We start from the raw sequence: 58,237 nt of genomic DNA, 5'->3' as shown, positions 1-58,237 counted from the left end.
CCCCTTCTCCTGCCTGCCAGTGGCTGCGGAACGGCGGGCGAAGGAGCAGGCTGTGCTTGCAGGGCCGCTCTACACCTCCGCTCCCATGGCGGCCTGGGCACTGCGCTCAGGCCCTGCCGCAAGGCGCATGCGCGGCGGGCCCGCTCCGCCCGGCGGGAGCCGCTTACCGGGGAGGGAACGGAGGGGTCCTGCCCCTCGGCAACGCCGCTGCGCCTCCGCCTCAAGCCGGCAAGAAAGACCGCAGGGGCTGCTCCCGCACCCCCGGGCCGGCCTGGGCTCGGCGGTGTCGGCGAGAGGAAAGCGACCCGGGCCCAAGAGGAACGTAGGCCGAACGCCGGTGCGGCGCTTTACCGCCATGTGGCGGGTGCCGCCAACACCGCCCGGCCGGCTCCGGCCCCGGGAGCCAGCTGCAGCTGGCCGCAATGCAAACGAGCCTCTGTCACAAGAGCCTATTGTCCCTCAGAGCAGAAAAACTGCTCCCAAAGGAGCCATTATGTATGGGGTCAGCCTTCACAAAGCCTTCTGCACCGAGACAGCTAACAAGGGCGAGGGGGCAAGAGGAGGCATCAGCTCCTCCCATCTTCACCAGTTCCCCCATTTTTTGACTGTGGTCACACTGCACTGAGAGGTGGCTTTGCTGTCCTGCCTCTGGTCCACAACTGTAACTCGCTTTGCCCAAACTGGAGATACTTTCCCAGTTTGTTGGAAAGCTTGAACACCAGTTCACAGAAGCACAGGCTGGTAGAGGTTGCAAAGGACCTCCAGAGATCGTTGCATTCCTCCAAGCCTTAATTTCCTTTTCTTCAAACACATTAGCTTCACGCCTACCTTTTGTAGCTCTTGATTTTGGCATAGAACTTAACAGAAAGGATCCTCCTTCCCATTCACATGACAAAAAAAAAGCAGACTTGCTATACTTTGGGCCATAGCTTCTACACCACCATAAATGAATGGCTTCAGTGGGCTCACAGAATGACAGAGTGGCAGCAGTTGGAAGGAGCCTGCAGAAATCATCCAGTACAACCCTTCTGCTAAAGCAGTCACCCAGAGCAGGCTGCCCAGGATCACAATGTCCAGGTGGGTTTTGAAACTCTCCACAGAAGGAGAATCCACAGCTTCTCTGGGCAGCCTGGGCCAGTGCTCCATCACCCTCAAAGGAAAGAAGTTTCTCCTGAAGTTCAAGTGAAACCTCCTCTTGGTGCCTGTTGCCCTTGTCCTATCACTGGGCACCACTGAAAAGAGCCCAGCCCCATTCTCACGACCTCTACCCTTTAGATATTGATTAGCATTGAGAAGATCCCCTCTCAGTCTGCTCTACTCCAGGCTAAACAGCCTCTCCTCATCAGATGGATGTTCCAGTCCCTTCAGCATCTCTGTGGCTCTCCACTGGACTCCCCTCCAGTAGCTGTGTCTCTTGAACTGGGGAGCTCAGAATTGGACACAGTATCCCAGATGAGGCCTCACCAGGGCAGAGTAGGGGGGAAGAGAACCTCCCTCAACCTGCTGGCCACACTCTTCTTAACGCACACCAGGATGAGCTTCCTTGCCCTGGGTGTGCAGAGGGCCAAGACCTGTCTGCCTGCCCTGAGTGCAGGGGCAGTGTGCTCAGACCAGTGCTCTACTGGACAGAAGAGGGGAGGGTGGGCTGTAAGCTGGCTGTTGGTCCTCCCTGCCCCATGGCAGCTGCTGGAAACCACAGGCAAAGCACAGATACGTGGCATGTGCACCTAGAGCAGCAGTGGGGAGCCTCCACAAAGCCATGAGGGGACAGCCTGTGTCACCATCCTTGGGGAATGCTGGTTGCCTTCAACTACTGCCGACTCCTCTGGATTAAAAGGAAGAGAGTGGACTGACTTGTTCCAGCTTGAAACCAGGGCCACGCTTCCTTAATGGTGTTTCTGTTGACTGTTGCATCTTGCCAGCTCTGTGTGGGAGCCAGGCTAAACCCATGCCAGAGGACTGAAAATAGCAGGTTGCAAGATGTGGTTGAGAAATTGAACTCCTGGGGTACAGCAGGAGCCATGTCCTTGGATTTCAGAGTCTGACAGAAGAAAATGACCTGGCAGCATGTTTTAGGTGGTGGAGTGCATAGTGAACTTGGCAATCCTTCCTGCTACAGCAGGCCTCAGATCTGCTTGGTGTCCAGAAAGGAGACCTCTCACTGGAGATCCATGCTTATGTGTGTGCAGAAGATTCTTCAAATGGGCCCCATTCTATCTACTAAGTGCATTTTTCAGAGGCTGAAAATAGTGTCCACAACATGGAAGCTGTGCAGGATGGTGAGGTGCAGACAGATCCTATGCGCAGAGCAGGGGCTAAGCAGTGACAAAGCAGTTGGGCTAAGCAGGGAGACTGTTCATAGGTGAGCTGCTGAAGCACTGTCCTGTCACCAGCTCAGAGCTGATCTGTGAGCACAGAAGTTCATACAGAGCCTCTGATAACCTCAGCCTTTCTGTGGCTTCTTTTGCAACCTTTAATCCTTGAAAGACCTCCAGTCTGGAAAGGCCTTCCTGTTTGGGGTGTTTTCATTCTGCACTGAGGCTCTTCCGGTGTTTGATTGGAGTCTGTGGAGTTGACCTCGAGTGGCAGGATTCAAAGGCAGGTAAAGAGCTTCTTGGGCAAGAACATCAGCATCTCTCGATGTGGTTTGTGTTGGTTTTGCTTTTTTTCTCTTTTTATCCCCAGATTTAGAATGAAATTACTTGCTGTCCCCCAGATAACAGTGATCCTTCAGCTCCTGGAATATGCTGGTGATGGTGGGATTCCCTCAGTGTTTTCTAAATGCTAAGTCAGGCATTGCTGCCTTTCAAACACAGAGCTAGAGGAGGACTAGAACAGTGTTTGGAACAACTGCTGCTTTGCAGATCCTTTTTCTGTCCTCAGTGCTGCTTCTCTGCAAGTGGCCTGCCACCCAAAAAGTGGAATTTAAGAGACTAGGGGCTGAGGCTGTGACTCTTATACTGGATATTTCTGTAGCCTTTACAGGCAGCCATGTCACCCCAGACTACACTACCAGTGGTATTACCAGCTCAGCAAATCTGAGGGGACTCTACCTTCCAAAGAATTGTGTTGGTGGCAAATGCTGGGTGAAAACCCTGGAAGAGGGAGTTAGAAATGCAACCTTTTACTGGGACATGGACAGGTCCACAGTTCTGAGGAGCACAGAAGCTGTGTTACTGCACTGTTTGGAGGTTTCTGTACAGAACTCACCACGTCTAATGTGCAGCAAGGAGGTGGCAATTTGCTAGGTTAGAGAAACAAAGCATGTGGAAATGTGAATGAAAAGCAAGAGTCCCATCTTGTTCCTGTCACATTCTCTAGGCTGCTTCTGTTCTCACAGTGAGTAAAAGCCATTGACTAAGTCTCTCCATTTCCTTTCTTTCTTTTTTTAAGCTGCCCAGGTTGTGCTGGAGTGGGGAGGGAAGGAAGGAGCTCAGCAGGCAGCCAGGAGATGAGGGAAGGGCAAAATGGAAGCAGGAAAAATGGCTCCGCTGTCCTCAACTCCACTTTCCCCCACCTACTGCTGGCTGCTGCCAGGCAGCCTACCCCAAGCATCCCCAATGCCCTTAGAGGTGTAGGCAGCCAAAGGGGCAGCCAGAGCAGAAGCATTCGAAAAGCAAACTGAGCACTATGGGGTGAAGGCAAATGGTATGCTGAAAACAATGACACCTTGCTAGCTGCTGCTTCCAGGGATGCTGAAGGTTTCATCTGAGTGGAGGGGAAGCCTTGCTGACAGGGAGTGACTGTGCAGGGACAGGATGCTGATGTTCTGGCTATGCACAGTGGGGGGAGTGTTTTGCTACCTTGAAGGGGAAGCAGGCCAGCCTGGGTCTGGCCAGCCTCAGATACCATAAAGGAGGAAAACAAGTTGTGAAATCCCAGCAAACTGTGTAAACTCAGTACTGAGCTTCAACTGAAGAACATGATGTAAGACCCCAGGAAATTATAGGAATATAGAATCACAGAATGGTTTAGGTTGGAAGGGACCTCCAAAGGTCATCTAGTCCAGCACCCCTGCAGTCAGACTGGACATCCTCCCCTAGAGCAGCTTGCTCAGAGCCTTGTTCAGCCTGACCTTGAATATCTCCAGGGATGGGGCCTCAACTACCTCCCTGGGCAACCTGTTGCAGTGTTCCAGCACCCTCCTGGTGCAGAACTTGTTCCTAACATCCAATCTAAATCTCCTCTAATTTCTTCTAATTCATAATGAGGATTGTTCTGAGCCAGGTGCAGGACCCTGCACTTGGTCTTGTTGAGGTTCACCTGGGCCCATCTCTCCAGCTTGTCGAGGTTCTTCTGGATGACATCCCAACCCTCTGGCATATGGACAGCACCATTCAGCTTGGTGCCATCTGCAGACTTGCTGATGGTGCACTCAATCCCATGCATGACTAATCCAGGAAATCTGCATGTGTTTAGGAATTAAAAAGCTGAAACATTGTCCTGTTGGCGTGCAAGACCTGAGCCATGAGTTTCTTTGCACCCAAAATTGCATAACTTGGTAATAAGAAAATGCCTGTCTTCTAAAACTTAAACTGGAGTCTTAGAGGGTTTCCTTATACAGCCAAAAGTTATGGCATCACCAGGAACCAATTGTTTTGGCCAGAAGACAGAAACAGCTTCTGAGCGCGTCCAAATGTTCCAGGGCCCCTATGGGTGCCTGCAAAGACAAAGAAATCATCCCCAACAGAAGTCAGAGCTACCCACAACTATTGTCCACATTTCTTCCCTTCATCTGTGCCCCTTATGTAACCACCACCCACCAATTAACTCTGCTCACCCTGAGTGAAGGCCAGCTCTGCTGTGATCCTCAGACGTGGCGATGCACATTTGGGATGCAGGAGTGGGCTCATGGTGGCTGCAGCTTGCACTGCACAGCAGCCATCACTTGAGAATCTTTTGCTGCTGCCAGCAATGTCTGCCACACTCTGAGTGGGAACCATGACCTCCAGCTGTGCCATGTGAGCAAAGAGAGGCTCACAGAAACAAAGACTGAAATCATGCCTCCTCTCTCCAGTTTTCCGACAGGCTGTGTTACCCCTCATCACTCCCTTTACTCTTCTTGCTTCCTCTCATGGTGTTCCCTACCCTGTTTCCCAGCCCTCCATGTGCTTATTTAAAACTGTTGCCTCAGGAAGCCATCTCCCACTGCAAAGCTGACTGTGGTTCGATTCGTAGATTCATAGAATGGTTTGGGTTGGAAGGGACATTGAAGGATCATCTAGTTCAAACTCCCTCCCATGGGTAGGGCCTCCTTCCACTAGACCACATTGCTCAAGGCCTCATCCAGCCTGGCCTTGAACACCTGAACCATCTGATCATCTTTGTGGCCTCCTCTGGACCCACTCCAGCAGCTCCATGTCCCTCTTATGCTGGGGGCACCAGAACTGGAGGCAGTGCTGCAGGTGGGGTCTCAGCAGAGCTGAGGGGCAGAATCCCCTCCCTGTGCTGCTGCTCTCCCTGCTTTGGATGCAGCCCAGCACACAGCTCACACAAATGGATTGGAGAGTGATGGAAAGTTTAAATGGAAAAGCAATTGGTGAAACTACAAAACACTACAAAGCATAGTGGCAAAGAATATCCCAACACATACAGAGCACCTTACATAATGGAGTATTATGTCCAGTTCTGGGTTCCCCAGTTTAAGAGAGATAAGGATCTGCTGAGGGAGTCCAGTGGAGGGCCACAGAGATGCTGAGGGGAGTGGAGCATCTACCTTGTGAGGGGAGACTGAGAGACCTGGGGCTGTTTAGCCTGGAGAAGAGCAGTCTAAGGGAGGATCTTCTCAAGGCTTATCAATATCTAAAGGGCAAGTGTCAGGAGAAGGGAGCCAGACTCTTCTTTGTCACTGTCCCCAGTGACAGGACAGGGGGAAATGGACATGAACTGGAACACAGGAGGTTCCATGTAAACACAAGGAAAAGTAAATCCCTTTGAGGGTGGCAGAGCACTGGCTTCTCAGAGAGGTTGTGGACCCTCTATCTCTGGAGGCATTCAGACATTTCCTGTAAGGTTTCCTCTAGATGATCCTGCTTTAGCAGGGGGGTTGGACTAGGTGGTTGCTCTTCAGAGATCCCTTCCAGCCCCCACCATTCTGTGATTCTGTGAAATGCATTGGAGCAGGCACCCCTGAGGCACAGGGATGCAGGTCACTTCCCCTACTCTTTCCATGCTGTTTTCTACCCAGGTGCTGACCAGAGTTCAATTCTGCATGGGAAGTTGCTCAGCTTCTCTACATGCAGAGCAGGTTCTGAATGTCCTTCTTTTCTCATGGGAGGAAGAAGTCACTCCAGACTTCTGTCCCCCTGCAGTGCCTGGAAGCAGCTTTGCTCTCCTCCCAGAGCCATGGTACAGCACTCTGTTGGAAGAGGGACACAGTTCTCTCAGGCTATGTCCTGGGTTGAGTTGAACCTGCTGCTGGTAGTCTGGGCTGCCAGTGACCATTGCTGGCTCATGGGGAGTTTGTCACCAACGGTCACCTCTGTGCCTTTCTCCTCCAGATTGCATGGGCATTACTTCCTCTTGACCTCAGCATACAGCATCATGAAAGAACAATAAAACTGATTATCTGCCAGGATTTTTAATTGCCACAGGACAGAAAGATGAGCATCATCAATAAAATACTTAAAGGAACTCAAGACACCTCCTTTCTGTGCTCTGAGATTTGGCTAGCTTCACTGTAAGGACAGATATTCTTCTTGTCTGTATGTACTGGTTTGAGGCCAGACAGATCCTCTCTTGCCCCGAGAGGGACAAAAGAATGACACTCACACAAATGGATTGGAGAGTGATGGAAAGTTTAAATGGAAAAGCAATTGGTGAAACTACAAAACACTACAAAGCATAGTGGCAAAGAATATCCCAACACATACAGAGCACCTTACATAATTCCCAAAGCTTCCCAATTCTTCCCTTCTCCCACCTGAGGGTATACCCAAACCCCCCAGGGCTCTTTCTTCCCCCTCCCACTGCTAGGCAAGTCTCAGGCTGGCCAGGTCTGAGACTGCCTCCCCCCTCCATTCTCCTCCTGGCATTAGGCCTAGACAGGCCTAAGAGGCCTTGAGGATACTCCCCCGGCATTACCCGATAAGAGAGGACATCTCCCACGGGGGCAGAGAGGGAAGAAAGAGGAAGAGAATGACTCTGCAGATGGCTTTATAGGGCGCAGGATTTATGGGTAGAAATACGCCGTTTCCTGTGTCCACCCCTCTGGGTGGGCACCCAGGACACCAGAGGTGTAACTTATGTGGCAGTAGCAGGGGGCACCCAGCCTAAACTGCCACACTGTATTTATGGAAATCTAAGAAAAGTCAATACAAATACACAGCATTCTGCCTTCCTGTTGTTGAGCAAACAGTTTGGAAGAGTTTTGGAACCACTTACAGAATCATAGAATAGAATGGTTGGAAAAGCCCTTTAAGGTCATTGAGTCCAACCATTCTCTAACTCTACCAAGGCTGGTGTTAAGCCATCTCCCTCAGCACCACATCTCTGCCTCTTTAAACACCTCCAGGGATGGGGATTCAACAGGCCCCCTGGGGAGCCTGTTCCAGTTCCAGTTCCATCTGAGAACCCTTCCAGTCACAGTTTCTTCTAATAGCCAACTTAGACTTCGCCTGGTGCAATTTGAGGCTGTTTCCTCTCCTCCTATCACTTATTACTAGGGAGGAATCCAATACCCACCTCCCTAAAACCTCCTTTCAAGGGAGTTGTAGAGAGGAAGAAGTCTCCTCTCAGCCTCCTTTTCTGCAGGCTAAACAACCTCACGCTTCTCACCAGACCCGTTTTCCAGACCCTTCAGCAGCTTTGCTGCCCTTCTCTGGACACAGCTCCAGCACCCCAAAATCTTTCTTGTAGATAGTTAGGAGTCGTTTCACAATTATTTTTTAAAAGCACACAGTCTTGTTATATTTCTTTTGCTCAGAAAATGGCTCCGTCTGTTCACCTTTCCAAAGAAACAGAAGCCTCAGACCCCCTCATGCTGCAGATGAGTGTTTTAGATGACTTAGGGAATTTGTAGAAGTGTGATGTAGAGTTGAATGACAAGGTCCACTATTGCTGACTGCATGGAGGAATGAGACAAGAGAAACACCAAGTTAGAATTGATTTGGAATGATTTGCATGGAGATGGGAGTTGTGGAAAGGTAAAGGAGACCCTCCCATTAAGTCATGAGGTTCAGAATGGACTCCCCTTGCTTTCTGAACTCCTTATGAGAGAGGAATCCAGGTAATGGCTGGATCCACTCCTAGACCCAGGTGTGCTTGTGTCTAGAAGACTGCATGTTTAGGGCTAAGGGGTATGTTTATGGCTAAAGGTCCACATGCTTTCATCCTTTAGCTCACCAAGATTTCACAGTTTCATCATTTTTATTTCTAATTCGTTCACCCTCTGACCAGGTGTCCAGGGGTAGTGAGCTCCTCAGTTCCAGTCCTGGGTTTCCCAAAGCAGACTCCCAGCCAGAGTGCCACAGCAGCAGGGTTACCTCACACAGGGTTCCCAGAACAAAGAAATCCCTGGGCAACGCTACCCTGGCCATTCACCTGCCCCTCACATGACACCTGGGTTCAATAATAGTATGTGAAACTGAGGCCTTCTTGTTCCTCATTGGGTCCAGAAAATTAGTTTGATTTGACATCTTCTGACTCCCTGTTGAACTACTTCACTGTCTTTGGCCAGGGCGCTGTCTGGTTGCACCTGCTATTGATGTTGGAGCCTTGAAGGCTCCTTCCTTTCTGCTTTAGGCAGCAGGGTCTGAAGACCCTGTTTTGCCTAAGGCAGGTTCATGTGCAGTAAATCCAAGTGGAAGTTCACAGCTTGAGGCCTTAGGCTGCAGCAAGTCCAGCTACCCATGCCAAGTACAGCTAAGCAAACAGTATTCTACAGCACTCCACATTACACCTCTAAGTGATTCATTCTAGTTAAAATTTCACTTATTTAAGCTAAATGCCTAACATCTGTGAACACTGAGCAGCCTCCCTGCTCCAGGGGGGAGCTGCTTGGTGTGCAGCCCAGCTGCTCTTCAGGGAGAACTCAAACGGGGCTCATCCAGTGATCTGCCATTGCTTAAAGATATTGCTACTGGAGATCACAACAGAGCAGCCACGCTGCCTGGCAGGGAGAGCTCAAAGGCTTGGGCTTGGGCTGTCACATTGGATTGATGACAGAAAGTGGCTGATTCACAATACATGCAATGGGAGATGTGCATGAGGCTCCTTGTACCTTTGTTTCCCCTGCTCCTTTGTTTCTTCTTCTCCAGAGACATTCCAAACCTGCCTGGATACATTCCTGTGTGACTACTCGAGGTGATCCTGCTCCGGCAGGGCAGTTGGGCTGGATGATTTCTGGAGGTCCCTTCCAAATCCCAACATTCTGTGATTCTGTGAGTTCTTGGCTCAGGCTTTTACCTCCTTTGGAGTCTGCACCTAAGTGCTTCTGGTTTGGTTAAGGGGAGTTGAGTGCATGGGTCACTCCTCCCTCCCCCAGCAGAGGCAAGGTATGAAAACAAAATGCCTAAGTGTTTGCTTCTAGGGGCATGCTATATATGCTGGAGGCAGAGAAACATGCATCATAGAATCATGGAATTGTCAAGGTTGGAAGGGACCTCAAAGATTATCTGCAAGGTAGAGATTGATCTCTTCTCTCTAGTAACAAGTGACAGATGAGAGGAAATGGCCTCAAATTGCACCAGGAGAGGTTTAGGTTGGATATTAGAAGAAATGTCTTGACCAAAAGGGTTCTCAAACACTGGAATAGGCTGCCCAAGGAGGTGGTTGAATCCCCCCATCCCTGGAGGGTTTAAAAGAGGCAGAGATGTGGTGCTGAGGAACATGCTTTAGCACCAGGCATGGTAGAGTTAGAGAATGGTTGGATTCAGTGATCTTAAAGGTCTTTTCCAAAGAATTCTGATTCTGCACATCCCTCGTTTTGCGCAAGGACATAAGAGTCTGAAATGACAGAACATATTCTGCTGACTTGGCAAAGCAACTCGAGGCAAAGATTGCTGAAGATACTGAAAAGGGACTCACATCTGCAGACCAGTGACTATACTAACATTTGTCACAAAGGGAAAAACACAGACGGTAGAGGGGAGCAAAGAAAACGTGCAAATCGATCCAGCAGATGAAATGTGGAGTGGCACAAATCAGATGGAAGAGCAGAAGACACAAGGAAGAGTTAAGTGAGAATGCCCTCAGGTCTTGATCAAAGCAGCTGCACACTAGAAACTAAGAGAATCTCACTTGCAGGATCTGGACAGCAAGAAGAGTTGGGATGCAGAGTTTCACACTGGATTTCACAGGAAAATCATAGACAGAGACAAGCAGGGCAAAATGGGGCATGTGGAAGAGAGGGGATGTACATGGGATAAAGAATGTCACATGGAGAGGCCAGGGTGAAAGCCATGGAAAGAATGCTTCCAAGAATATAGGCAGGAAGCAAAAGTTGAGAAGCAACAGATGAGGTAAAAACTGCAAAGTGGACATGGTAGGGAACACGTAAAGGAAGATTTGAGGCTGCATACTAGAAGCACTGGAAGGGAGAGATGACAGACAACAGAGCAGTTTGTAGAAGTGCCCAAACAGCCCCATCCTGCTGGCTGCCAGACACATGCTCCCCATGCTCAGCCAGGTGCTTGTCTGTGTGCGTCTGCGGGTGTGCCACCTGTGTCAGCAAGGCACAGCAACATCGCAGAGTATCAGCCCTGCTTTCTCCCCTCTAGGCAGTGGTGCCAAGGCCTCTGCCATGGGATGCACATTAGTGTAATTTTGCATTCTCAGTAGCCCAGCATGTGAAGGAAAGGATAAAAACCTGGACTGGTAGAAAGAACAGAAGAGCTACGAGCCACGCTGTCTCCTGATAAGCAGAAGCAACGAGGCACAGAATCTGGCCACTTTATAGTTTTGGTTCCTGTTTTGGGGGATAGTTCCAGAAATTCAATTTCAGGCAGCGTGCACTTGCATGTAGCTGAGAATGTAGATCAGTCAAATCATGAGAGAAGCAACTGTAGCTGCAGAAGAGACAAAATGACAAAGTGGGGACCTCTTACCTCCCTGTCATACAGAGTGAAGTTTCCCCAATCTGCTCCATGCTTTCCTTTACGAGATACTTACTGCCCTCCCTTTGCCACAATGCCCATTGCTTTTTCTGTTAAACGCTCAAACTGAAACACACTGCATTCAGCTCAGAGCACCACTTCTACATCCTGGCTTTGCACAGAGCCTGAGTTTGTATCAGGACAAGAATGGGTTGCGTGCCTGAAGACATTTCCCAAGCAGATGTTAAAAAACCTTGCCTTGTCCCTGAGAATGGCTGTGTAAATCCCTCCCTACTTCCCTGCATGCTCAGGTTTGTAAGTAGGCTTGCAAGTGCTCACAGATTTTGCGTGTGTGCCTGTGACTAAGAATGGGACAATAGAAAACCTCCTCACCTCCATCTCTGGAGGCATTCCAACCCCCCATTGATGTGTTCCTGTGTGATTTACTGTAGGCAATCTTGCCCTAGCACAGGGTTTGGACTAGTTGATAGAGGTGCCTTCCAACCCCCAGCACTCTTGTGACTGTGAAAATGGAATTTAGTCCTCCCAGTCTGCTCAAGCTGATAAGCAACGATCTGAAGCACGGCTGTAGGAACATGTGTTTAGTTAGCAACAAATCCCTGCAGCTGCAAGACACAGCCTGTAGAAAGGGCTTCTGCTGAGAAGCAAGCTCCAAACCGCATGGAGAGTCCTTTGACCGAACTCTGTCCAGAGGTACCACAAAGGTACCTGTGGTCAGCGGGGACCCAGGGAGAGCTCCCTTTCCGCGGCAGGCAGGCCCGGGCACTGCGATAGGCAACAGGGGTCAGTGTTGCACACCATATGGTGCCCGGCCGAGCCGCAGCTCCTCCAGCCCCACCTCATTTTAGGAACCTGGGCTGGCAAATGGGCGGCTGCGGCGAAACACCACCGGCGATTAGGAGCCGGAGACGGGAAGAAAGCTCCCTAACACCTACCATGGAGTAAGGCTACAGCTGAGGCGCGGCCCCGCTCACTACACCGCGGCCTCCTTCGCTTTAAGCGGCGGATACATACAACACCCCCTGCTTCCAAACAGGCCCCGGCCGCCAGCCAGGACCCACACACCCCCCAGGGAGCCCCCGCAGAAGTGGAGGCCGGTCGCGCCCCACACCGAGCCGCAGGCACAAGCCAAGTGCCGATCATCGCCACCACCTAAGAGCCTCCATCCCTCGCACGCCTTCCCCGCCGCCCCACGTGTCAGCAGCAGCGCCTCCTCTGATTCTTCTCCCCCACCCCCCAGCAACTCCACCCCCCGGACAGCCAATGGAAAACCTGTTGCCAGGCAGACAGCTCATTTGAATAACCCAATCAGGCGCCCACTCATTAGTCCCTCCTAATATGGGGAACTGGGACGCGCGCTCCAGCTGGGCTGTCCCTTTCCCTCCCCCCACCGCGAGCAGAGCGCGGGAAAAAAATAGCCTGCTGTCCTGCTGTCGCCCCGCCCGGCGGTTCCCGCGCAGGGCGCTCGTCGCCGAGGGGCGGGAACAGACCCAGCGTCGGTCGCGCTTCCAGCGCGAGTGGAAAATTCCAGGCGGGAAGGTCGCGTGATCCCGGCCAAACTAGTGTCTTGTCCTTACAACACGCCTCCCCCGCGGTTGCAGGGACAGTGGGCAGAGGCTTTTGGGTTCCCCGCGGCCCGCCGCAAAGAGCGGAGTGGACCTTTCGTGCTTCGCGCCCCCGGCTGGCCTCGACGGAGGAGGCGGGGGCTGCGGTGAAACCCCGCTGCCGGAGTCTCTTGCCGAGCGCACATTGTTCTAGCCGCCGCGCTCCTAGCGGCGCAGCCCTCTCCCCTCCTTCTCCCCTCCCTCCCCAGGTCCCTCCTTCCCTCGTCACCGGGCAGTGTATAAATCCCCTTCTCCCGGCATCTCCCCCCACCCACCGCGGGAGACCCTGGTACTTTAGCCCCCTGGTACTTTAGCGGGAACCCATCGCCTCTGGATTGTTGGGACTTTGCGCTTCCTCGCTGATCGCTTCTCCGTTTACACACAGATCGCCGCCCTCCGGCCTTTCTCGCCGTCTCCCTCTCGCACGCTTCCCACCGGCCTCTTCGCTAGTAGCGCCAGGATGTCGGAAAAATGCGCCGAGGCGCCGGCAGAGCTGAGCGCTAAGGTGAGACCCCCCCCACACACACCCCTCCCCGTCAAAACCTCGGCAGCTGGTCCGCTCCCGATAAGGCTTGGTGCAGAGTGGAGGGCAGGGGCCCCGCTCGCTTCACGGCGGCGGGTGAGGTTAGCCGTTGGCCGGGGCGCGCTGGGGCCGGCCGGGTTCGTTTGGGTTCCGCTCGAATCGAGCGGGGTTGGGGATCGGTTCAGCCGCGTTAGGACGGAAGGCGGCAGAGACGTTATGAGAACAGTGCTTCAGCGCGGCGGGGCCCCCGGGAGGGCGGAGAGTTCTGTGGGCACTTAAGCGACGGTCCGGCGGGGGGAGGGGGGAGCCGGAAACGCCTCGACCCTGTCGACAAGGTTCTCGCTTTAATAGCGTTAAACTCTGCCGTACTTTTGGTTTCCACGTGCGTGCGGTGTAAAAGTAACCCGGGCGCGTTTTCGTTGCTTTTTCTTTGTCAGGGCAGGCAGCTTTAATGCTTGACGTGTTTTCTCCCTGCTATTCTGCGTCTCCGCTAAACCCTCTTTGTTTAAGCATCAGAGTCTTGTCTTGCCGCTCCTCGCTGGGATGTTTTGTTACGGTTTTATGTTTGTTTGTTTTTCTGATCATGCATACAGGAAGTGAAAGAAAAGAAGGCAAAACCTGAGGATAAAACGGTCCTCAAAGAAAAGAAGAAGGAGATAGTGGAGGTGAGGCGCTTCTGAGGGACATTCAGAGGTGGTGGGGAGGGAGATTTGGTTAGCCTGGCTCTGTGTGGAAAAGGATTGTGAAAGGAGAACAGGAGGTTAACAGGAAAACAGGAGGTTAAGAGGCAGGCCAAGAGAAAGGCACAAATGAGGAACGATCTATAGAATAACTGTGAAGAATGAGCCCTGAAAGACTTGGCATAGTCAGTATGGCCCAATGAGAGGGGAAAAAAAAGAGGGTCAACAAAGGGAATGGAGTCAAGGGCAGGTAGGAGTTAAGAGGAAGGTGGCACAGGAGATGTGGTCCTTACACCCACTGAAGTATCTTGAGGTGCTGGACCCAGTCCAGAGAAGAGCAGTGGTGAAGGGTTTGGAGAACAGGTCTGGTGAGGATTAGTGAAGTGGGGTTATTTAGTCTGCAGAAAAGGAGGCTGAGGGGAGATCTTCTGGCTCTTTACAACTCCCTGAAAGGAGGCTGGAGGGAAGTGGGGGTTGGCTTCTTCTCCCTAATAGCAAGTAATAGGATAAAACGAAATTGGCTCAAGTTGCACCAGGGGACGTTTAGGTTGGATATTAGAAGAAACTAATTGACTGAAAGGATTCTCAGAGACTGGAACAGGCTCCTCAAACAGGTGGTTGAATCCCCATGCCTGGAGGTGTTTAAAAGATGCAGAGATGTGCTGCTGAGGGACATGGTTTAACACCCAGGTTCAGCAGAGTTAATAAAGGTTGGACCTGGTCTTTTCCAACCAAAACAATTCTATGATTCTATAAGGAAAATAAAATGGAGAAGGTAGGGAAGGAAAATGCATAAGAGCCTGATGAAGGTCAGGAGGGATTGGGAAGCAGATGTGTTATGAGCATAGGCTGTCATCAGCCTGTAACCAGAGAGATGCTCTGATGGATGGCAGTAGCTTTTGGGATGTCAGCTTGTGGAAATTAGGGAGGTTAATAGTGGTGGGGAGGGACTGGAAGGGTTGGATTAGTAAAGAAGGGTTGTTGGGAGGAGGGTTTCAGATAGGGTGGTGGGAATTACAGTGCCTGAGTAACAGTGCAGAGGTCACAATGCACATCTGAGACTGGGTCTTGAAGTGGCTGGAGCTGTGGAGTTAGTTTTTGTACTTGCACATGGAAATGACATCCTGATGCCAATTTCTCCTCTGACCAATTTGTTTCATTCAGGATGATGAAAATGGAGCTGAAGAGGTTGAGGAAGACAGTCCTGATGATGTGGATGATGAAGGTGGTGATGAAGAAGGTAGGAATAGTATAGTGAGAATGGGAGGAATCAGGCTGATCATGGAGGGGAATTCTTTCTTCAAGTCTTCTGTGAGGTAACCTTCTCTTAAATGCTGCTTCAACTAACCTGTGACTTCCTCTCATCCTTGTGCTTAGAAGGAGATGAGAATGGGCAAGAGCAGGATGGTCATGCAGAAAAACGATCTGCAGAGAAGGAAGAGGTGAGTTGGAGTGAGAATAATGACAGGGAGAGGGATCGAGGTTACTTGCCATGTGTTGATCAAATCCATGTGGATGCTGCTGCTGGAGGATCTCAGATTGGCCTCAGGTCCCATTGCTTCGGCAGCAGCTGGGTAAACAGATATAATGTGGCAAGGAGATAATACAGCCCTTGTGGGGTCCAGGTCCTTCCACTTGATGATCACAGTGCTGAGTGTTTGAGAGCCAGGGTGTTTGGGGTTGTGCTGGGCCATGACCCCTGAAACCCTTACTAAAGCTTCTGGGCTTTAGGCCAGAATGTGACTTGAAAGGGTGGCTGTCAGACTGTGTCTGAAATGATGTGAACCTGGGCTTCTCCTCCTGAAAGGGACAGTGTGGGGATCCCTGCAGGTGAGACTATCCCCATCTGAACAGTGACTGCAGACAGATTGGTTGGTCAGGTTTCATGGTGGGCCAAACATTTCCATGTGGAGGAAAGCACAGCAGTAGGCATCTTGTGGAGCAGTTCTGTACCTTGATGGCTGTTTGATGGTAACTCCTTTTTCCTGCCTGTGCCCTACGTAGGATGAAGTGGATCCAAAGAGACAGAAGACAGAGAATGGATCTTCAGCTTGAGTGCCCCCCTACCATTTCTTCTGTTCCGTCCATCTCTCCTTCTCCATTCCAGCCTCTGCTTGCACTGTCCCTTAGTCTCTGGCTTCACACAGTCTCAGATGAGAGAAGATTAGAACTGCTCTCCAACAGGGAAGACTGCATTTGCTTCTCACCTGAAGACTGAGCCCATCTGTGACAATCCCCAGCTGAAATTATTCCAGTCCCCCATATCCCTTCAGCCGTGCCCCACTCTTCCCTCAAAAATCTCCTAATTTCCTGGGGCCCAGGCCTCTCGTGTGGCCAGCACCTCTCTTTCCCTTTTTGCTCATCTGCTTTTTGTTGTTGTTGTTTCTTCCATTTTTATCACCAATATAACAGATTCTTGATAGCTTCTGCTCCCCAGATCTGTTGTCAGATACCCTCCTGGAGCCCAGGGGGTCACAGGCACAGATTTCCTGCTGCGTTTTCTAGCCCTGGGCCACCTCTCAGCTGCTTTTCCACTCAACCCTGAGAGGCAAAGAATCTTCCAAGCAAATGCTGGTTCTGTTCCACATGGAGACAGAATTTATTTTCAGCTCTGTGGGGTTTTTCACATTTCTATGACAGCAAGCTGGCCCTCGTGCATTTTCCAGAAGATAATGGTGTTTATATGTAAGAATTTCATCTGAACTGCATAGTTCTTGGTTGGTTGGAGGGTTTTTTCTTTTAATTTGGAAGCTTTTTAAAAACAAATCAAGAGGAAACAATTGGGGACCAAACTTTGATTTCCATTCTTTTTTCCCCTTCAGATTTTTCTTGTGACCATTTTTTATAAATGAAAGGCAGTCTAGCCACAGCATTTTCTATGGCACAGCCACCACAAGGACCATGGATATAAATATATATATTGTTTGCAACTGGCACTGTAAATAAAAGTGTTTAAAAAGAGTTCAAACAGCTTGGTGTGCACTCTTATGCCTGTATACAGAATGGTTTGGGTTGGAAGGGATCTCTAAAGCTCATCCAGTCCAACCCCCCTGCAGTCAGCAGGGACATCCTCCACTAGATCAGCTTGCTCAGAGCCTTGTCCAGCCTCACCTTGAATATCTCCAGGGATGGGGCCTCAACTACCTCCCTGGGCAACCTGTTGCAGTGTTCCAGCACCCTCATGGTACAGAACTTGTTCCTCACATTCAATCTAAATCTGCTCTCATTTCAAACCATTGTCCCTTGTCCTATCCCTGCAGGCCTTTGCAAACAGTCTCTCTGCAGCCCTCTTGTAGCCCAGCTGAAGGGGAAGGCTGCTCTTAGGTCTGCCTGAAGCCTTCTCTTCTGCAGGCTGAACAACTTCATCTCCCTCATCCTGTCCTCACAGCAGAGGTGCTCCAGCTCCCTAATCATTTTTTTGGCCTCCTCTGGACCTCTCTATCAGGTCCATGTATCTCCTGTATTGAGGGCTCCAGAGCTGGACACTGCACTGCAGGTGAGGTCTCTCCAGAGCAGAGAGGCAGAATCACCTCTCTCCATCTCTGGCCATGCTGCTTTTGATGCAGCCCAGGCTGCCATTGGCCTTCTGGGCTGCAAGTGCCCATTGCTGGCTCATGTCCAGCTCCTCATCCACCAGCACCCCAAAGTCCTTTTCTGCAGGGCTGCTCTCAATCTCATCATTTCCCCAGCCTGGGTTGATGTCTAGGATTATGCTGACCTAGGTGCAGAACCTTGTGTTACTGAACCTCATGAGTTTCTCCTCAGCTCACCTCTACAGCCTGTCCAGGTCCCTCTGCCTGGCACCTATCCCTCCCTTCAGTCTTCTCAACCACACCACTCAGCTTGGCATCATCTGCCAACCTGCTGAGGATGCTTTAATCCCTCTGTCTATATAATTGATGAAGATCATGAACAGCACTGGTCCCAATACACACTCCTGAAGGACATCAGCTGTCACCAGTGTCCATGTGGACATCAAGCCATAGATTTATAGAAAGATGAGGTGGTGTGACCAGCAGGAGGTAGAGAAGATTCCCCTAAGCTAGTCAGAAAAACTCTGTTAGCTGGGATTGTCCCCTATGCCCTGGAGATCAGCATGCTTGGGTCGTGCTCCTTCCTTCTGCTAGGTACTTACAGCACAGCAGAAACATGATAGAGCTCCAGGGCTCTGGTGAAGCTCCCAAAACCACCATCAGACCTTGGCAGCAGGCAGCAGAAGTCTTACAGACTCCCTGCCCTGGCTGCTGCAGACATGATCTGTGCAGTAGCAGTTGCAGCATCAGGGAAGTGTTTCAAGAGGCAAGAGCCTTGGGTCTTTGTCCCACCAGCCACCTGGGAGAGACCTGTCAAGCAGTGGCATTTTTATCTTTACAGCCCTTTAGCTGCTGTTACCGTTTCCTGCTATTTTAAGTCACACTTTGGCAATCACTCAATGAGGCACCAAGACTGGGAGCTGCAAATGATGCCAGCTTTTGTCTGAGCAGCAGTGGCTTTGTGCTTGGCCAACTGCAGCAAGTGATCAGGTACCAGAGTGCAAAGAGTTGCTTGTCTCTGGAGGGACAAAACACAAGCTGACATCTTCACAGAATCATAGAACCAGTGCAGTTGGAAAAGACCTTTATGATCATCCAGTCCAACCATTCTGTAAGTCTGGTGCTGGACCGTGTTCCACAGAACCACATCTCTGGGTCTTCTAAATGCCTCCAGGCTCAACCACCTCCCTGGGCGGCCTGTTCCAGTCTTTGAGAACCCTTTCACTCAAGAAGTTTCTTCTAATATCAAACATGAACCTCCCCTGGTGCAACTTGAGGCTGTTTCTTCCCGTCCTTTCTCCTGAAGGTCTGGCCCCAGGGTGCAGAGGGACACAAGGGGTAGTGCAAAGGGCACAGCTGCTGCCAAGCCCCTTTCCACCTCCCAACATCTCCAGGGGCATGTGCCCACCCAGGGCGATCTCACTGCCCTGCATGGTGTGGGTGCCACACTCCACCCAGCACCCATCACATCCTGGCCTGGATCAGCAATGGTGTGGCCAGCAGGACCAGGGCAGTGATTGCCACCCTGTATTCAGCACTGGGGAGGCCACACCTGGAGGGCTGAGTTCAGTCTTGGGCCCTTCACTCCAAGAACGACATTGAGGGGATGGAGCATGTCCAGAGAAGGGCAATGAAGCTGTTGAAGGGTCTGGAGAACAGGGCTGGTGAGGAGCAGCTTGGTGAGGAACTGGGCTTGTTTAGCCTGGAGAACAGGAAACTGAAAGGAGACCTCAATTCTCTCTGCAACTGCCTGGAAGCAGGGTGGAGTGAGGTGGGGGGTGGCCTCTTCTCCCTGTAACAAGTGATAGGAGGAGAGAAAACGGCCTCAAGTTGCCCCAGGGGACATTTAGGTTGGACATAAGGAGAAACTTCTTGACTGAAAGGCTTCTCAAAGACTGGCACAGGCTGCCCAGGGAGGTGGCTGAACCTCCATGCCTGGAGGTGTTTAAAAGAGGCAGAAACATGCTGCTGAGGGAGATGGTTTAGCAGCAGCCTTGGCAGAGTTAGAGAATGGTTGGACTCAATGATCTTAAAGGGCATTTCCAACCGAAACAATTCCATGATTCTAAGCTACAGCCACAGATCCAGAAATAGTTACAAGAAATCTCCTGCTTTATTTTATAACCTCAGTGACCTGCAGGATCCCATTAAGGACTCAAGGTGAGGGCTGCAGACAATCCAATGGGAAATTGCAGAGTGTCTTCTCTTCCCCTGGTTCTGCAAAGGTCCCTGTTGTACCTGGTGGTGTTTTAGCTGACAAGGTGACCGCAAGAAGAAGCTGCATGGATTTCTAGAACAAGCTGAGAAGGCAGCAATCTGCACTGCAGTTCAACCCAGGTCTGTCTGTGTGCTTCACCTGCATCCCTACCTGAAGATGCTCTTTATAACTCAGTCTAGTTCCACTTCCAGAGGGAGATCTGTGGTGTGCTGAAGGCAAGAAGAAGGTCCACCTTCAGCAGTGACTCCTCAGAGGCAATGGTACAGCTCAGGGGCCTTGTGCACTGTTCTGGGCTCTGTGCTGATTCTCTACTCTACTCATTTAATTTCATTCCTGTGATCACCTTATCAGCTCAGGGACAGAGCTCCCTCAGCTGTCTCCTTGTTTCCTGTGGAACCTCTTCCAGCTTTCCAGCAGCTCTGGTTCTGCCACCTGAGTGGCACTGGAGATTTCCTTCTTTCTTCTTCTCCTCTGGGGCTGCTTGATTTTAGAGAGCTGTGGAGGTGGCACATTCATGCTCTCGAAGGCTCTGCTAGACCTCTCTCTAGACTGACAATTTCTGCTTCTGAAGGCCCTTTTGTGTGGTTTAGAAAGGCAAACACATCTGCCAGTGCAAAGAATGGAGAGAGCCACCCACCAGGACTTGGCTGGGTTCCTGTCCTAGGTTCAGTGAGTGAGGGACCCCTCACACCCCAGCAGGGATCACTGGACAGCTAGGACTTGGACCAGGGTGGCAAGCTCACCTCCTGAAGGCTGTGGCTGTGGTGGAGGGTGGTAAGCCTGCCAGGACAGCAAGGGTGGGACACAAGCTGCTCCTGGTTGGGTGACTGTGCAGGTGCAGCCTCCTGAAGAGGACAGCTCTGGCTGCAGTGATGAGCTGCAGATGGCAAGTGTGAGAGGAGGCAGCTGAATTCCATGTCCATTGAATGAAACCAGTTAATGCTTCCAGCTAAGCAGAGCAACTTCACCTAGCTTTGGAGTCAGCTTTGCCGCAGCCAAGGCTGTTGGGTTAGAGATCTTCAGAGCTCCCTCCCCATCTCCTCCTCTCTGTGATGCACCAAGAAATAGAGGCCATGGAAAGTTTGAGCTGAGTCTGAAGTCATTGTGAAGTGCTGAACACAGACACAAATGTTCTTCGCATCTTAAAGCTGTCACCTCCTCATTTCCCCCTTAGGCAAATGATCCTCTTTGCTCAGCCTCTTTGGTCTTTCACAACAGTTTTAGGCCAAAAACTGAAACAAGCCCAACACAATGAACGCCACGGTGGGGCACAACTGTGACACCTCCTTCAGAGCTGGAAAAAGTGAGACCTCCAGCCACTGCTGCTCTGGGAGGAAAACCCTTCTTGCTTCAGGAAAGTCTGTAATCACCCTGCCCCATCGGCTTTCAAAAACCAGTGAAGCTGAATTAGTGAAGCAGTCTGCAGGAGAAAGACTTGGGGGTGTCAGCTGGTGACAAACTCCCCATGAGCCAGCAATGGTCACTGGCAGCCCAGACTACCAGCAGCAGGTTCAACTCAACCCAGGACATAGCCTGAGAGAACTGTGTCCCTCTTCCAACAGAGTGCTGTACCATGGCTCTGGGAGGAGAGCAAAGCTGCTTCCAGGCACTGCAGGGGGACAGAAGTCTGGAGTGACTTCTTCCTCCCATGAGAAAAGAAGGACATTCAGAACCTGCTCTGCATGTAGAGAAGCTGAGCAACTTCCCATGCAGAATTGAGCTCAGGTCAGCACCTGGGTAGAAAACAGCATGGAAAGAGTAGGGGAAGTGACCTGCATCCCTGTGCCTCAGGGGTGCCTGCTCCAATGCATTTCACAGAATCACAGAATGGTGGGGGCTGGAAGGGATCTCTGAAGAGCAACCACCTAGTCCAACCCCCCTGCTAAAGCAGGATCATCTAGAGGAAACCTTACAGGAAATGTCTGAATGCCTCCAGAGATAGAGGGTCCACAACCTCTCTGAGAAGCCAGTGCTCTGCCACCCTCAAAGGGATTTACTTTTCCTTGTGTTTACATGGAACCTCCTGTGTTCCAGTTCATGTCCATTTCCCCCTGTCCTGTCACTGGGGACAGTGACAAAGAAGAGTCTGGCTCCCTTCTCCTGACACTTGCCCTTTAGATATTGATAAGCCTTGAGAAGATCCTCCCTTAGACTGCTCTTCTCCAGGCTAAACAGCCCCAGGTCTCTCAGTCTCCCCTCACAAGGTAGATGCTCCACTCCCCTCAGCATCTCTGTGGCCCTCCACTGGACTCCCTCAGCAGATCCCTGTCTCTCTTAAACTGGGGAGCCCAGAATTGGACATAATACTCCACATGAGGCCTCATCAGGACAGAATAGAGGGGGAGGAGAACCCCCCTTGACCTGCTGGCCACACTCTTCTTAATACACCCCACAATACTGTTGTCCTTCTTGGCCATGAGGGCACATTGCTGACTTATGGTGAATTTGTAGTCCACCAGCACTCCCAGGTCCTCCTCCACAAAGCTGCTTCCCAGCAAGTCAACTCCTAAACTGTCCTGGTCCATGGGGTTGTTCCTCCCCAGGTCCAGGTGCAGGACCCTGCACTTGCCCTTGTTGAACTTCATGAGGTTCCCCTCTGCCCAGCTCCCATCCTGTCCAGGTCTCCCTGAATGCCAGCACAGCTTCCCAGTCAGTGGTCCTACAGTGAATCCCAGTCTGACCTCTGGAAACGCTGCTGCTTGTCCAGGTGCCCATCAGGTGCCAACCTGCCTGGCAGCTTTTGCTCCCTCTGCACTCCCTGCCAGACCTCCCCTGCTGTCTGCCCAGGTGTGGCCACTTTCTGCTGGCAGCCCTGTGGCACAAAGTTCTTCCTTATCTCTTCCTGGTGAGTAACTTCTTGTTGCTTGCTGTGTTTGCTTTAGCTCTGGGCACACAGCAGTCAGGATGTTTGACACGAGGCCCTTTTCCATCTCAGAAGCACCCAGACCAGCTGATCTCAAGTTGCACTGATGAGAGCACAGTCCTCAAATCACAATTTGGTTTCTTAGGTCAGTTAAAGCCTACAAATAAACTACAGAGCACCTCAAAAATCCAGCCTAAAGCAGAAGACTGTGCATAGCTTCAGACTTGAAGGACCAAAACATGTAAGTGGAGTCACTCAGACAAAAACATCACATCACAGGGGTTTGGAACTGCAGTGGAAAATTCCTTCAGCAGAACTCACTCCATGATACTGCAGAAGAGGGTTTTCTATTCCTGTTTTCCTTGGTAAGGGTTGTTTGCACCTATAAGACACACCAAGAGAGACACAAAAGGCACTGGCTTACAGCTGTGTGCATGGTGACTGCTGTGGGGAAGTCTGGAGCCTGCCTGAGCCACCTAATGCCTAACATGGACAAAAGAGCACTCAGAGAGCTGGGTTCCTGTATCTCCATCCTGGAACACTCCTGTCGTAACCAGCTCCTCATTCCTCACAGCTCTTCTGGAGTCTGAGATGTTCCTGTTGGCCCCTCTTGCCCAGGGCACCCATACAGATGGCCCTGAGGAGACCCTTCCATAACCTCTGCGGTGGGTCCTCTTCTGGGAGATGACGAAAATGTCCCTCAGGGGAGTCAGCATTTAAAATGGGTCAGCAGAATGGAACGTCACAGGTGTCTGGTGCTGAGTAAAACAGTGCCTCCAAACCCTTCATTTCTCAACATGCTCACTCAGCGTGATAACTCCTCAGCCCCGAGCACCCCTTGGCATTTTCCTGGGCTCCCCATCAGCTCCTTGTGCTCACCCCCCAGGAAGCAGCAGCAGGATGGGGATGCAGCTCTCTCCATTGCTGGATCTTAGAAGGAAGAAGCATTTCCTAGAGCATGTTTGGGGTGGTTTTGGGGGCTAGAGAGGATCAGAGAGGTCAGGGTGGAGGGGGAGAGGATCAAGCTTGATGTATGCCCTGGGCAAAGACAGGGGAGGGTGAGCAGACGATGCCAGGTGGCAGAGCTGTACGTGTCTCCCAACCACAGTTCCATCTCTCATCTCGTCTTCACCCACACACTCACACCATTCCCACAGTGCTGACTCAGGGGAAAGAGAACTTGATGCTTTCTGCTTGGACTGGGCACCACAAACTATTTTTCTTGAACAGGAGGGAAAAAACATCTCCTGCCAACCATCACAATTTCTCCCCCATCTCCTCTCCTCTCTTCCCATCTTGTATGATCCTGAGTAACAGAGAGGGCTGAAGAACCACTACAAAGCAGTCCCCTGGGAACATCGAGGCTGCATCAGGTTCCTGTACACCTATCCCACTTCTCAGGAGGCTGAAAAGCCAGGTCTGATAAAAGAGACAGGAGCTGCCACCACAACAGGGAGCTGTTGAAGCAAGGCACACCACTTGCTCCCTTTTATCCTTCAAGCTGAGGAAGACTAGAGAGTGAGCAAGGATCTTTCTCCCATGAGGAAGCAGTCTGCCTCCCCTCACCCACCAGGAAAAGCCCCATCTCAGTCCTCAGGGGATGAGCTGCTGAGGGGCTTGGCTGTCTGACACCTGTCATGAAGGGCTGATTAAATCCAAAAGAGTCAGAGCCAGTGGGTTGCTGGAAAGTGTGAGCCACAACAGTGGGGGTTCCCAGAGACAAGAGGGCCCCAGTGCGAGGCACAGGGATGGAAATGTCTTGCCCTGTGCAAAGCTGGGCAGCTGACACAGAAGCTAGGACAAGACCCCTCAGCACACAAGCTCGGATAAGTTTTCCCCAGCACAGCTGGAGGAGGAGGGAAGCCTTCCTCGCACCCCTCACAGTGCCACAGCATGCAGACCCTCTCCTCAGTGCTAGTTGCTTTTCCTGTCTGCTCCTCTCTGTCCCCTCAGAACACCTCCAATTTGTCTCATATTGCCCCTGGACTGTGGATTATTGGGTCAGATGTGCTCTGGTTGGAGCTCACCACAGACCCTTTCCTCATGCTGACTGTGAACTGATTGAAGAGGTTTGAGAGCAGCCTGGAGGAGGAAGGGGCTACAAGAAAGCTGGGGAGGGACTTTTTACATGGGCTTGTAGTGGCAGGACAAAAGGGAATGGCTTTGAGATGCAAGAGGGGAGATTCAGACTGGAAATTAGGAAGAAATTCCTTCCAGTGAGGGTGGTGAGACACTGGAACAGGTTGCCCAGGGAGGTCATGGATGCCCCCTCCCTGGAGGTATTCAAGGCCAGAATGGATGAGGCCTTGAGCAACCTGGGCTAGTGGGAGGTGCCCTGCCCATGGCATGGGGTTAGAACTGGATGATCTTCAATGTCCCTTCCAACCTAAACCATTCTGATTCTTTGACTCTAAATGACTCTAATTACAGCAGTAATTCCAGTTGTCTTTTCTCAAAGCTGCAGTGTGGTTGCTGCAGCTCAGTCCCCACTACCAGCAATGGTCAAGGTTCTGTAGAGCAGTTCCAAGCCTGTGACTGGTGAATCTGACTGCTGGAGTGCAACCAGACCTGCAGCAGAACGGGGCTGCTCATGCAGCTGGTGTCAGACCTATAAGCATGGAAAAGTTGTGTTGTTATTTGTTCATCCAACTGCTCCCTTTTGAAGAGAACCAAGTGCATGGCTGCACCAAGGGCAAGTCCTACCTGACTAACCAGCTGGCTTTCTACGAAGGTGTCACTACATCAGTGGACAAGGGAGGACCAACAGATGTCATCCAGCTGGACTTCTGTAAAGCCTTTAACAGTCTCACACAGTCTCCCTCTCTCTAAGCTGGAGAGATTTGGATTGCATGGGTGGATTGTGCAGTGGATAAGGAAATGGTTGGATGATGGCATCTGGAGGGTAGTGGTCAACAGCTTGATGTCCAAATGGAGACAGGTGACAAGTGGAGTCCCTAAAGGGTCTGTACTGGGACCAGTGCTGTTCAAGATCTTCATCAATGATACAGACAGAGGGATTGAGTCACCCTCAGCAGGTTAACAGATGATACCAAACTGAATGGTGTGGTTGATAAGACTGAAGGATGGGATGGGTGCCATGCAGAGGGACCTGGACAGGCTGTAGAGCTGGGCCGAGGAGAATATCATGAGGTTCAGTAAGGCAAAGTGCAAGGTCCTGCACCTAGGTCGGGGCAGGAAATGTCCCTTGCTGAGTGCAGGGGGTTGGCCTTTGAGGGTCCCTTCCAACCCAATGCAATCTGTGAATCCATGAACTGGAGCTACAGCAAATCTGGGATGTTTGTGTGTCTTGTGTCAGACCTTTAACAACTCACCCAAACTGGCATCCCTGTTACAAGATAAATCCAGCTGCCCGCAGCCCCTCTCATCTCTGAGGACTCAGCTCTGCAGATGCAGGGGATTCATCTCTGACTAAATTTACCCTCACTTCACACAAGAGTTCTCAAAAGCCCTAAAACAATTAGAAAGAAGTCACGAGAGGTGGAAAGATCAAACCAAACACGGTAAGAAATACTGTGATACTGCGAAGAGATGAAAGACAAAGCTGGAGGCAGGGTGCTTTCTGGGAAGTGGCTTCTACACTTTTTCCACCGTCTCTGTAGAAGCGAAACTTGTCAGAAAAACAACAGCAACCCAAAGAATTTCCACTGGAGATGCTCAGAGCAGTGCCTCTGCTCTGTCCCTCCTCTCTTTCGCTGTCTGCAGCCTGGCCTTCACGTGCCTCACAGAGTGGTTTCTTGGTTCTGACGCGAGGAGGAAATCAGCTGCCCACCTGCAATATAAGGGTGTCTAGGGAAAGACTTTGATCAGAGAGGAGAGGCAGCATGAGAGCAAGCACGGCCAGCTGACCCTCCTTGGTTCACCCAAGCACTCTTAACACCTTCTTTGTCCATGCCTCATTTTTGCTGATCTCTAAAAGCTTTGGACCTGGCCGAGCACAGACCTGAGTGGGAAGACACAGCTGTCGCCTCTCCTGGATGCCACTATGAGACTGAGCTCTCTGGTGCTGTTCCTCACCACTACTCTGCTGGCTTTCAATGGTAAGAGGGACTGGAGGTATCAGGGGAGCAGAGTAGCTCAAGAAGCTGAGTCTGGGCTTTGCTCGGTTTGGTAGGGAGAATTTGTGCCATTCTAACCACATTAAAGATGGGCATGCTCCATGAGTCACACCTTTTGCTGAACCTTCCATCTCCTTACAGCTGACCACATCCTGCCAGGAGTAGCAGAGGTGGAAAGCAGGGAGCAGAAAGTGTGGGCCAGAGCAGGGGATTCAGTCGTGCTGCCTTGCTACCTGAGCCCTGGGAAGAGGTGGAATTTGCTGTCTGATAAGACATCCATGCTGTGGCTCCGGCATGGGGGCAGGTATGCCAGGGCCAAACCAGACCCGTGTCCTTGTGGAGGAACCGGAGAGGGTGGGAGATGCTCTGAGCCTCCTTTTTCCTTCCCCACATTCCGTCCTCCCTGTCCCAACCCCTTGACCTCGTCTTTGCCTTCGGCATGAGCCGCTCGCTCGTCCCGTTGGCAGCGACCAGCAGGAGCCCCAGGTGGTGCTGGAGGTGGGGCCGTCGGGGCTGCGGAAGATGGCGCTGCCCATGCGGCCGCGGGTGACCGTCCAGGACTCAGCCTTACGCAGTGGCAACTTCTCGCTGCGGATCAGCCCGGTGCGGAGTGGCGATGCTGGGCTGTACGAGGCACGGGTGGCACACAACGCGGAGCTGCTGAGCTGCCGGCTGCAGCTGGGCGTAGTTACAGGTGGGTGAAGACAGAAACCCTGAAGACGATGGATTTTGGCTCCGGGGAGGTTGTAAGGGTGGCGTGGGGTGGGGATGTTGTGTTTTGCCAGGGCGGGTTAGAGGCAGCAGCCTCCTGAAAGCACGTGCCCTGAAAGGTTGGGCTAGATGGTCCTTGAGGTTCCTTCCAAGCTGGTATTTGATGAATCCATTAATCTTCCTGCTGTCTGCTCTCAGCTCTGGAGAGGGGGCCGCCTGAAGGACAAGGCTAGGACAGGTGGGGCACAAAGGGATGGTTTGGTAGCTTCCTGTGATCTCAGCCTCACACACACACACTTTCTGTGTCTGCAGTAACCCCCAGCCAGCCCAGCCCTGTGGTAGAAAATGAGCCACTTCTGCTGAGCTGCAACTCCAGCCACCGGGCCAGCCTCGTGGAGACCTGCTGGTTCCACAAGAGGCGTCTGCTCCCCGCCTCCAGAACCTTCTGCTTGCGTGGGGCACACTTCATGCTCCGGCCAGCCATGAGTGACGCTGGCTACTGGCACTGCCAGCTAAGATACTCCGACAACGAGATCGTTTCTGCCACCTACAACCTGCAAATCCTAGGCAAGTTCAGCCCCTGCCTTGCTACTCTGGCACCCCCCAGGTTGCTCCCTTTGATGTGACTGACCAACCACAGTGGCTCCAGCTTCCCAGATCCCACCCTGTCCTCACTTCCCAGGCCAGCCACTTCCCTGTGGAGCCCTTTCCATCCACCACCCCACAGTGTCCTCCTTCTCTCTGGCACAGGTTTTAGTGGCCCAAGCAACCCCATAGTCTATGCTGCAGCTGGCTCTGCAGCTGACCTACCATGTACCCTGAGCTACCCTCCCAGTGCCTTTGGGAGCAACACGGTGGCAGCCCACTGGAGCCACCTTGCACGAGGACGCTTGCAAGAATGGAGCATCTCCCAGAACTGGAGCAGCAGAAGCTTCCCCCTTCATCTCCCTGCAGTGGGGCCTGGCGACGCAGGGCAGTACCGCTGTGCTGTCAGTGTGGGCATGAGGACAATCAGCAGGGACGTGACCTTGGCAGTAGTTACAGGTGAGAGCAGAAACAAAGATGTGCATCATTGCTCTGGCGTTCCCCACTGCTTGCAGATAAACCTCCCCGCACATCAGTACAGTGAGCATGGGTTGCTCCTGCTTAAGGAAGTCTCTTCTGAGGGCACTGGACAGCACTGGATTCTGCTGAAAGCAGAGGGGTTCCTGGGTTACTTGATTGTTCTTCTTAGGGTTGAGGAAGACAAAATAGATGAGAGGAAGTAATGAAGGAGGGGTGTAATCGAAGAAGGAAAGATGAGGAAGAGATGTGGGCCTGCCTGTAGTCTTTTCCTGAGGGTATGTTTGCTTTGCTTTGCTGCAGTCACTGCGAACATCCAAGGACCAGTTTCTGAGGGGTCTCGACTGATGCTGCTCTGCAGTCTCACACACCCCCGGGGACATGAACGTTTCCAGTGGGAGCACCTGGAAACAGCCCCCACTGACAGGCTGCTGACTCTGGCCAGCTCCAGTAACCAGGAAGGCCACAGACTCCAGAAGGGTCCTACCTTGGAAATACCTCAGGTGTCACAAAAGGATGTGGGCACATGGAAGTGCAGTGTGTATGGGCCAGAAGGCAGGCTGGGAGCAGTGGAGTATGGGCTGCAGATCACAGGTACTGTCCCCCACAGATGTCTAAGTGACCCCTTCTCACCCTATTCAATTCCTTGGTGCCCTTTCCTCTCTCAGCCTCACCCTATCTTTTTCCCCTTAGACCACTTGGATCTCATCTTGTTGCCATCCTGTCTTAGGTCTCACCAGTTCCTCCTGTTGCTCTTTCCAGTTTTCTGCATTTTTCCCCAGTTTGTCTGCCTTTATGCAGTCCCAGCCTTGCCTCAGTGCAAAATCAGTCTTCCCTCGTTCCTAACTGTGGTTCCTCCTCACAGGTGCCCAGGTCTCCAGTCCTCCCACCATCTTCAGTGGGCAGGTTACTTTTGGGCTCACACTCACCCTCTTCTTCCTGCTTATGGTCTGTGTTCTGGCTCTGGCCCTACAAAAAAGGGTAAGTGTCCATCATGCCATTTCTGTTATCTTCCCTGCACATCAGCCCTTTTTGGCCTTCCCCTGGGTACCCTGGAGACAGTAGTGAAATGCCTTAGGGACACAGCAGCCATAGGGAAAAATGGGGCTCAGACAGACTGCTGAGGATGTCATGGACATTTTGTGAAGCTGGATCCTGGGCACTGGCAGGTCTGACTAAATGTGGCATTCATTTTGGGGCAGGTCAGACACTTCAGAGGAGGAGTAAAACCTCCCAGAAGACAACCACAGCCCAACCTTGTAAAGCTTCTTTATTCCCCCTGAGATCAAGCCACACTGTAACAGAGGAGGGTTCATTTCCAGGATTTTGTAGACATCCTCTCATTCCTTATCTGGATGATTTTGTGTAACAGAATCTCCTGTTCCACACAAACACCCAGTGCTGATTTTAATGCAACCTATTGTTGCTGACTCAGCCCTTACACATTGACTGTCTGCTGGAAGCAACTTAATGCCCTTCATTTGGTCAGCTTGTTCCAGTATCTCATCTTCTGAAAACTCTGCTTTGCCTTTATGATCCCAAACACCAGTCTCTGACTTAAGCCCTCCCCAGCAGGCAACTTGAAAACATAACCACGATTGACCTCCACACCTTTGTCGTGGCATCATTCAGTGGTTTATAGATCTTTGTCACATCCATCTTCATCCATCTCTTTTGCAGACTGCAGAGAACACTTAGTCACAGAATCACACAATGGTTTGGGTTGGCAGGGACCCCAAAGGTCATGTAGTCCAACCCCCCTGCAGTCAACAGAGACATCCTCCATTAGATCAGGTTGCTCAGAGCCTTGTCCAACCCAACCTTGAAGATCTCCAGGGATGGGGCCTCAACCACCTCCCTGGGCAACCTGTTGCAGTGTTCCAGCACCCTCACGGTGCACAACTTGTTCCTAACATCCAATCTAAATCTGCTCTTCTCTCATTTCAAACCATTGCCCCTTGTCCTACCACTGCAGGCCTTTGCAAACAGTCCCTCTGCAGCCTTCCATGGCAGGCAGAAGCCCAGACTTATGCCATTTGTTCTTCCTCTTATTCCTGATGTTGTCTGTTTATTCCCTTTCAGGCACAGTCTCCTGCCTTCCCAGCACTGGAAGGGATGATTGCAGTCACTGTGCCAAGGAAGAAGGAGATGGAGGAAAAGCAGGAAGAGAAGATCCAGCAAACTGAATGCTGATGGGAGCAGGGACACTAAGCCCAGTCTGCATGGGAGGATTGAAACTCTGTGTGCCATGCTGCAGAGAGGGGGTCCTTGCAGACTCTTCAGGAGGATCTGGGGCTGGCATGAACATACCAGGAGGCTGTGGGAGCTCTGTAGCTGCAGACGAGCTGGAAGATGCAGACTAAGGCAAGAAAAGACTCACCAGTGCAGTAAGGTGACAGGCTGCACAGATGCTTTGGAGCTACTGGGAGTATTTGAGCCAGTAGCTATTATCTGCTTCACTGCCACTTCCTTCTTTTGCCTTTCACTAGTGGTACACTGGGATGTGGTAGATGGCTGGAACGCAGTTCCCCTGCAGCCCCATGGTGATTCCTCCCTACCGCCTGCTCTCTTCTCCCTTTCCTCACACTGCCCTGCTCCTGCACTGATTTCAGTGGCAGAGGGGACTTCACAGAGGACTGCACACGTTGCACATTTAGACCATTTGAATTTATTAGAACCTAAAATAAACCTGTCTGACAAAAAAACACCAAACATTGGCCCCTGCCCATGCTTGTGGAGGATTGAGACTGCTGATGGTGCTGGGTATACCTCTGCATGTGTGAGGCAGCTTCTAATGCTTAAATGCCACTAGAAATGAAACAATCATAGGTTCAGCCTCTTTTTGCTGTGCTTCAGAAGTTTTTTGCTTTGTTTTTTTCTCCTGTGAGGCTGTTTCTGTTCATTAATTTATTTATTCCTCACGTTATCCTGACAGATCTTTAACTTGATGTTAGGGCTCTCTGTCACTTGGTAATGCAAACCTGGACCCAGAAGGTCCCATCTCTTTCTCAAGATCCTGTATGTGTTTAGGTTTCATGCAGTCACAGAATGCTCTCCCAAGAGCCATGGAGGACTGCAATATTGCTCTTGAGCAGCCATTGCATGCCACCCCAAAAGGAAGCCTCACTGGTAAAAAGAGTCACACATGTCATTGCACCCACATGGGTCCCCAGGCTGGGGCTGCTCAAGGAGGCAATGGTACAAAAATGAAGTTTTTCTTGTGTTTGGGAAAGAAGACTCTCTTGGCTTGAGACAGAGAATCAGGAAGATTCTCTTGGCTGAGAGAGAGTCACTACCAGGCCAGAACTGCATTATTTCAGCAGACACATGAAGAGGCCCTCTTGCTATGGACTCTCACCTTCCCCTGCCAAGAGGTTCAGCTCCACAAGTCATGAATGTACTCTGGAATCCTCAGACTGCCGGTAATGGAGCAGCACAGAAGTCCCAACTAGCCTGCTCTGGAGAGCCTAGAGAAATGCAGCAGAGGTGCAAGGTAGACTTCTCTGCTTCAACTGTCCCACAAAATTTCAGGGAGATGCTGAAATGGACCAAACATAAGGCAGGGCAATCCAGACCGGTACTAGGCATCTTCCAAGGCAAATGGTAAAGCTGCAGGCTTTTTCATGTTGGTGTCACCTGTATAGCTATGTCTCCTCTCTCTGCCAGATGATTTGGAGATAGAAAAAATGTGGGTTAGCCCCAATGGGGCTAAGGGACAATCCAGTGTTCAGCAGGACCACATCATATGCACCTAGGTCAGGCCAATCCTCATTATCAGACTAGGGTGAGGGAGGATGAGATTGAGAGCAGCCCTGCAGAAAAGCACTTGGGGGTGCTGGTGGAGGAGGTGCTGGACATGAGCCAGCAATGAGCACCTACAGCCCAGAAGGCCAATGGCAGCCTGGGCTGCATCAAAAGCAGTGGGGCCGGCAGAAATGGAGAGAGGTGATTCTGCCTCTGCTCTGCTCTACTATGAAGACAGGCTGGGGGAGCTTGGGTTGTTCAACCTGGAGAAGAGAAGGCTCCAGGAAGGCCTTACAGAGGCATTTCAAGACCTGTGTATGCACTAAGCACCTCCATGATCATTCTAACACCTGTACCAGGTCCTGAAAATGTTTTTCTTTGTACCAGAGAAGTTAACAGTGGCTGAGGTGTATAATCTGTGTAGGTTAGAGTGACACAATCTACAAAGGCCTCAGACAAGGTTGTGTATAAATAGAAACACCAACACAAATACGAATACCTCTATGAATACAAATTGACAAACACAAATTCCAGCACCTCTGAAGTCCTCAAACTGCAATCTGAAGCTTCATGGGTGTTGCAGTCTTGCCTTTGTAACAAGCAGAGCCATTCACCCAGATGCCCATCAGTGACAAAATGCAGGCACTGAAAAAAGTGTCAACTATGGCCATTGAGTGGCTTTGTTTGACCCATCTCAAGGGAAAATGTTCCAAAGGCAGCCACCACCAATGCATAAAGAGCTGCCTATGGGAGCCTCTGCCTCCCCAATGCTTCAATCAATGCTGGGATGCAGCACTGAATAAACCTAAAATATCTGGGGTCTCAGTTTGAGGTTTTGAGCTTGCCCCAAACCAAGCTCCTGAAGAGAATGCTGCTGCCTTTTGTGCTACCTGCTGAGATCTTTGCCTTTGGGACAGTTGCTGTGTAGCTTTTTGTCTCCATCATAGTCAAGAGCTTCCACCTTGCTGGCCTGCCAGGTCAATGCGACTCGCTCCTCCAGCTGTCAGAAATGGATGTCACTCCTGCTGAAGCACTCCAGGATTGCATGATTCAATGAAACAGCTAAAGGTTGGGGGTCAAGAGGATGGGGCTGTTATTTCAGAGGTGGACAAGGGGTGATGGACACAAACCAGGATACCAGAGGTTTAACTTGAACACAAGACGCCAGTGCACTGACCCAGGCTGCCCAGAGAGGCTGCGAAGTCTCCTCTGGAAACTTTCACACCCGCCTGGACGTCGCGATCCTGGGCAATCTGCTTCGGGTCACCCTGCTTTAGCAGGGGGTTGGACTGGATGACCTCCAGAGGTCGCTTCCAAGCTCCATGGGTCTGTGATTCTGCCAACCGAAGGGGCCCCGCGGGGCCTCGCCGCGCCCAGGCGCTGGCTGCGGGCTGGGCGCCACTGCTGCCGGGCGGGCGAAGGCGGCGGGCGCCGGGACCCGGGTTCATGTCGCCATCTAGTGTCCGCCCGCCCACCGGGGAACCACCGGCGGCGCTCCGGTGTCCCGAGCGTCGCTCCCGATCCTTCTCTCCCTTGGCTTCCAGCTACGGAAGTGAACGCAAAACAATCTTATACTTGCTGCTCAGGAGCAAAACCTGACGCTGTGTGCTGTGTGCTGTTTGCTCAGTTGCATCGCATCTTAACGCTTCAAGCTGCTTCCAGGGAGAGATTCTCTGTGCTGGTGAAACTCCTCCAAGTCATGCATCATAACAGATATTGTCACCAACTTCACCTCTTCCGTTTTGCCAAGGTCATAAATAGTAAGACAGTAAGCAATGTCCATCCCATACAGGTCCCTAACAACTCCAGCCAGGTCTCTCATGCCCGTTGCATTTATGTCAGGTTTTAAACACCAGCTTGGCTTTGGGTAGGTTCACTTTAGCCCCTGTAACATTTGGTGACACACTTTTGCAGTCATTCTTGGATTATCCCTCTCTCCAGTGCCCTCACCAGTCTCTCACATTCCAGCACAGCTGCCTGCTATTTCTCCATAAGACTTTGCAACTCCTGCAAAAATATGGGGGACCCCTTGCTCATGAAGAACATCTCTGGAGATTCCCTGATCTTCTACTCTGATCAGCAAATTGACTTTCATGATATTTGCTTAGAGTCCTCTCTTCACAACGTAAGCTTCTGCAGAGAGACTGCAAGTGCCGTTGGAGAGATATCATTCCCCAGCACAACCTCAACCTCCACCCAGCATAGCCTGGGAGCTTCCTCTCTACACGGAGGTCTAAAAGAATCTGTTACTCACCAAGCCCAGTTTTCAAAACTCTTGCTGGTGATGGGATTAGAGCAAAGACAGACAGAGCAGGGTGTGTGGGGAGTGACTCTGCAGGAAAGAAAATAGGGAAAGATGACAGCCACAAAATTGGCTGAGGGTCTCTTCTCATTCTGCCACAAGGTCATTGTGTGATGCTGGATCAGCTCCCCTTTTGCCAGAACCACACAGCATCACAGGATGTCAGGGGCTGGAAGGGACCTCCAAACATCATCCAGTCCAACCCCCTGCCAGAGCAGCATCACCTAGGGCAGGTCACACAGGAACACATCCAGGTGGGCCTGCAATGTCTCCAGAGAAGGAGACTCCACAGTCTCTCTGGGCAGCCTGCTCCAGGGCTCTGGCACCCTCGCAGGGAAAAACTTTCTCCTTCTGTTCCCATGGAACCTCCTCTGCTCCAGCTTGCATCCATTGCCCCTTGTCCTGTCATTAGACATCCCTGGACATCCCTGGCTTCATCTTCCCCACACTGCCCTTCACATCTTGATCAACATGACTGAGGTCAGCCCTCAGGCTCCTCTGCTCCAAGCTAAAGAGCCCCAGCTCCCTCAGCCTTTCCTCAGCAGGGAGATCTTCCACTGCCTTCAGCATCTTTGTGGCTCTGTGCTGGACTCTCTCAAGCACTTCCCTGAGATCCTTCGTGAACTGAGGGGCCCCGAACTGGACAAAGTATTCCAGATGTTGCCTCACCAGGGCAGAGTAAAGGGGGAAGAAGAACGTCCCTGGACCTACACACCACAGCGCTTCTAATGCACCCCAGGATGCCCTTGGCCTTCTTGGCCACAAGGTGACATTGCTGGCTCATGGGCATCCTTCTGTCCACCAGGACCCCCAAGTCCCTTTCCCTCTACAGCCGGTTAGTCCCCAACATACACTGGTCTATGGGGTTGTTCTTTCCCAGATGCCAGACTATACACTTGGCCTTTTGGATGCCATATGGCCACTGTCCCAGCCAGGTGAGAGCCAGACTCACATGGAATTATAAAACCAGTTTAATATTTATGAGAAATATTCCACTCAAAGGAGAGACTGGCTGGCTAATATTATTCATCCCTCCTGGATTTTGATGTTTAATTAATGCTTGCAATGTGCTTTGAGGTGCTTGGATGGAAGTGATAGGAATGCATCACTGCATGCTGTGACTCTCAGTCCCAGAGGTACCTGGTCACCATGAAGCTGTAGCAGCTCTGAGAGACCAAGATACCTCCTGAATCCCTTCCCCTGAGTGAGAATGGGTCAATGTGGGGGCCAAGCCTGCAGCTTTGTCACCTCAGACACATAGCTCTGCTTCTACTTGCAAGTCTGCTGCCTCTCTGGCAGCTAGGGATCAGAAGGGACATTTCTATTTGCAGGCACATGAGAACATTTTGAACATGCTGCCGTGATGTGTCAGGCTCTTGTAGGAAAGCCAAGTCTCAGCACAGGGCTTTCACAGGCTCTGAACGCTTACATCCCATCCTGTCCCATCCCATATCCTGGATCCAACACTGGGAAGTTCCTGTCTCACAGAGGTGGCTCTTGCCCTGTGATGGGAGAGTTTCATCTTTCTACAAAGATAGAACCAGCAGACCAACTGTTGCACTTGAGGCCTGACCACTGCTCTTCCTTTCACATCTGGTAGCAGGTTTCGGTTGAATATTAGAAGAAACTTCTTGACCAAAAGGGTTCTCAAACACTGGAACAGCCTGCCCAGGGAGGTGGTTGAATCCTCATCTCTGGAGGGGTTTTAAAGAGGTAGAGATGTGGTGCTGAAGGACATGGCTTAGCACCAGGTTTGGTAGAGTTAGAGAATGGTTGGACTTGATGATCTTAAGGGTCTTTTCCAACTGAAATGATTCTGTGAATCTATAATTCTATGATGAACCTCAGTGCTGTGTCTGTCCCTACTACTCCAAAGCCTGGTTCATCTTGCACCTCCATCCTGCACAGAAAGGGGCAAGTCACTGCCAAGAGGAGAAGAGTGGGTGGCACAGAGATGAAATCTCAGCCATGTCTGGGGCTCAGTGGGTTTCCGCTGTCTTGACTGAGGCTGGGATTCAGAGAGAGAGACCAAATGTGGGTGCAAAACCACAAGACCCCCTCCTCCACCCTTCAGAGAAGGGAAACAGCTGAGGTTCAGCAGTGGTGCAGTTTACCTGAGAGTAACCTTGCCCTGGGTTTGCATGGCAAGGCTTTGGTAGCAGAAGGGCTACATGGATGACTTCTGTGATCAATGAGCAGGAGCTGGCACCACATCATTCAGAGCCATGTCTAGTCCCAAACCAGACCCACCACAGGCCAGAGCTGAGCCAGTCAGTGATGCTGGAGGTGCTTCTGTGATAACTGGATTAAGAGAGGGTGAAATGCACTGCACAGCAGCTGTCAGAGAAAACCCTGCAGACAGCAAGACCAAGTGAAGAAGGAGAAGAGGAGGTGCTCCATCCAAGCGCTGGAACAGAGGTTCTCCTGTACCCCTGCAGGACCATGGTGATGCAGGCTGTGCTCCTGCAGTCCATTCCTGAAGGACAGTACCTTGTGCAGAGGCCCTGTACTGGAGCAGTTTGAATCATCAAATAACAGAACAGCCCAGGTTGAACAAGGCCTCATGACTCATCTGGTCCAGGCTCTCCTGGGAAAGGGGCTCTAAATGAGTTTATTCATCACCCTGTCCAATGAATCACTCCACTGATGAGGACTCCACCATGTTCCTGGGGAGGCTGTTCCAGTGACTGATCTCCTCACTGTAAAAGATGGCTTGTGTGGAGGTGAACACAAAGAACTGCAGCCCATGGGAAGGGCTCTCACTGGGGCACTTGGTGAGGGATCCCATGGCGAAGCAGAAGAACAGCATGAGCAGGAAGAAGCAGCACAGCTGAAGTGCTATGAACTGACCACAATCCCCAGTCCCTGTCCCCCTGCAGTGCTTTGGGGAAGGAAGGACAGACAGAAGAGTCAGGTGTGAAGTTTGGTCTGGGAAGAAAAGGGGTCTGGGGGAAGTTGGTTTTAGCTTTGTTTTAATTTCTCACTATCCTACTCTGGTTTTAATTTGCTATAAAATAAATCAAACTTTCCCCAAGCTGAGTTTGTTTTGCCCATGAAGATAACTGGTAAGCAATCTCCCTGTTCTTATCTTGATCTATGAGTTCTTTCTATCTCATCTTCTCCCTCTGCCTTGCTGAGGAGGGGGAGTGAGAGTGGCTGGGTGGGCAGCTGATGGCCATCCAAGATCACCCTAACACTGCTAGAAAGAAAATATTCTCTCATCTCACCCCAAACCTCAGCCATGCTCCACAGGTGGCCCTCACATACCATCAGGGATCCTGCTCTGGTAGGGAGGTTGGACTGGATGATCTTTTTTGAGTCCCTTCCAGCCCCTAACATTCTGGGATTCTGTGTGATTCTGTGATCCTCTCTTACCAGCCCTGGTGCCAGGTCCATGGGCCCCTTCTCAGAGATGCCTCCTCTTAGTGGTGATGCAGGAGACAGGCTGGGAAATGGAGGACAGCTTGGTCTTGCAGAGCATCAGAGGCCCAGGTCGGGTCTGCATCTGCTCAGCTAAGATGTTGACTTGCTTGCTCTGCCAGCAGAGCAGGACCTGCTCCCAACCAGTCACTCACAAGTTTCGGCTCCGCCACGGGCTCCCGCCGGTGCCACATGGCCAATGGGCTCTCTCTGCTCTGCACACTCATTCTCCCCACTGCCTTCTCTTATGGGCTCCACTTCTGTTCACACCCAGAGCTCAACTCAACTGTCTTTGGAGAACCACCATCACTGGCGGATGTCAGCAAAACCTGGACTGGCAGCAAGACCTTGCTGACGTTCTGGCTGGAGAGGTGGAGACATCAAGGCCAGCGTCTCTTCAGCTGCTTTCTGAACATCAGCCTCATTCTTTGGTTTCTGCTGTAGCTGGGTGAGATCAGTTACAGCAGGTGACAAACTCAAGGAGACAGAAACACAGAGGCAGAGGGAGGAAAAGAGGTAAGGCAACTTTTTCTGTCTTTTTTTTTCTTTCTCTGAGAACAGAGGCCAATCTCTTTCGGTTTTTTTAACATTATGAACTTTACTCTTCCACAATAGTTGCTGTTTCGGCACAGACAGATTGGTCTTGTCCCACTTCAAGGTCTGATGTAAAACCATCCTGAACCTTTAAATTGATAACGCTTCTGTGGCTGCACAATCCCCCAAGGCCTTTCAGTTTTGACTAAAAAGTGTTTGTCTAACTGGATTTTTCCCTGAAAGGGGTTAAAAAAAGGAAGCTATGGAAAGCTGAACCTGCCTTGGGGCCAGGAGATCTCACAGATCTTCTAAACCCACATAGAGGAAAAGATGTCCTACATGTGGGCCAGTCACTGGTGACTTTGTATTCCCAAGGCCATGCACTGAGGAGCAGCCCTCCACCAGCTGCCACTTGCTATCACCTTCTCCATGTGCCTTCCAGGAAATGGAACTTCGCTCTACAACAAAAGCCTGGAAAACAAGGAGATGGCAGCCCTGGCTAACTAGGGATGTCTGCTTGCATCTGTGTGTGCTGAGACCCGAGGCGTCTGTGCTGCTAATCCAGGCTGACTGCCTCTCTGCCTGACACTGCCTGCCAGTGCAGCCTGATCCACGAGCTCAGGGCTGAGCGAGCAGGAGTTCTTGGAGAAGGAGGGACCCTGTCAATTTAAGGACACCAGAGAAGAGACTTCCCTTCCCCCGCTCCCCATGGGCTAGCACCTCGTTTAAAATGGTGGCAGCTCCCTTTCTGGTTGAATTGTTCAACTTTCAGATGGTGCATCCTACTCAGCCTCTGCCAGGCACCCCAGTAGCACACAGAGCTTTATGAGCTCAGGGGACTACTGAATGTTCTCCACTAGAACCTGCACAGTTTTCTTATGTCCTTGGTGCATCTTCGCCTCAGATCCATTTGCAGGCTTTTCCTCCCCAGAGTTTCACAAAGATGGCTGCCAAAGCTGCCTGCAGCAGGTCAGGGCTTGCCTCATCTAAACTGAGCATCCATCCCCTTCCCCTCACGGGGACTCTCAGCTCAAGAAGGATCTCAGGGAAGTGCTTGAGAGAGTCCAGCACAGAGCCACAAAGATGCTGAAGGCAGTGGAAGATCTCCCTGCTGAGGAAATGCTGAGGGAGCTGGGGCTCTTTACCTTGGAGCAGAGGAGCCTGAGGGCTGACCTCATCCATGTTGATCAAGATGTGAAGGGCAGTGTGGGGAGGATGGAGCCAGGCTCTGCTCAGGGATGTCCAATGACAGGACAAGGGACAATGGGGGCAAGCTGGAGCAGAGGAGGTTCCATGGGAACAGAAGGAGAAAGTTTTTCCCTGTGAGGGTGGCAGAGCCCTGGAGCAGGCTGCCCAGAGAGGTTGTGGAGTCTCCTTCTCTGGAGACATTGCAAACCCACCTGGATGTGTTCCTGTGTGACCTGCCCTAGGTGATGCTGCTCTGGCAGGGGGTTGGACTGGATGATCTTTGGAGGTCCCTTCCAACCCCTAACATCCTGTGAGTCTGTGATTCTTGGGTGCCCAGGGTCAGTGCCCTCCCAGTCTGCTGTATCTTCATGCAAAGACCCTGTGTTCACCAGGGACAAATCTAGGAGGGATGCATTTTTGCTCCAAAACATGCCAGGTAGCTGTGCTGACCAGACCTAACTAGCCTCTTTTCCTGTCTGGGCTGCACACCAACTAAACTGCATGGGGAGACCTTGCTGTTCCTATTTTAGCACCTGCATCCATGATACCTGAGTGTCATCCCTGGCATGTGGATGGCTTGGGAGGATGTTGGAGGGCCTGCCTTCAGAGGGCATCTTAGTATCTTTGCTAGTCACTTTATAAAGTCACCCCTGGGATGCAGTTGTGAACTGTAGGATTAAAGAAGGTTTGTGCAGCTAAAAGGAAGAGGGTTAGGAGGAAAGAAGAGGGGCTAGGTGGAGGGGAAAGCTGAGAAAGCAAGTGCTGAAATGCCTATGTGGCAAAGGTCTTGGCTTCCCCTTAGGCTGCAGGAGGGGTTAGAGGTGGTAGGGAGCAGCCTGGGCTGCAGAGACAGAGGTACTTTTCATGGCTTTCATCTGTGCTCAGGAAAGCAGCTAGGCTAGGGGGACTTTATGGCTGAAGAGAGCTCAGTGGGCGCTGACATGGTGGCCTGGCTGCCCTGCCTCCTCTTGACAGCAGGACCTCTCTCAAGATGGGTTGGTAGCTGCACCCTGCTCAGCACTTCCCTCTCGCTGCTGCTCAGAAGGGCAGCAGCTGCCCTCAGATGATCGACCAGAGGCACTCAAGGGGTCGGGGTGACAACGGGCCCATGAAATGTCCTCTACTGTTATTGTCTCTTTGGTTTCTGCTGGTTATTTTTGCTGTGTTTGCTCTCTTACCCTGCCTGCTGCTCACATACATTTGCTTTAGCGTTAATAAGTAATTCCAGAGGGGTGATCCTCTGCAGCACGGAGGCCCAAAGCCAAGCCCCCTGATGTGCAGGGGCCAGAGGCAGCTGTGTCTCTCAGCTCTCACCTGGCACCCCCAGCAAGGGGAAATGCAAGTGTGGCAGCAGGGCCTGAGGTGTGGACCCCCTGTGTGGATGGCTGGCAAGGCCTCCCCACCCCCTGCCCCAGCAGAGCAAGCGGCTGTGAGATCAAAAGCACAGCCACAAGCCAGAGCGAGAGAAGAAAACAAGAAAACCACACTGTGTGAAAGAGGCACAGGAATGCACCGAGAGGGAAATGGCCTCCTCTGCACCAGGAGTGGCTGCTGAGGTTTGGGTGTTCCTTTTTTCATTTCGGTTTCCTCCTGTGTCATGCTGGTGCCAGCCCTGAGGGAGAGCTCTCTGCAGCCATCACCCTCTGGGGCTTAGTGCTGGAGGGACTGAGAGGCTGAGAGGCCCTCTCCCAAGCAGATGTTCTCCAGGACAAACTTGGTCCTGCCAGCATCATTCCCTGGAGTGAGACCCCTCAGTACATCAGCTCTCCTTTTCCCATCTCCTGGAGAGGCAGAGATTATTGAAATAAGTCAAGAGGTAATGAAACCAGTTTTATTAAGGGGGGAAATTAAAATTAAATGGCAGTGGATGTTCAGTTGGGAGGCAGCCCTGCTCCTCTGTTGCTGGATGTGCTGATAAATTAAGTATGTCTGAACTGCTCCTTGCACAGAGGCCAGCTGGCATGAAGTGGTCTGGGCTATTAGGTTCTCTTAACCTCCAAAATGAACTGGCTCCATGCCAGCTGCCTAATGGGAGTGGTCCCTGGCCCATGCTAACACCTAAAAGCACCCTGGGAGTTTCTGATGAGAATGAGACCTGTGCTGGGCCAAAAATGTGTCAAGAAATATGCCAGCAATTGAACAGGACCGAGGAGTGTGTTCTAGTGCCTGGGGACATTCCCTGACACCGCTGAATTTATGAGAACCACCATCAGATAGAGCTGGGCTGCCTGTAAGGCAGCTGTGGGTCTGCTACAGGCACCAGCTAATGAGAGCAGCTTGCTCAGCTAACACAGCACAGCCTTGCTCACTGAGATGTGTAAACTCCAGAGCTCACTGCCTGGGATCCAGCCTGGAGGGGTACAGAAGGAGGGAGAAAGACAGGGGGGAAATAAGAAGTGGCAAGCACGAGAAGTAAAGAGGGAGAGAGAGGATGTGTGGGAAAGAAACCCTCGTTGAAGGCACCCCAGCTCCCCACTGACTTGTGAGTAAACATCCAACCATAGGCACCTCACAGAAGTACAAAGATGAATGAAGCAGGAATGCAGAACACGTGAAACCAAGAGAGGAACCAGAAAAACAAAGGTACAGCAACCTGCATCTACCCAGCTGCTGGAGCTCAGCAGTTCAGCAGTCCCACAACACCCTGACTGCGTGAGCAAGCAGCAAGAAGATAAAGGAAAGATGGAAGCCAGGGGATGGTAGGAAAGCAGAGATTTCCAGCCCAAACTCAGGGACTTCAGTCATTCTTTACCTCACATTTTATGTACTGTGTAATGATTTTAAATGTTTCAACCCCAGTGTAGGTATCACTTTATAGTGGGGGCTGACTTTTCCTGCTGGTCCCACTGGGACAGGTGACACCAGTGCTCAGAGGGGGGATGAGGTTTCTTCTGTCATCTCAGGAATGGATCCTAGCCAGGGCCCTACGCCAGCTTTGCCATCAGCTGAATGCAGATATCTTCTTGCCACCCCTTTCTTTATTCTGTGGCACAGTCAAGCAATCTGCTTGATCACTGCCACTGCATCAGGCAGAAATGATCTCCAGTCACACGCTCTGGCTGATCTCTTTTACTGTAAACCAGCCCATGCAAATATTCCCTGGGGGTGGGATGGTGGCTTTGCTTTGCAAGAGGTGACCCACAAATCTTCTGCCTTTGCCACCTGTTTCCCTTCTGATGGTGCACGTGGCTGCAGCTTGCTCTTGCACCTGTACTTTTGACAAGTGCACTTGTGAGCATCTGCTTGGCTGTCAGGTCGTTGGCTGAGGCTCCACTCTGGTCCTTGATCCAAGTTGTTGATGAATATGTTGGACAAGGCTGGACCCAGTACTGAACTGGGAGGAACACCATTGGCCACAGGCCTCCAGCTAGACTCTGCCACACTGACCACAACCCTCTGAGCTCTTTCAGCCAGTTCCCAACCCACCTCACCACCCAATCATCCTATCCCTGCTTCTGAAGCTTGGCTATGAGGATGTTGATGTCCACATTGTGCATCTCAGGCAGCCTGCCAAGACACAGGCACCATCTCCTCCTGCTTCAGGATTCTGCTGCTGGGCCCCTCCACAGTGGCAGGGAGTTGACTCAGGAACCAGCCCCTATCCTGAGTGCCCAGAGAAGGGCAGCTCCACTGCCTGTGTTCCTGAACTGTGCTTAAGTCTCTTTTAGCTCCTTGAGCTTCCCAGTCAGTGCCAGAAGTTTCACAGTGAATCTCAGTCTGACCTCTGGACAGACTGAAAGAGTTGGGGCTGTTCAGTCTGGAGAAGAGAAGGCTCCGAGGTGACCTTCTTGTGGCCCTCCAGTATCTGAAGGGGGCCTACAAGAAAGCTGGGGAGGGACTTTTTAGGATATCAGGTAGTGACAGGACTAGGGGGAATGGAATAAAGTTGGAAGTGGGGAGATTCAGTCTGGATGTGAGGAGGAAGTTCTTCACCATGAGAGTGGTGAGAGCCTGGAATGGGTTGTGCAGGGAGGTGGTTGAGGTCCCATCCCTGGAGGTGTTTAAGGCCAGGCTGGATGAGGCTCTGGCCAGCCTGATCTAGTGTGAGGTGTCCCTGCCTATGGCAGGGGGGTTGGAACTGGATGATCCTTGTGGTCCCTTCCAACCCTGACTGATTCTATGATTCTATAAATGTTGCTGCTTGCCCGGGTGCCTGTCAGGTGCCAACCTGCCTGGCAGCTTTTGCTCCCTCTGCACTCCCTGCCAGACCTCCCCTGCTGTCTGCCCAGGTGTGGCCACTTTCTGCTGGCAGCCCTGTGGCACAAAGTTCTTCCTTATCTCTTCCTGGTGAGTAACTTCTTGTTGCTTGCTGTGTTTGCTTTAGCTCTGGGCACACAGCAGTCACAGCAGTCAGGATGTTTGACACAAGGCCCTCTTGGGGCACTGGAGCACCAAGACCAGCTGATCACAGCCCTCTGAGCTCTGTCCCTCAGCCAGTTCTCAACTCACCTCATTGTCCACTCATCTGACCCATGCTTCCTAAGCTTACCTATGAGGATGATATGGGAGATGGTGTCAAAAGCCTCGCTGGAGTCAAGGCAGGCAACATCTGATCCTGCAGACCTGAGCTCCATGTAAATGCAGTGTTGATGTTTTCCTCTACTCTTTGATCATTTCATGCACTCTGATCATTTAAGTTAATTTCAATATCAAATTATCCTCTGATAGAAGATATTGTACTTAGTATTGCCCCTGGCACAGATACTGCTCTGGGCTTGGGCAGTGCCTGCTGTCACACAAGGGGTTTTGCCTGCTCCCTAGAGCAGTTAACCTGCTTGGCTTCCTTTTTCTGACACACGCCTTGGTTTAGGGACAGAGAGCTCAGAAGTCCTCACCCCAACAGCCATGGTCCCCTTCACCTTGTCAGCTCACCTAGCTGGAGCTTGCACCAGCACTTGGTCTCTGCTGGTGTCAGATACTTCATCTGGACAAGGGAAGGGCAATGGATGTCATCTATCTGGGCTTCTGCAAGGCCTTTGACATGGTCCCCCACAATATCCTTCTATCTAAGCTGGAGAGATATGGATTGGATGGGTGGAGTGTTCAGTGGATAAGGAATTGGTTGGATGATGGCATCCAAGGGGGAGTGCTCAACAGCTTGACATCCAGATGGAAACAGGTGACACATGGTGTCCCTCAGGGGTCTGTATTGGGACAATCAGGTGAACCTCATGAGGTTAAATAAGGCAAAGTGCAAGGTCCTACACCTAGGCTGAAGCAATCCTCATTATCAGACCAAGCTGGGGGATAATGAGATTGAGAGCAGCCCTGCAGAAAAGGACTTTGGGCTGCTGGTTGATGAAAAGCTGGACATGAGCCAGCAAGGGGCACTTGCAGCCCAGAAGGCCAATGGCAGCCTGGGCTGCATCAAAAGCAGCATGGCCAGAGATGGAGAGAGGTGATTCTGCCTCTGCTCTGGGGAGACCTCACCTGCAGTGCTGTGTGCAGCTCTGGAGCCCTCAACACAGGAAGCACAAGGACCTGATAAAGCAGATCCAGTGCAGGGCCTCAAAAACAATCAAGGGACTGGAGCACCTCTGCTGTGGGTACAGGCTGAGGGAGCTGGGGTTGTTCAGCCTGCAGAAGAGAAGGCTCTAGGGATACTTAATAGTGGTCTTCCAGTACCCAAAGGGATCCTACAGGAAGGCTGGAGAGGAACTTTTCAGATGCCTAGGGATGAGGGAGAACAGTTTGAAGCTGAGGGAGAGTAGGTTTAGACTAGATCTTATGAAGAAGTTCTTCAGTACAAGGCTGGTGGGACTCTGGAATAGGTTGCCCACAGAGGCTGTGGATGCCTCCTCCCTGGGGGTGCTCAAGGCCAGGCTGGATGAGGCCTTGAGCAGCTGAGTCTAGTTGAGAGGTGTCCCTGCCCACGGTGGGGAATTTGAGTAGACATTCTCTGAGGTCCAATCTAACCTGAGCCATTCCATGATTCTATGATTAACAGAGCATTTGGGCCTTCCAGAAGAGCATCCCTTGTCAGTGGCAGCATTCCTTCTGGCCCTGCAGTGCACAGCAGGGAGGGGTGTTCCTGCAGTGATGGAGTCAAGCTGCATGGTGGTAAGCAGCCTGCCTGCTGTCCTCTTGGTTCTACATCTGGGTGAGTCTTCCATTCAGCAAACTCCCCTGCTCCTCACAGGCCTCACAACACCTGGGGTGTTTTTAGGCTTCTCCCAATTTGCCTCATAACAAATGTCACCTGGCTTAGGGCAGGCTCCTTCCAGCCATGAACCTGTGGAAAACTCTCCATTCAACTCATACAAACATCTGTGGCTCTCTAGTCCTAGGGTCACCTGGGGGATCTGCAGGTTAGGCAGCTCTGATGCCTTACCAGCAGTGAGTCAGGAGACCACAACCCCCTTTATCCCAGCTGTTCTTCTGCCACTCCATCTCCTTCTGGTCTGCAGAAATCCACTTCAGAGAGAAGGAAAGGAAGTGGTTCTTCCAAGAAACCATTTCTCCTGTTTCTTCAATATTACACATCCTGATTCTTTCACTGTCACATAGTCCTCACCCCAAGAGCAGGAAGCTGACATGAGGCCAGCCCTCTTTCTTTTTACTTTATCCTTTTAGTTTTATACAAGCAGATTTGGCAGTGCTGCCACAAGGCTTGACCAGGCAGTGAAGGAGGGCTGGCATTTGCTATCCTGCCTTTGCTACCAGTGGGTCAGCTAAACCTTGTCCAGAGCTGAAAAGGGAGGGAAGGATGGAGGGAGGGATGGAAAGAGTGAGGGAGGGAAAGAGGAAGGGATGGATGAGATGAAGGAGTGAATCATTCAAAATTTGAGGATAATTTTCCCAGTATTTAGGAAAGGGAGAAGAATTATCTGCATCTTTCTGAAGGGATGGGAAATATTTACTGAGCCATCCTTCCAAAAGTGAATGTGTGCCCTTTCTGGTGGGTATCAACTTTCAGGTCTGATCCCCACTAAGGCTCAGCAGAATGAACTACAGGTTGGAGTTGCAGGCCAGGAGGTGATCCTGAATTGTAGGGGCATACCTCCTAACACAGATGTGACATGGAAGTACTATAAGGCTGTCATAAGGTCATTTACAACCTCTTCTTTGAAAGGTAAGGCTTCCAACCCATTGTCCCTTCTCTCCAGCATATGGCTGAGACACCTCTGCACTCATAACCAAATTTGTGTTCCCAAAAGGCAAAGCTCCAATGGCAGATCGCTCCTATATTGACCCAAGCAGCAAGCACCTGAAGCTGATGGACTTAAAGATGTCTGATGTTGGCATCTACACCTGTGCATATGGCTCTCACAAAGTCACCATCTCACTGCATGTCTTTAACTGTGAGTGATTAGAGGGTTCCTATCCATGGGCAGGGGAACAGGGAGGGGACCACAGAGTGACATCTTTTACAGAATTGCAGAATCATAGAATGTGAGGGGTTGGAAGGGACCTCCAAAGATCATCCAGTCCAACCCCCCTGCCAGAACAGCATCACCTAGGGCAGGTCACACAGGAACACATCCAGGTGGGTTTGCAATGTCTCCAGAGAAGGAGACTCCACAACCTCTCTGGGCAGCCTGCACCAGGGCTCTGGCACCCTCACAGGGAAAAACTTTCTCCTTCTGTTCCCATGGAACCTCCTCTGCTCCAGCTTGCCCCCATTGCCCCTTGTCCTGTCATTGGACATCCCTGAGCAGAGCCTGGCTCCATCCTCCCCACACTGCCCTTCACATCTTGATCAACATGGATGAGGTCAGCCCTCAGGCTCCTCTGCTCCAAGGTAAAGAGCCCCAGCTCCCTCAGCCTTTCCTCACCAGGGAGATCTTCCACTGCCTCCAGCATCTTTGTGGCTCTGTGCTGGACTCTCTCAAGCACTTCCCTGAGGTCCTTCTCAAACTCAGGGACCCAGAACTGGACACAATATTCCAGATGTGGCCTCACCAGGGCAGAGCAGAGGGGGAGGAGAACCTCTCTTGACCACAGCCCTTCTAATCCACCCCAGGATGCCCTTGGCCTTCTTGGCCACAAGCACACACTCCTGGGATTTTTTTATCCAGATGCCATTTCTTCTGGCCCGAGCTATTGTAGCCCGTTTCTCCTTTTTCTCCAGGGCACAAAGTCTCTGTTTCCTCTTTGCTGTGACACTTGTCCCTCTCTTGCAGGAGGAGGAGCTGACTTACTGGCTGTGCTTTTTCTTTTTACAGTGACAATCTCTTCAGATGGGCACTTTCTGCCCAATGAAGTACTGGAGCTGACTTTAATGCAAAACTCAACCCACCCTCTGCCTGACCTCACCATCACGTTGTTTGACAGTAACAATAACACAGCCAGACCACAACTCTTGCCAAACAAGACCCCTCAAAAGTACACCCTGAAGTTAAACCAACTGGAGACTACAGACAGTGGCACCTGGATGTGTCACATCCATTCAGACTCCCCACCCATCAATCACAACATCTTCTTTGACGTCAAGGTGTTAGGTATGCAACAACAAAATGCAGCTCACACACAGCCTTGGGAATCTGTGCTGCCTCCAGCTCACGAGCTGAGCTTTTACTTTCCATCATCCCAGACAATGGTGTTCCAGGGCCAGTTTCCCAGGGATTCTGACACAACAGCTGGGGAATTGCTCTGCTGACTGAGCTCTGCTCTTCCTCCCGTTTTCCTGTCTAGGCTTGGTGAGGAGAGGATTCTCCTCTCCTTGGGGCCTATTCTTCTCAGAACCAGTGAGCTTGGGAGCTTTGTCTCTTTAAACCTGTTCTGTTTACCCTTGCTAGGGTATTTGGCAGCTTTTATCTAAGTCCTTTTTCAACTGAGCACAGCATGAATCTCTCCAGATCAAAAGCAGACCCAGGGAAGTGCAGCCATGGCTTCCCCTGCCTCTCTGTTCCTTGTCTCTCCTCCATTCAGGTTTTCAGAATCCAGATTTGGAACGAAAGTATGCAGCTGTTGGTAGCACAGTCACCTTGTCATGGCACCTGAACTTCCATAAGATAAAGTGGAATAAAGGTTTCACAGGAGAACTGCGCTGGGCACAACGTGAAAGTGCAACTGCTCATAAGCTACTCGATTTCAACATCACAGCACAAGGACAGCAGCATGAGATGACAAAAAGCAGACACTTCCAGCTGGAGATACCTGAAACCAAACCTAAAAGCACCATAGAGGTGAAACTCCTCAAAGTCCATTACAACTACTCTGGGCAGTACCTGTGCCAGCTGATGTACAAGGGAAAATACACAGAGAGCAAGATAGAGCTGGTGGTGATGAAAGGTGAGAGAAAAAGAAGTGGGTCAAGAGATGAGGAGCTGCAGAAATATGGAAGACATGAGAGCCTGGGTGGACCATCTCCCCATCCCCTCCCTCACATAGCCTTCCCTTACATTTACAGTCTCAGCTAACCCTGTGGGGCCACTCCTCAGAGGGACCAAGACGACCCTGATCTGCCAGGTCTCTAGTCTGCCATCCAATGCCTACTTGCTCTGGGAGCGGGTGAATGGCACTCAGCTGGACACCAAGCAGTCAAAGCAGAATGAAGCAAAGGTGGAGGTGAATGTCAGCGCTGCAGGGCTGTGGAACTGTACCCTCATAGAAGACAATTACAGCAAGATCAGCCTTAACTACCCTGTGGGTATGGAAATTAGCATCATATTCACCCCAAAGCTTTAACGTTGAATCATGGAAAGTTTGGGTTGGAAGGGGCCTCCAAAGGTCATATAGTCCAGCCCCCCTGCAGTCAGCAGGGACACCCTCAAGTAGATCAGGTTGCTCAGAGCCCCATCAAGCCTGACACTGAATAAAAATCTGTATTAAGTAAAGATAGGGTCAAAATACAAACTTCCCTTTCTTTCTTGTGGTGTTGCAAAAATGGTCACAAGGGTTCTAACACCCTGCAATGAGATCTAGCTTTAATGAAGGTGCAATTACAGCCTGCTCCTCATTCCCAAGTACAAAGTAATGTCTTACTCATGTCAACATTCTCTTTGTTTCTGTGTTTGAATGCTTCTCTCCTTCCACAGAGGAAGCTCCTGCTTGGACCAGCTATGTGGTGATTGGAGCAAGTGTTGGAGGCAGTGTTTTGGTGCTCAGCCTTGCGTGCCTGTGTGTCATCAGTGGTGTGAGATGGCAGCAGAGAAGGGTAAGTGCCTCAGTGCAGGGTGAAGAGATGAAAGGCTCCCCCAGTCACAGGAGAGATTTTTCTGCCTGGATGTGGAGCAGAACAGAGAAATCCTTAGACTCCAAGGAAATGGGTAGAGATGGACAGTCTGCAGTTGTCAGACAGTCCTCCACCTCAGAAGAAGCATAACAATAACCAATCATTTATCCCTTCTCTCCTGGCAGCAACGGGCAAGAAGGATGGCACAGGCAAGGCAATACTTGCTGGAAAACAAGACATGCCAGTGTCACCAGTAAGTGGCAATAAGAGCATCCAGAGTGGGTAAAGGCTCTGCTTTCAAGATAGGAAAGCTGGGTGGTCAAGTGGGGAGAAATGCAGCTTGTGCCTGCAGCACAGCTGCATTCCAGCATTGGCAGCTCATGGTGACCCATGCTTGAGAGCTAAGAGCAATGCACAACAAACATCCTGTTCTGCCCCAAACCCACAGTAGCACTGTGCTGGGAAACGTGTTTCTGCAGAAAGGTTTCACCTGAATTGCCTTGGTAGTGAGAGATGTTAAACAAACCCAAGCTCCAGAGTCTTTTGAGATGTTCTACAGAAGATCTGGGACCTGGATATTGAGGTTGTGGAGGTGAAAGGGCACACAACCAAGCTGGAAGAGGGCACCCAAATTAAACCAAAATCCATCTGTGCATAATGTGATTCCAGCTCTGCTGAACCACAGACTGTGAGAATCAGTGGCAACCTCCTGGAAGCAAGGAAAGAGCAGACAAAAACATAGAGCACTGTGAGCCATGCCCTCTACCACAGGCCTTGGTTGATATGAAATCATGGAATCAGGGAATGATTGGGTTGGAAAGGACCTCCGAAGCTCATCCAGTCCAATACCCTGCAGGCAGCAGGGACATCCTCTACTAGATCAGCTTGCTCAGAGCCTCATCAAGCTTGACCATGAATATCACCAGGGATGGGGCCTCAACCACCTCCCTGGGCAACTTGCTGCAGTATTCCACCACCCTTATGGTGCAGAACTTGTTCTTAACATCCAATCTAAATCTGCTCTTCTCTCATTTCAAACCATTGTCCCTTGTCCTATCACTGCAACCTTTGCAAACAGTCCCTCTGCAGCCTTTTGTAGCCCCCTTCAGCTACTGGAAGGTCAGCTTCAGAGCTGGGATGTGTCTGTGGTGGAGAGTTGGCTAACATAAGGTGTCAAATCTCATTCTCCCCTACTTTTTATCAAGGTTAAAAAAAGAAACCCCATAAGGAGAGGACAAAGCCCTTAAAGCCACATCAAAAAGTAGATAAATCTGTGCAGCACAAGTACCAATACAGTTGTTCTTTATCTCTCTTTGCCAAGGAAGCAGCTGGCTGTAACTGACACCTCAATTAGTGCATCCATGTGGATGCACAAGCAAGGGTTTGCCATTCTCAGCTACAGTGGCAGGCTGTCACTCTCTACACTATGCAAAAAATTGAGGGGTTGGTTGGCTTCAAGGTATCAAAGCACAGCCTTTCACTTCTGCACTACTGCTACTCACACAGCACTTTTCTCTTGCAGCCAGCTGAAGAAATAGTATTGCAGCACTGGACTCAGAAGGACTGCTGGAGCCTCAGCTGTACCTGAACACTTGCCAGCCCACAGTGCTCCCTCAATCCATCTCCCTAGCTCTGGTTTTGATTTAATCTGACCTTCTTGTGGAACCAGTTGGATGTACTTCTTTTACCTGCCTGAGCTACAGTAAATTATATCGGGGTTGGGGGGTTTCACTTTTTCTGTTGCAAACTGGATTTACATATCAGCCTGATGCCCTGGAGGGATGTTGTCTGGCTAGGAGCTGATGGACAAGACAAGAAACCCTGAAGGGTTCTGATTGCTCCCCAGTTCTGTAGTGAGGGACACTGAAGAGAAGCTATAGATATGTATACACACACATACAAACACACCTGTATTTTGCTCATGCCCTTAAGCTGACTGTCTTGTGGAACCAGTTGGATGTACTTCTTTTACCTGCCTGAGCTACAGTAAATTACATTGGGGTTGGGGGTTTCACTTTTTCTTTTGCAAAATGGATTTATTTTTTTCTGAGTTCCAAGTTCACCTTTCTCCCTTTCCCACTAGGATGTGGAATCCTGATTCTCACTATATCCTGCCTCTCTGGCTGCCGTGAGCCTTCCTTAACACACCATCACTCTGCTCTGCATGAAACCTGACCATTCCCATTTGGGTTTCCTGAGCAGTTTGAGCCTCACAGTACCCTTCTGACCCAGCCCTCCACCTGCAATCTTCTCCTCTCCCACAACAAGCCAATGCACAAGCAGAAACACTGCAAGCAGTGGGACAATTCAGGATTGATTTTGTTGGAAAGGCAGCTCAGGATACCAACAGCCTTTGGAAATCAGAGCCTGAAGAACTCTGAATCTTGATCTAGAAGATAACTTTAGGAATCACCCAGAATGTTAGGGGTTGGAAGGGGCCTTCAAAGATCATCCAGTCCAACCCCCCTGCCAGAGCAGCATCACCTAGGGCAGGTCACACAGGAACACATCCAGGTGGGTTTGCAATGTCTCCAGAGAAGGAGACTCCACAACCTCTCTGGGCAGCCTGCACCAGGGCTCTGGCACCCTCACAGTGAAAAACTGTGAGGCTTCTGACACTGCCCTTCACATCTTGATAAACATGGATGAGGTCAGCCCTCAGGCTCCTCTGCTCCAAGCTAAAGAGCCCCAGCTCCCTCAGCCTCTCCTCAGCAGGGAGATCTTCCACTGCCTTCAGCATCTTTGTGGCTCTGTGCTGGACTCTCTCAAGCACTTCCCTGAGGTCCTTATTGAACCGAGAGGCCCAGAACTGGACACAATATTCCAGATGTGGCCTCACCAGGGCAGAGCAGAGGGGCAGGAGAACCTCTCTGGATCTACAGCCCTTCTAATCCACCCCAGGATGCCCTTGGCCTTCTTGGCCACCAGGGCCCATTGCTGGCTCATGGGCATCCTTCTGCCCACCAGGATCCCCAGGTCCCTTTCCCCAGAGCTGCTCTCTAAGAGGTCAGTCCCCAGCCTATCCTGGTACATGGGGTAGTTCTTTCCCAGATGCCAGACTGTACACTTGGCCTTGTTGGATTTCACTCAGATTTCTCCTCAGGCAGCTCTCCACCTATCCAGGTCTGGCTGAAGAGGGGGTGTCAGCCACTGCTCCCAGTTTGGTGTCATCAGCAAACTTGCTAACAGTGCCCTCTGTGCCCTCACCCAGGTTCTTGATGAACATATTGGATAGTCCTGGTCCCAGAACCAACCCCTGAGGGACTCCACTAGATATAAGACTCCAACTAGATGCTATTGGAAAGGGGGTTACAAAGTAATTTCCAAGGAGAACAAGCTCACAGAGTGCAGAGAACAGAAAGCCACTGACAATTCTCACCAAAATGACTCTTGTTGGCTCAAGGAGATGGGAGAAGGAATGAAAAGCCCAGGAAAGTAAGCAAGAAAAAGCCCAGGAAAGTAAGCAAGAAAAAGCCCAAGAAAGCACCACTGAAGTAAAAGTGTGTTGCAGAAATGCCCAACTGCCCTTCAGGACAAACACTGCTCACATGTGTCTGCAGAAGCCTGGTGTTCAGAGAAGTTCCACCATCTGCCAGCGCAGGTCAGAAAAACCTGCAGGTCCTACAGCTGTCACTGGCTGGGGTCCAGGTTTGCTCCTCTGCACTGGGCTGGCTGGGGAGAGGTAGAGAGGAGCTCTGGGCTGTGGAAGTGCTCTCTGTGGTGCAGGATGCCCATTGCTGGAGGAGAGGTTCCCCTGTAGCAGTCACACAGGCGGCACACAGGCATTGACAGCTGGCAACGACGGCAGAGACACCACCTGCGAGCCGGGGGAGGCATCTTGCACCTCTCCCCCCACCTCCCCCTCCAGTGGGGATGTAGCCCCAGGCAGCTGTGGCAGCAGGTGTGAGGCATCACCAGTGTCGTGCCTGCTCCTGCACCATCATCCTCCCCAAACCAGGAGTGATGAAGGTTGGCCCAAATGCTGTTTCCCTTCCCATAGCTTGTGCTTGTGCACACAAAACTACACAAGTTTGGCAAAGCCTTCATCCATATCCTGGAGCATGCAGTCACTCCTGCTCCTGTCCTGCCCCAGAACTGCCAGCATACGTTGGGAGCCAGTTGAAGGCCATCAAGTCTCCTACACAAAACATCATCAGGGCTTAAGGAGAGGTCAGATCTGGGAGCTGTATGATGGAAAATGAGCACAGGGTCACTGGTGGTCAATATAATGATCATGACACAGTGCTTGGCACAGCTCCCTTAACCAAACCAGTTCCTAACTCCTGCAGTCAGACCTTTCTCCTCAGATAACTGCTAGAGGACCCAGGTCTGCACCTCCTTCCACTCACACAAGTGGCCAGGGATTACCCTGTACCACCTTATCTCTGGATGGGGTAACACAACACACAGGGTGAGGGTCCATCATGAGCTCATGGAGCACTGAAGCCATCTCCAGCCAGAAGCTCACCTGAGGCTTTGGCAGCTGAACCAAGACCCTGTGCGCCTAAAAGCACAAGTCTGGACTCTTCCAGTGAGAGGATGACAGAGCCATAGAATTGTAGAATTACCAAAATTGCTTTGGTTGGAAGAGACCTTTAAGATCAAGCCCACCATTCTCTAACTCTACCAAGGCTGGTGCCAGACCATGTCCCTCAGCACCACAACTCTGCCTCTTTTAAACACCTCCAGGCATGGGGATTCAACCACCTCCTGGGCAGCCTGTGCCAGGCTTTGAGAATCCTTCAGTCAAGAAGTTTCCAACCTAAACCTCCTCTGATGCAACTTGAGGCTATTTCCTTTCATCCTGTCAGTTGTTACCAGGGAGAATAGACCAATCCCCACCTGGCTCCAACTTTTTTTCAGTGAGTTGTATAGAGCCAGAAGGTCTCCCCTGAACTTCCTTTTCTCCAGACTAAACACCCCCAGTTCCCTCAGCTGCTCCTCACCAGCCCTGTTCTCCAGACCCTTCAACAGCTTCCTTCCCCTTCTCTGGACCCAGTCCATCCCCTCAATGTCCTTCTCGGAGTGAGGGCCCCAAAACTGAACCTAGTGCTCAAGGTGTGACCTCCCCAGTGCTGAGTACAGAGGCACAATCCCTGCCCTCAACCTGCTGGTCACACTATTGCTGATCCAGCCCAGGATGCTGGTGGCCTTCTTGGCTACCCAGGCATAACCCCTTCATCAAAGGTCCCTGCACCCGTTTCCAGGTGGCCTGGCCAAGTGTTACAGAGGACATGATTGTGCTACTGGGATGACTGTGAGTGCACAGCTTCCAGTTCTCCCATCTGGATGGGTGTGACAAAAAAATGAAGACTTCTCCTAACACCACACATTCCCTCAGCAGCTCTTGGGAGCTCAGCAGCCATTACCCTGCCCAACTCCAAAGTCCCCTGCAAGCACAAACCACTCTAGGCTCCAATCTCATTAATGTCTCTTGTTTGGCAGCAGTTCTGTCTGTATCTTTCCCCATGAGAACCTTCTTTGGTCCCCAGGTGCACATATTGCCCTAACTGAGAGAAAAGTCATGCACAGAGCAAGTCCCAGATGGGTTTTGCTTTCCAGCTGAGTGCAATACTGAAAGCTTCAGCGTGGGCTTCAAGGAAAGATGGAGGTGGAGGTTCAAGCCTGATAAGCAGTTTGTACAAAACTCAAGTATCAATTTAGATGTATTTCCAGCTGAGGTGGCAATGGCCTGCAGTAACATCTTGCCCAGGCCTAGCCTGTGGCCATACAACAGCAGGCTCCACTTCTGCCTCAGCATGGTGTCTTCACAGCCTCTGCAGCAGGTAACCCAGCAGCAAGAGCACTGCCACACAGCACTGAAGGCAGGGAAGAAAAGCCAGGAGTCCTTAGCAGAGCACTCCTGTGGGTTCCCTTCCTTCTGACAATCCAGGGCTTTACAGGCTGTCACAGTCCTCCTTCTCAGGAGACACTGAGAACTAGAACTGCTGGAGAGAGTCCAGAGGAGAGCCACAGAGATGCTGAGGGAACTGGAACCTTGTGGGCTGAGAGCTGGGGCTGCTTGGGCTGGAGAATAGCAGCCTGAAGGGCATCTCATCAATGCTGATCAATACCTAAAGGGTGAATGTCAGGAGGATGAAGCCAGACTCTTCTCAGTGGTGTCCAGTGGCAGGACAAGGGGCAATGCACACAAACTGGAACCCAGGAGGTTCCACCTAAGCACGAGGAAAAAATTCTTCCCTTTGAGGTTGTCAGGGCACCGGGGCAGGCTGCCCAGAGAGATCATAGTCTCCTTCTCTGGAGGCATTCCAAACCCACTTGGATGTGTTGCTGTGTGATCGACTCTGGGTGATCTGGCCTTAGCAGGGGGTTTGGACTGGGTGATCTTCAGAGGACCCTTCCAGCCCCCACCATGCTGTAATTCTGTGTGATTCTGTGACTTGTCCCTTTGCTGGGTGTGACAAGGGTGTGTCCACAGCATGCAGCAAAACAGCAGCTCTGCATGATACGAACTATAGCTACACAGCTCCACAGAGCAGCAAGCATGCCAGACACACTTTGGATGGTGACAGCTCATCAGAGCAGCCCTGAGATGATGACAGGGCTCAGAAAGCCATCCATGGCAATACTTAAATGACAAGGGCAGCAAAAGCTCCGTTCAGTGATGAGGAAACATCACGGATAGCAAGAGGATAGAAGAAATTGAGAAGCACTGGTGTTCCCCGTGAGGGGCGCTGGTCTTTCCCATCCTGCTGTTCCCCACGTTTCTGAGCTCCAGAAGGAAAAATGCACAAGTTTGGACTCACTTCTAATGAATGGTCCCCTGTTAGGACTCAGCTGCTTGCTCCAGGAGAGGAAGGAGCTTGGATCCAACTGAGGAGAGAATCATAAAGGTTTGGCTTGGGAGGGACCTCCAAAGTTCATCCAGTCCAACCCCCTGCAGTCAGCAGGGACAGCCTCCCCTAAAGCAGCTTGCTCAGAGCCTTGTCCAGCCTCACCTTGAATATCTCCAGGGATGGAGCCTCAACTCCCTCCCTGGGCAACCTGTTGTAGCATTCCAGCACCCTCATCCAATCTCAATCTGCTCTTCTCTTATTTCAAACCATTGCCCCTCATCCTGTCACTGCAGGCCTCTTTGGCTACTGGAAGGCTGCTATTAGATCTCCCTGGAGCCTTCTCTTCTCCAGGCTGAACAGCCCCAGCTCCCTCAGCCTGTCCTCATAGCAGAGGTGCTCCAGTCCCCTGATCATCTTGGTGACCTCCTCCGGACCTGCTCCATCAGGTCCATGTTCTTCCTGTGCTGGGGGCACCAGAGCTGGACCCAGTACTGCAGGTGAGGTCTTCCATCTCTGGCCACGCTGCTTGTGGTGCAGCCCAGACTGCCATTGGCCTTCTGGGCTGCAAGTGTCCCTTGCTGGCTCATGTCCAGCAGCATCCCCAAGTCGTTTCTGCAGGGCTGCTCTCAATCTCATCACCCCTCAGGCTGTGTTGATATCTAGCATTGTCCCATTCAGTTCTGCTGAACTAAAAAGCCATGGGCTGAGATTACCCCAGCCCACAGCCCTACCTCCTGAAGCCCTTCCTGCTCCCAGTTCATTCCTGCCCTGTGAGCCCAACGCCATGCAGGCCACAGTCGATGCTGTCAGCCTGATCCGCCACAGCAGCCCACGTGAGTCACGCTCCCTGCAGGCTCTGCAGCAAAGCACTCACAACCCTCAGTCTTCAGAGCCCAGTGACCCTGCCTGCTCCTTCACACATTCCCAAGGTCTTGAAAGGAGGAAGCTGTGCACTTCAGCCTCTCCTCATTTCTTTTATTTCAATGGGGAAAAAAGGAGAACAGTTTTCAGCATCCATTTGTGTGGCTCATTAGCCTCATGCAGCTACAAAGGGATAGCAGCTTCCATCCACCCTTCGTGGATATGAGGGTGGAGCAGGAGTACCAGACCCCTCCAGGTGCTCAGCTCTGGACTGGTTACTTCCTTGATGGTATTGCTAAGCATGTTTACCAGGAGGGCCCCCAGGCTTTGTTAAAGCATTCACCTCCAAACCAAAGGGTCTGCCTTTGCCTCATGCATGTCAGCATCTTTCCCCAGCAGCTCCCTTGAAGAAGTCTTTGGCTCTTCTCCCATTCATTTTCAAGCCAGCTTGGCCAAGCCTCAGAGGTGCTTCCAGATCTGGAGAACAGCAGAATAAGAGGAGGAGGCAGAGACTGCCTTGCTGGAAAGGCATCAAAAGAGAAGAGAGGAGAAACCCCTGCTCCTTAGTGCTCCAGCACCAGCTGGCTGGTGTCAAAGTGCCTGTTTCAGTCTCCAATGCTGGGAGGCCCCCCTTTCCAGCTTGTCTGTGTGCTGTATGAAGGTGAAGTCCTGGAGATGAATAGCAGTAAATGATGCTGGCTCTGTGAAGACCATGGCTCTGGAGGAGCTACCACACCAGCTGGAATGATGAAGGGAGCCAGAGAGATTCCCTGGTATGGGTCAGCTGCATCCAGTGTGTCAGTAGCACTCCTGAAATCCCAGCTTGTTTTTGAATTAAGAAAATATTGTTCTGGTCTCCAGAAACCTCAGACAAACCTTGACAAGCTGGAGGAACAGGTGGCAAAATGAAAATTGCAGTTCTGTGTTACAAATCCAAAGGAAAGAGATCA

The 58,237-nt window shown here is 51.3% G+C and overlaps 3 protein-coding genes across 3 annotated transcripts; all 3 read left to right on the top strand.

Moving 5' to 3' along the window:
• Positions 1-12,392: 12,392 nt before the first annotated feature.
• Positions 12,393-15,964, top strand: PTMS (parathymosin). The gene is made up of 7 exons (XM_054387090.1): positions 12,393-12,585; positions 12,868-12,947; positions 13,044-13,163; positions 13,775-13,846; positions 15,026-15,101; positions 15,239-15,303; positions 15,866-15,964. Exons 1-7 carry the CDS (start codon positions 12,393-12,395, stop codon positions 15,914-15,916), a joined length of 657 nt encoding a protein of 218 aa, XP_054243065.1. The 3' UTR covers positions 15,917-15,964.
• A 10,499-nt stretch (positions 15,965-26,463) lies between these two features.
• LAG3 (lymphocyte activating 3) lies at positions 26,464-30,517 on the top strand. Its single transcript, XM_054387042.1, has 8 exons — positions 26,464-26,533; positions 26,693-26,855; positions 27,019-27,245; positions 27,575-27,829; positions 28,013-28,306; positions 28,628-28,918; positions 29,190-29,305; positions 30,407-30,517. Exons 1-8 carry the CDS (start codon positions 26,479-26,481, stop codon positions 30,515-30,517), a joined length of 1,512 nt encoding a protein of 503 aa, XP_054243017.1. The 5' UTR covers positions 26,464-26,478.
• A 15,034-nt stretch (positions 30,518-45,551) lies between these two features.
• LOC128971510 (uncharacterized) lies at positions 45,552-57,980 on the top strand. The gene is made up of 10 exons (XM_054387089.1): positions 45,552-45,612; positions 46,429-46,584; positions 46,670-46,813; positions 47,678-47,953; positions 48,384-48,746; positions 48,865-49,104; positions 49,493-49,611; positions 49,815-49,882; positions 57,183-57,259; positions 57,949-57,980. Exons 1-10 carry the CDS (start codon positions 45,552-45,554, stop codon positions 57,978-57,980), a joined length of 1,536 nt encoding a protein of 511 aa, XP_054243064.1.
• Positions 57,981-58,237: the final 257 nt, after the last annotated feature.

The sequence above is a fragment of the Indicator indicator genome, chromosome 14 (genome assembly GCF_027791375.1).
Source record: "Indicator indicator isolate 239-I01 chromosome 14, UM_Iind_1.1, whole genome shotgun sequence".
In the NCBI taxonomy this organism is placed as follows: domain Eukaryota; kingdom Metazoa; phylum Chordata; class Aves; order Piciformes; family Indicatoridae; genus Indicator; species Indicator indicator.
The sequence above is the reverse complement of the archived record's forward strand: the minus strand, read 5'-3'. Positions and strand labels throughout refer to the sequence as shown.

What these genes read in the sequence shown, in the direction of transcription:
- PTMS (XM_054387090.1), top strand. Translation starts at nt 12,393, where the DNA reads ATGGGGAACTGGGACGCGCGCTCCAGCTGGGCTGTCCCTTTCCCTCCC. An exon ending in GCGCGAGTGGAAAATTCCAG is followed by an intron (nt 12,586 to 12,867) that starts GCGGGAAGGTCG and finishes CTCCCTCCCCAG; the next exon opens with GTCCCTCCTTCCCTCGTCAC. An exon ending in TGAAGGTGGTGATGAAGAAG is followed by an intron (nt 15,102 to 15,238) that starts GTAGGAATAGTA and finishes CCTTGTGCTTAG; the next exon opens with AAGGAGATGAGAATGGGCAA.
- LOC128971510 (XM_054387089.1), top strand. Translation starts at nt 45,552, where the DNA reads ATGGAGTCAAGCTGCATGGTGGTAAGCAGCCTGCCTGCTGTCCTCTTG. An exon ending in CCTCTTGGTTCTACATCTGG is followed by an intron (nt 45,613 to 46,428) that starts GTGAGTCTTCCA and finishes ATCAACTTTCAG; the next exon opens with GTCTGATCCCCACTAAGGCT. An exon ending in CAGCCTTAACTACCCTGTGG is followed by an intron (nt 49,105 to 49,492) that starts GTATGGAAATTA and finishes CTCCTTCCACAG; the next exon opens with AGGAAGCTCCTGCTTGGACC.
- LAG3 (XM_054387042.1), top strand. Translation starts at nt 26,479, where the DNA reads ATGAGACTGAGCTCTCTGGTGCTGTTCCTCACCACTACTCTGCTGGCT. An exon ending in TACTCTGCTGGCTTTCAATG is followed by an intron (nt 26,534 to 26,692) that starts GTAAGAGGGACT and finishes ATCTCCTTACAG; the next exon opens with CTGACCACATCCTGCCAGGA. An exon ending in TGGCTCCGGCATGGGGGCAG is followed by an intron (nt 26,856 to 27,018) that starts GTATGCCAGGGC and finishes TCCCGTTGGCAG; the next exon opens with CGACCAGCAGGAGCCCCAGG.